At 43.6% G+C, this 60,948-nt stretch overlaps 1 protein-coding gene across 1 annotated transcript; it reads right to left on the bottom strand.

The window, feature by feature from the left end:
* Positions 1-11,362: 11,362 nt before the first annotated feature.
* On the bottom strand, positions 11,363-60,054 carry LOC129504510 (WD repeat-containing protein 49-like). Its single transcript, XM_055317231.1, is given in 21 exon segments — positions 11,363-11,408; positions 12,642-12,729; positions 13,341-13,379; positions 15,099-15,240; positions 15,897-15,955; positions 17,387-17,482; positions 25,812-25,977; positions 27,160-27,219; positions 28,701-28,746; positions 29,424-29,478; positions 30,341-30,420; positions 30,501-30,536; positions 30,538-30,605; positions 34,487-34,589; positions 37,603-37,754; positions 44,337-44,442; positions 45,774-45,839; positions 50,186-50,219; positions 53,757-53,826; positions 56,389-56,506; positions 60,020-60,054. Coding segments are annotated over 21 exon segments (1,665 nt in total).
* Positions 60,055-60,948: the final 894 nt, after the last annotated feature.

The raw sequence follows: 60,948 nt of genomic DNA, 5'->3' as shown, positions 1-60,948 counted from the left end.
GTAGCCAGCCTCCCTCAAGCACCTGGTGTGGAGAAAAGACTGCAGCTCCTCTTTGATGGGCCCCTACCTTCTACCACATCCTAGGAAGGCAAACAAATTGTACTCCAAGTGGTGCTATGCTGGGTTTTCCAAACAGAGGAGAGAGGACAGTACCATCACTCTAATACCACCAGTCAGAGACAGGGACCCTGATGGGGCTTTACCCCTCATGATGGGTCACTCACTTCGGACTTGTCAACTCACCAAAGTCCAGTTGTAAGATTTGGGTCAGAGAAGGAAGACCTGCTTAGGCTCTGAGCCTGTCATAACCCCAGCTCAGCTTCCTGGAGCGGCCCATCTGAGGGACTACCAGGCATCTCAGCTAGCAATAAAATGGCACTTGCTTCCATCTTACATCAGTCCTTGCTGTGTCTCCTGAGATCTCACTAGAAGAAGGGGTTATTGGCAGGGCAGATTCAGACTCCCTGGGGCCACTGCTCAGATGCCAGGCATCATCAGCTTCTCAAATCCTCTCTAGTCTTATCCTTCCTACCAGCTGCCGAGCACATTCTTTCTACTTGACTATCCATGATGCCTCACAGTGTCTTTTATGTACAAGGGAAAGAGGACAGGTCTGTAGGGCTTCAGAGACATCTGTCCTAGCCATGGCTCTTGCCACATTCTTGCTTATGATCCTGAACAAGTCACCTCTCTGTTATGGACTGAGTGTTGGTAGCACCCTCAAATCCAGGTGTTGAAGCTCTAACTGCCATGTGGTGGGCGTAGGAGGTGATGCCTTTGGGAGGTGATTGGCTTGAGATGGGATCAGAGGTAAACAAACCCGCTTAACTGTCTTTAATCCAGCATTTCCCAAACTTATTTCTGCAAGGACCTGTGGGTAATGGCTGGACTTGTTTGTGCACCTGCTGTGATGCAATAGTGGGCAGGTGAGAAAGCAGGACTCTGGATGCAGAGGTAGGAGTGGGGCCGAAGGAATACCTGGATCAGAAAAAGTTCTGGTGTTCTTTGCCCCGTTTTCTTCCAACAAGGCCAGACCAATTGGAAGTTGCCTCTGGAGGTATCTGGAACCCTGCTCGGCATGATTTATAAGATGGGCTTTGTTTTGAATGCTGCTGACTTTATATAATGGCATTATTTCCTCAAGGGATTAGTTAATGGAGGGAACACTGCCCTCAGCAAAACAGCACTAATGCAGAGCTCTCAATTTAAAATAGTACCAAGTAGGCAGGCTAGAACCCCGAGGATTAGACTCTAAATGTTACGGTCCAAAAATAAAGGATTAAAAATGAGTACTTCATTAAAATAGGGAGAAATCCAGTGTTTTAAAGGTTTACATAAAGCAGGGTGGGAAAGGGGTCTGGCCGAGGTAGGCTGGTTGCTTAGGAGGCTCCAAGACTCAGAAACAGAAGGACAAAACCTGTGTGGGAGCAAACTGCTCCCCCTTCCCTTTTCCAGGAGCTGAGGATATTAAGACTAAAGGGATAAAGGAATAATATGCTCCGGCCCATCAGCAGGCTGGTGACAGAGCTGAGGGCCTGTCCTCCCCATCCTTCTGGAGCTTGGATTCAGTAAGAAGGAAAAAACTCAGGATTTAAACTCATGTCAGGAAGAAAGGAAGGAAGTAGGGAGGGTGGGAAGGGGAAGGAGAAAGCAGGCAGAGAGGCATTGTTTGATAGTCTGGGGTGGTGGAAGGCAACGGTCTAGCTTTCAGGGATATGCAGAGGATTGGTTGTGTACCCAGCACCCTCCTCTTCTCCAGGGGACAGCAGGGCCTTTGCATCGCCGTGGCTCTAAGAGACCAGACATTTTTAAGGGAACCAGTCCCCAGCCTTTGCTTGGTTTGAGCCAAGGTAAGTGGCTGACCCAAGATACTGTCAGCATGTCCCTTTGCTAGGGATTTGAGACTTGGAGCTCAAGAGAACTTGATGTCAGTCTCCCTGTGGAATTAAAGCTACAAATTAAACCCAGGGATGGTTGTGGCCATGTTTCCTGCAAGTGGCAGAACCAGTCTGGAGAGAGAGAACAGATGGAACCACACGAACAAGGACAGAAGTCAGTACTGCTGGGATTGAGTTCTTGGACAGATTTTTCCCATGGTTCTAGGAATAGATTCGTTTCTTATTTTGCCTAAATTTGGATTGCCTAATGGATACCCAAGAGTCTTCGCTGATATGAGGGATCACCACCGGCACCAGCTGGAGGTACTGAGGTCTGGGTTCCTGCGTGGCTGGGTCAGAAAAATCACAGGGAGCAATCAGGCAACTGAGCCAGAAAGGAGAGCAGCATCTCTCCTGGAGCTGCTGAAAATACAAAAAACTGTGGAACGCCATTCGTGGTGGGGGGCAGGGAGGGGCCCCTAAAAAGCGCTCAGTGAGGATCCAACATTCTTGGCAAGGGCGGAAAAGGGATTGTGGCCACAGGTGCCTTGAGGTGTGGGACAGTGGAGTCTGAGAAGTGAAAGGGAAGTAGGGGCAAGCTCACCCCTGATATTTGGGGGGACCAGGGCAAGACTACAAATGGAGGCTCAGGCTTCAAAAGTTAAATATCAAGTTCACAAAGTGTTCAATAAAATATTAACAGATGATGAATGTTCTATCCTCCTACCTTGGCCACTCAGAAGACCCCAAAAGGCCAGGATGGATGTAGAACTTTTGGAGTCCTCATAATTCCATGGTGATGTGGCAATGCAGGGAGGACAGCCTGTGGCTCCCAGCCCCCAGCTCACCCTCTCTCCCCTTTGTCCTTAGCTTCTTCCTGCACCAGGAGGGGCATATATGGGCACCCCCAACCAGCATGCCCACTGCACATCTGCACCTGAGCAAACACCACCCCCTTTGCTGCCTTGCTGGGCTGGGACTATGTAGTCTTTCCAGATGGACACATCTCAGAGGACACTGCATGGCTCTGGACATGGATCCAGGGATATCTAGGCATGAGATTTCCAGTTCCCAGGACCTGCAGTATGGTCCAGAAGTGGGACATTTCTCCTTGGTCCTGCAGACTCTTTGCCCCATGGGGAAGGACATGGCCCAGACAGTACCCCTCTTGCCTCTCTGAGAAGGCTGCTGCTCATGTGTTGACCAAAGAGCAGGTGAGTGCGTACTGGAAAGTACAGGACTGGGGTGGATCAAGAGACTTCCTGTGTTTGTCATCACAGACTCTGTACCTTACAATTCTTATTCACAAAAGGATGGCTTTGAATTAGGGGTAGAGATTTATAGCCAGTTACAGGGGCCCAGCTAAGGTTTGAAGTTTGAATGTTTTGGCTTGTGTGACTTTGTGCAAAAAACCCCATAATCTCTCTGAGGACCAGTTTTCTCATCTATAAAGCTGGGATACACCTTCCCTAGGCTGCTTCAAGGTTAAACAATGCTCATGAAAAGACTGGCATAGCAAGTGCTCAGTAACTGGCAGCAGCTTTATTCTTTTTTTTTTTTTTTTTTACCACTGTCGGGTTCTCCGAGAGGGCTGATAGCTTTAAAATGGCTTCTGTAGGACCACACTTGAAAAGGAGAGGGCAATTGACCTTTGATTTTATTCCTGGAGCTTGCTTCTCTCTACTCTGACAGTCTGCATTGTTGGTAGTTAGAACGTGTGGGCTCTGGATTTTTCGTCTGCCATTTACTTAACTGATAGCCATCGGCCAGTCATTTAACCTCCCAGAGCCTCAGTTTCCTTGTTGGTGAAATGGGGGCAATACTAGCATCTACTCATTCCTAATAACTTAGGAATAAAGGAGATAATCATACATTCCAGCTCTTAATGGAGGCTCGCCTGGCACAGAGCAAACTTTCGGAGTTGTCCGCTTGTTACCAACAGCCTCCGATTCTGGCCTGCTCTCCCAGCCCACTGCAGGCAGAGGCTGTGGTGATATCTGGGTTGTGGTAGAGCTGCAGCCCGTCAGCTCTGTGCTGTCGTCACGCAGCAAATCATGGCTTCCAAGGAAGAAAAACCTCGAATCTGATTTGGCTGCTTCAATTCAAACTCTAATTGCTTTGGGAGGAAGCCCACACTGGCTGAAATCATTTCTTGCTCTGTTCCTCCTTGCCCCTGTCTCACTCAGACATCTGGGTTAACTGAGGAAGAAGAATTTGCCAAGAAAAGTGCATCCTGGTCTCAGACATGGAAACTGCTGTGTGATCAGTGCTCCTTCTGGGAAGCTTCACTTCTTTCCTTTCCCCGTGCAAGAAAATTTAAATTAAACAGATCTGAGCCAATAATAGACAAGTCTGGCTTCTCCCCGACAGCTGACACGCAGGCGACCTGGTGGCACCAGAGGGCCTGGTAGATGCTGGGCCACCCCGCTCACAGGTTCTCCCTGAAGGCCGGTTCTGGTCCCGTGGCAGCCTGGAAGAAAAGAACCAGGTGAGCGTGTGGATTGCTTGGGCACCTGCTGCCTCCTGCTTAAACGGAAGCCCCAGCTCAGCACGGTGGTCCCTCCCACCACAGGACGGCTTCCATTAGCAAAAACATGTGCAGGTTGCTCTCTTCACCTCTATCACCAGCTCTTCTCCCTCCTGTTTATTTCTCAACACCTTGGAAGCCATCTACCTTGAGCCCTTAGGAGCCTTCCTTTCATTGTCAAGTTCTTGCCACTGTCACCTCCGCACTCCACACTCTGTGCCAACACATGGAGCTGCTCATATTCCCCAGAACTCCTCCACTTTTGTCTCTTGCCTTGGGCCTAGCCTCATGCTCCTCTCCGCCCCGCCCCCCGCCCACACTGTCCCTCTCTCTACCCTTCCTTGGACTTTTAATTGTGGTAAGAGATGCATAACACACAATGGACCATGTGAACCACTGTTAGCCACAGTACAGTTCGGTGGCATTGAGCCCATTCCCATTGTTGAGCAACCATCACCATCATTCATATCTGGAACTCTTTGCATCTTGTAAAATGGAAACTCTATCCCCATTAAACAACAGCTCCCTATTCCCCTCTTCCCCCAGGCCCTGGCAACCACTGCTCTGTCTCTATAAATCTAAATACTCTCAGTTTCTCATTAAGTAGAGTCCTACAGTATTTGTCCTTTTGTGTCTGGCTTATTCACTTAGCTTATTTCACTTACCGTCCACAGGATAGCAGCTTTTCCTTCTCTAAAAGTTTCCTTCAAATTGCTAGATCCTATTCAACTTTCAGGTCTGGGTATGAAGTCCATTCTTCCAGGAAGCCTGACAGTAGCGCACCCCCCACCCCAACTGTTTCCAGGATGCTTTGCACCCCTGCTGTCAGGGGGCAGCCAAGCAGTGCAAGGGCAGAGCCTGGAGACCCCCCTCTGCTTCCCTGAGTGTGTGAACTCCTTCCGGTCACAGACTCCTTTCTGTTCCCACTGTGCCCAGCACAGAGTAGCACTCAACAAGTAGTGTAGCATGAATGCTGAGCAAACTCCCTGGAAGTATTCATGCACAATTTCCAGCAAAACTCTTGAGGCCAAGCCTGAATGTTCGTGATCTATCAGGGATGGGAGGTATACTTGCCTACCCTTCGCGAGAGCGTGGTTTGTCTCTGGGGTACTATTCTCTGTCTGTTTACTAGATTCCATGGCCACAGTCAGCACTCTTTCTGTGTCTCTGAGCGGCCCTCTGCTCCATGCACAGCCACTAGGTCATCTGCTTGCCTTCCTGGTGCCGAGTTTCTTCCCAGCCAGCCTCTCCCACCCTCACTTCACCCTGCCCAGCCTGGAAAGTACCTACTCCTGGCCACTATTCACCTCTTTCTGTATACGTGAACCTCAGCTAGTTAACACTAGCGCTGTCACCCAGGCCTGCATCTGGGGGAGGATGCTTGATTCCACAATAGTCTGCCCATTGCCAACAGCTTCTACTTAGTATCTGGAGCATTTGAAAGCTAGGGGTACTGGGGTGGCTCAGTTGGTTAAGGAACTGACTCGGTTTCAGCTCAGATCATGATCTCAGGGTCCTGAGATCAAGCCCCGCCTGGGGCTCTGTGCTCAGTGGGGAGTCTGCTTGAGGATACTCTCTCCTTCTCCCTCTGACCCTCCCCATCTCAAATAAGTAAACAAATCTTAAAAAAAAAAAAAAAACCTACACCTTCCTTTCTGCGATCCTATAAAAGCCCTTTTCTGAGGTATGCTCCTTTCCCAGAGCAGTGGTACCATGTGCCTGCCTTACCACTGATGACTGGTTTGACTTTGGACAAACTCCTAAGCCTCAGTTTCCTTATATGTAAGTATAGATAACATACAGTACATCTCCAGGATGTTGTGAGAATGCAACAAAATAAAGGAATAATTCCCACCTAAATAGTAGAGGTGACCTGGAAGATCCTCAACATTTTGTGGTGTTGGCTAAAGTGTGTGCTATTTGAGAAGGGTGGGTGCCACTGAGAGAATGTAGATGAGGTATCTGTAAAATCAGTATGGGTGGACCAATGACAGGACCTTCCCCCTCCTCCTTCCCACCTGAGTTCTCGTCTTCTCATCCACAGGGCTGCAGCTAGGCTGTCCAGGGAAAGCATCAGTTTGATTTGTTTTGATCTTTGCTACTCAAAAGGATCACATGAGGCAGACGTCCCTCCTGACTGAACTGGTGGATTGACTCTGTAAACATCACCAGATGCCCCCAGCTTCCCAACGGTCACATCTGCTACATGACATGTCTGCTCTCAATGGTTGAGGGTTGAGTTGAATGCTTAACAAGGACTCACTGCGTTTGTTCCCAATCTTATTTATGCCAGTGGTACATTTTATTGTGATTATTGATTAATTTGTTTTTATTATTTTTAAAATATTATTTATTTATTTGTCAAAGAGAAAGAGAGAGCACAAGCAGGGGGAGTGGCAGAGGGAGAAGGAAAAGCAGACTCTCCTCTAAGCAGGGAGCCAGATGCTGGGCTGGATCCCAGGACCCTGGGATCACGACCTGAGCTGAAGGCAGACACCCAACCAGCTGAGCCACTGAGGCACCCCGCGATTATCAATTAATTTAAATGATTTGAAAATTGATGAAATTAGTGTGAAGACAAACTTGTGGAAACTAACATGAATTCTTTGGAAAGACTACATGAAGGGTGATATTGAATTGAGGATAAATGGGACAACTTTCAAAGCTTAGAGAAAATTCTAAAAATCTAGGAGGCTACAGTGCTCATGTTGCCTTGCAAATATATTTAAGTTCTTGCTGTACTTAAAGCAGAAACTGAAAGTCGTATACAATGTATTTATGAAAGACTGTGCTGAACTCCTCTTAGTTGAAGAACAGGTCTTGGCCCGACATCCAAAGATTAGGAAATGAAGGTACATTTTACTGTTGCATGTTGAAATAAAACATTTACTATATGTACATTGGTTTCCTGCCTTAAAAAACATATTTTTAAATAGCACAACAACCACTGGCATCAATCCATTTGGATGAGAGTATTTTCCACTGGTTACCCTCCTGATTGGGACTCTCTAAGCAGCCCCACTCTGGCCTCTTCTCTTCACTGTTCATAGCTCCTCCTTTATGTTTCACTCTTGTGGCCATTCAGCAGGGAGCAGTAGAGAATTGGTGCTGGGTCCAGAGCAGACTTTCATGCTGCCCCACCTGGAGTGAACCTAGAGAGTGTGATGGCATCTTCCTGCAGCTGCCTCCCCTGTTGGTTTATGTTTTTTGGAAGCCTCTCCCCACCTCACACCCACAGCAATCTCTGGTGATTGACTCAATGGTGTCCCTCAAAACTCAGATGTTAGAGCTCTAACCCCCAGTGTGATGCTATTTGGAGATGGGTCTTTGGAAGATAATTAGGGTTGAGAAGTCATGATCCTTTAGGATAGGATTAGCATCTTTAGAAGAAGAGGAAGAGGGATCATTCTTGTTTCACCCCATAAGGACACAGTGAGAAGGGCCTCACCTGGAACTGAGTTCTCCAGAAACTTGATCTCAGACTTCCACCCGCCAGAACTATAAGAATTAATGTCTGTTGTGTAAGCCACCTGGTCTCATATTTTGTTACATTAGCCTGAGCAGATTAACACTCTGAGGAGAGGCAACTAAAACCCAAGCTGGTTCTGTGCGAAGATGTTTAAAGAATAATGTTGATTCTGCTGCTACCCATGATGACAATGGTGAAGACGCTGGTGATGTCAAACCCCAGTGTCTGTGGGTGGAGAAGCCCTATCCTCTTCCATCTCCAGAGCAATACACTGTTATGCTTACCATTTCCTTAGATTGCAAATCCACCTGGGAGAGCTCTAGGTGTATCAACAGGAAGTTTAAATGATTTGCCTGAGGTTACACTGTTTTCAGAGACAGACCTGTAACTATAATCTTAGCCCATGTCATTGTCTAACCAGCCAAATTTTCTCCCAAACCAAACTTTAGATTCATGGCCGTCAGCCATTTTCTGTCATGATATTCATGGTAGTGTTTCCATGTGTGACGCCCTCTGATTTTGATAGCATCTGAAACGTTTTTCTATTTGACTCACTGGAACAGAGATTGCTAGCCATCTACCAAAAATCCTCTGCTGCTTTCCTCCTTGGTTACAGAACTCTGAACTTCTCTTATAGCTAGGTGTGGCCCATGTGACTAAGTTCTGGCCAACAGGATATAAGCAGAAGTGTGTAGAACCTCCTGGAAAAGCCTATAAAAGAAGCCAATCTGGCTGGGATGGGCCTCCCTTTTGTCCTGGACCTCCATGGGCCTGTTTCTTCACACTGTCTGGAAGATGGGAGGCCCTACTAACTGTTTGTACCATAAGATGATAGTGAAGACAGAAACCAGAGCTAAGATAGTGGGCAGAAGTATGAAGAAAGGGCCTGGGCTCCTGATGACATGGAGCCACTCACCAAGGAACTGGGCAAGTCGGGATGGTGTCATCACCCATGTGGTCCCATGGCCTAGATATAAACCCCATGATGAAAGGAGCAGCAGGTGACACTGAAGGGGCTGTTTCCAGGCATCTTGGTGGCTGGGGCCCAAGAAGGCTGGTTTGGGGCCCACCTCACCGAACTGCCAAGAGAGGTTTTCATTCATCTTACTTCTCTGTAGAGCGCAGCCACATCCCAGTGCAGGAAGACTGGAGGGCACACAGGGCCTTTGTGGTGGTCCATGTTATCTGAGCTTTGGGACCCCCAGTACCTGCCCCCAACCCCACACCCTTAGGAGGTCAGAGTGGCTGCAGGAGGAATAATAATGGGGGCGCTGCCTCATGTGGCCTTGAGGGCAAGAACATCAGCCATGGAGCTCCAGGTAAAGCACCCAAAAAGATAGCCCTTGACCACCTGGGATGGCTAGACAGAACTGGGGCTCAGAGTGTCCAGTTAGGCAGGTAGGACATTAAACGGGTGAGATTTGAATGGTGACCTCATTATACTCACAGGCTGGGGGCTTAGGGACAAGTGACTCACACTGATGACAGAGTGTCCTAAGATTCCTCAGCCAGGAAAGGCTACCTTACTGTGGGGGGGTGGGGTTGCTTGCGTCAACCTGGCTCTTCCCATTAGGCTGACCTGCCATTGAGAAATGCATACCATCAATTTATGTCTTCTTTCATTTCAGCTTCAAGGATGGGTTCTTCTAGAGAGCAAGAGTTAGGAGTCTTTTCAGGTTGAAAGAAGAAGGAACAGTTATGGCCATGGTGACAGGGAACACGGATAACTTGTCAGTTACATGAATTTTCCATGTTGGAACAAGATCCCAGTTGGCTGAATTGGTTAGAAAACAAGAGCATCTCTCCCTGAGGTTTTACTCAATTTCCAAACCACTAACTCATATGTGATATTTTCCAGGCGAATGATTTTCTGCATCCCATCACCTTATTTTAGTTATGGTTATGTTTGATATGCTGGCATTCTGGAACAATCACTACTGACACCCAAAACCTAATCAACACATTCAGTTTTGCAAAACAGAAATTCTGAGAAATGTAACATTTTTAGGGCTAGAATAAAACTCACAGATCAGCTAACACCCCTTCTCATTTCATAGATTGTTGGGAGTGATTGCTGAAGGTCACACATCTAATGAAGGTGAACTGGAGAGCAGAACTCAGGTGGTCATATCTTGTAAACTATGCAGCAAACACTTTATTCTGCAATTTCACAGTTTGGATTCCCATTGACTGGCCCAAATACAGTATATAAGGGCTCAGATTATTTTCCTCTTTCCTGTGTATTTCTGTTGGAAAGAACTTTCAGTCCATTACCTGAGGTACCGTGGATGAAGATCTAGGTCAATCCTGGAGTCTACTGCAACCCCCTTTTCCCTCAGAGAACAAACACCATGTAAATTATCTATTTTGATTTGTTGAACTGAGTAGCCTTCCTCCCCTCCTGCCTCTGTTCTCCCCTCTTTTCCCTCTTCTTCCTGCTTTGCTCTCCCTCTGCTCCCTCCTTCCTGTTCCTACATTAGACTTGCTAGCAGATTTTTCTCTAGGACTGCCTCTCAGCCAAACATCCCCCTGGCTTCTGTGCACATCAGCACATTTCCCTCATTCTCGCCTTCCTTTCTTCTCTCCTCCCTGTGTGCTTTTGTTTCCAAATTGCAGGTCTATCAAAATTAATGAACTCATTTATTTTCTCTATATCAAATGCACACTGAAATTATTGTATTTCTAAATAGGCCGATAGTGCTGGGTAGACACATTCTGATATCCTGAGAGCCACCGTCGTACCTCTTTATAACCTTGGGAATGCTTATGAGAACACGATTGTGGAAATGTGAGAGGCCTCTGACAAGACAGAAGGTCTTCTTGATCTATGTTTGCCCAGTCCCTTTATTTCCTATTTTGAACATGTTTGGGGATCTACACAAAAGTCAGTGACGAGGTTACACTGTGTGATCAGTATTCTAGGAGGCTGCCAAGGAAAAACCCGAGACACATTATTTTGCTGGCAGAGCAGGTGTTCTGCTTTGAGTTGTAACATAACCAGTGAGCAATAGCTCATGAAATGACCTTCTTTTCAATTTATTAAAGGGCAAGCATTTCTCGGAACTCCATATATTTCACTAAGCTCTAAATCAAGACTGCATCTACCAGAGCCTTCTCAAAATCTCTTGCTCCAATTTTGACTTTCATAGACTGGGGTACTAACCTGATAATTTCTTCCTTTCACTTGTTAGGAAGCCAAGGTTTTGTGTGTATTTCTTAATGGGGAGTGTGTGCAGTGCGCTGAATTTTCAGTGTCTGTCCTTCTCAGATATGACTGCTGGGCTGAGCATGAGGCTGAGTTTCCTTACATTCTAAGGCCATGGGCAGTCACTGTTTTGTTGGTCAAAAGGAAGACAAAGTCAAGTGACACTGGGAGATGAGCTTTGACCATTTCCACAGATGGACCAACAAATCTCACCCCGACTCTGGTCAGTATCATGATCTAGGGACACACTTTTAATTCCCATATTTATTTGGTTCTCTGGGTCGTTACTTGACTCTTTCACGCTGCAGTTTGTACTCCATGCTGATCTGCCTGGAAACCACAAAATTCTAAAAATGCAAAAATGTGAATTGGATGTGCTAGAACCAACCTTAAACTCTTCCACCACCACGTTTTCTTGCCCTTCCTCTTCTGTGTGCATAGCAGCCACATCTTGTTCCAGCACTGGGAGAGCAGGCATACTCCGGGGATCTGTCAAAATTTCATAGGGCACTCTAGGGTGGCTCCAGGAGGCAGGAGTGAAAATATCCCTAGGGCTATGCTGCCCAAAGGTTCCTGGAAGAATAGAGAAAAATAAGCATAGTACGGAAACTGACCTGTCTTCTAATCAGAGCAAAGCTTACTGCTAAGATTGCTAGGTCAACCTAGCAACCAACCTAATCAAATTTAGTTCTGCTTCTGTAGTTCATAAGAAACAACTCCAGGGCAGTTGGCTCTGGAGACTTGAGCCTGGTGTGCCTCCTACAAAATGCATCACGTGGGTGCTTAATCTACTCAGTAATATACTAAGGACTTACAGGATAAATTCTAAACGGTTTTAGCATTTGCCTCCAGGAATATCAGTTAGGGAGAGCAGATGACCTACTGAAATAGGTACAGAGTCTCTCTACACAGTAATTCAAGTTAATCTTAGTACTTCAGCCCACTCTGGCTAGGCCTTTCCCCATGCACAGCTTCCCCAGTCCTGAATTGTTCCTACCAAGGCATGACCCTATGATAATGCGGTTCCTTACCAAGCTCACCGAGTTCAATCTAGCTGAGTTCTCTACATTTAAATGTCTTTGATTTTAATAATTATTGTGAAAATAAGTTGCCTTTAAGGTATAGACTTAATTCTGTTTCCCCCCAAAGCTCACATGTTAAAGCCCTAACCCCCAATATGACTATATTTAGAGATAAAGCATTCATGGAAGTAATTAAGACTAAAATGAGGTCATGAGGGTGGAATCCTGATCTGACAGGAATCTGAGATAACAGAGCAGTCTCTCTGCCATGTGAGGATACAAGAAGATGGCCCTCTGCAAGCCAGGAAGAGAGCTCTCTCTAGAACCAGACCATGCTAGCACCTGATCTCAGACTTCTAGTCTGTGAACTATTCTCATGTGAGAAATGAATGTCTATTGTTTTAGTCGCCCAGTCAATGGTATTTGTTAGGCAGCTTGAGCTGACTAGTACACGTGGCCTCAGAGAATTCATGACTTGACAGAGGCGACATCAGAAGCCCAGAAATGGGACTAAGGAGGTGGCCAGGTAGATGTTCCATACCTATGTACTCCCCCATTCCTGCTCCACAGGCACACAGTGCGGTCAAGGGAGGATGACAATAGAAACTTTTCTTCTACCAGCTCCAAAGTAATGAGATAAAAAGAGAGGATAGATGCTCCAAGCCTGCTCCAGCATAAAAGGGACATTGGATCAATGCTCCATTAATATAGAAGCCAGGCCAATCTTCTGAATTATTCTTGGTACCATTCTTTCCCTCTTACCACACCACACTCTCCAAATTCTCCAGCTCCAGCCCCAAGATATCAAACAAGATACAATGGAAACCATCTTATGGATGATGGGTCTGGGGGAAGATCAAGAGGTTGTAAATAGCCTGACGAAAGTTCAGGTTGTGCCGTGAGCACGGAGTCTTTTCAACTCAGTAGAAAAATAAAAGATAGATAGATAGATAGATAGATAGATAGATAAAATAAATTTACGAAGTTTCTAAACTTAAAGTAAAATACCAGATCAGATCAGTTCAAGGAAGATAATTAACCATTTACAAGAAAAACAAAGACTTCTAGTCAATGCTGTGCAAGTGATACATACATCTTGCTTCCCTAACAGCAGGATTGTAATACCATTTTCCTAGTTTTATTAATTCAGAGGCCTTCTTGAGATGGTTGATTTGATGAAAGTTATGAACATATTTTAACTCTTACAAATTCTTGAACTCTAAAATGGATGGTACGCACGATGTCACCACACTGACATGGGCCCGCCAGACCATCACATCTGAATCGAAAGGAAGAACACACCTGAGTACAGTGGGAGAGTTAACCACCATGATGCTAGATGCTGTACGACACTTGACAGGATGAGCACTGGGTTATACTATATGTTGTCAAACCGAACTCCAATAAAAAATATACATATAAAAAAAAAGAAAACAGTTCCTATAGGATGGGGTCAGATCTGGGTGAGTGTCCAGAAAAGAGAAAGGTACTGGTGTGGCACTTGTTGGTTTTGCTACATTAATTGATAAGTGTTTATCAAGCACCTACTATGCACAAGACCCCCTGTCAGGTCCAAAGACATAAAATGGCTCCCATGCTAGGTGCTTATGTTATTGTTTCCCTCAGTGTTTATGGTTTGGTAAGCATGCAGGAGTAGACAAGTAACCAAAAAAGCTTTGTAAAATAGCCTGGTAAGAGCTGTGCTCCCAGTACCTGGAGTAAAGAACTAAGGCTAGCAGGTGGCTCTTACTTCTAGATTCCAATCTCTTTTACAGTAGCATTTAAACTTTTGTGGTGAACAGGAAAAGGTGACTAAATGGAAGTATGTGAATATTTACCTCTATATTGGCTTTATAGAAATGTATTTAATGGGATTTCATATAGACATTTAGACATGTTAGATATTAAATATTCTAAACAGAGCTAAATATACTTATTTGGAAAGTTGTCTAAGGGATACAAAGAGAAAAACCAAACAAGTACTGAAAATTATGTATTGTGTATATATAGATGCCCGTGTGTGTGTGTGTGTGTGTGTGTGTGTATGTATCTTCTGGGAAAAAATTAAAATTCATTAACAGTGTTCCTGGGATGCAGAAATGGCAGGTTAGGTGGTAGAAGAGGTCAGAGTAACAACTACCACTTTTCATTTTCCATTCTTTTGTGTTGATTTTTTTCTAAACTTAAGCACTTTCACAATTGTATGAAAGAGCTCTAAAATTTTAAACATTTTTGTTACTGCTAAAGCAATATGTTCCCAGAAAATTTAGAAAATACAGATTTCCAAAAATAAAAAACAAAACACATCCATAACCTCAGTGTTATCTCAAAGAGATAACATTTGTTAAAACTTCAGTGTATGTCTTTCCAGATTTTCAATCTTCCATATACTTCTTAATTTTAACAAAGACTCATACTTTAATGTTGCTTTGCAATCTGAATTTTTTCATTTACTAATTTACCAGGAGTATTTTTCTGTGAATACATTTTCATATACAGCATTGTTATCTAATGACTAGGTAATATTCCAGTGTATTTGTCACACCATCATGTACTGAATCAATTTTCCTTATGTTGGATATCCAGGCTGTCTCTAATTATCATCCTTCTCTCTTACAAACAATGTATTGATTCACAACCTGATATCTGAATCTTTGTGCACATGTCCTATTACTTCTTTCAGCCAAATGCCTAGGAGTAGGGCTGCTGGTTTGAAGCTTTAGATATGTATTATCAACTTGCCTAGAGTATATACCAGTTGACCCCCTACTAAGAGTATATGACTGCCCATTTCCCAGTAACCTCACCAACCATGAATATTTTCCTGAAAATATTTATTTCTAAATCCATTCTTTTTTTTTCTAAATCCATTCTTAAAAGGCTTAAGAGACCCCGCCCCCATCCTCACTGGTACAATTTAATTTTGCCAACGAGAATATCAAATTAAAACTGAAGCTTTGCTTATCATAGTATTTAACATGAAGAGTTCATTGCCTACTCTTGGGGAATTGCAGCTCGGGTCCCTGCAGGCCATACTCTTTGATGTCGTAGACGTGCACAAAGCCTTTCTGGTTAGCCACATAGACAAGGACATCTCCTGCTGTCACTGCAATGCTGCTGACCTGCGCTTTGTCCTTGGACTGGAAAGCACATGCATAGGGCCCATTACAGAGACATCCACAAGGTCCATCACAGATACACACAGACATGGCCCATCACAGACACATACGCACAAACATAGCCCATCACAGTCATACACACAGGACCACTCATAAACAGACACACAGACATAGGGCCTTCAGACATATACACACAGACACACACACAGCCCATCACAGATGCACATGGGGCTCATTGCAGATAAAGCTTACCTGTCAGACAATGGCAAGTGGAATGTTGTATCTCATTTATAGTTAGAAGTAATCACTGTGCTGGTGTTAATCTTTCAGCAAGATAGGAAGACTATATAGAAAAATAAAGCTAAAAACATAGAGCTCAGAAGAGTTGCTGTGTTACATAGGCTAGTGTCAAAAAAGAAAAAAAAATACATAGGGGCACCTGGGTGGCTCAGTCGGTTACGCATCTGCCCTCAGCTCAAGTCATGATCTCAGGTCCTGGGATCGAGCCCCACATCAGGTTCTCTGTTCAGCAGGAGTCTGCTTCTCCCTCCCCCCTGCCCCCCCCCCGCTCATGCTTTCTCTCTTTCAACTAAATAAATAAAATCTTAAAAGAAAGAAAAAGAGAAAACAACAAACCTAAAGCATGGAAGTTATTTCCAATCAATTGCCCAACTTACAGGAATGAAGTTTGCAATGGGACAGGCTCCACTGAACAGCTTCCAGAAAGTGACAGAACCTGTGAGGAGGGAACAGCAGGAAGGGTACACTTTGCCCTGAAGTGCTGAGTCTCTGAGCCTTTGCTGACAGGCACTGCAGCCTCGTGACACCAGGGTTTTTCCTTTTTCCCTTGGCTAACCAATCAGTTAGAATTATCAGCGAGTATTGGGGCAGGGGGTCCTCTTTATGGGTTTTGGATTAAATGGCTCAGTAGCCTTTTCCTTCTCCACTAATCTAGGCAGCTTTCCTGATGAGAAAGTCTCCAGCTTTGCCTATGGAGGAAAGGTCCAGAAGTTTGGGCTATGGCAATAATTAACGTGTGTGTGTGCACATGTGCATGTATGTGTAAGCACTTATTTTAAATACAGTGTGGTACTTGCCTAGTCAAAGGGATCCTTGGCAGGGGCCGGTTCTTTTTGCCTACTAGTCACGCACCATTCTTGACTGTGCTTTATACATGGGTGCTCATGTAGCAAGTGGGGACCCCATGCATATTACTTCCTCTTGGGAGCTCCCTAATGAATGCAGTTTCCTCCTCTTCTCTCAGGGACAAGGGATGCTCTGTGCTTCCACTGGGTAAAGCAGAAGCCATAGATGCCTCAGAGTAGAGGGTGAAAGGAAGCACTCAAGAGCATTTCCAGCTTTGGGGCTGGAGCTGTGAGTCTGCAGCTCGGAGGAGGCAGCCTCTGTTACCACTTGATGAGAGGAACACAAACATTCAAGTACCCTGGGATCAATACACACAACTTGAGCCTCCCCTTGCAACCAGACACAGGTGGCTGGCTGCTTTCAACTGGAAATTTTAATTAAAATCCTAGAGCTTTGGAGCAGGACTGTGGCTCACTTGTTACATTTTACTAAAGCCTTGGGGGGTGGAGGGGTGGTCATGTCATTTGTGTAGTGTCACCTAGCTAGTTAGTGGCAGACCTGGACTCAGAAGCTCATTCTTAAGCTCTCAGGGGAGACTTGGCTTCTTTGTCCTAAAACGAGCAGGTTACATAGCTAATTTCCATGTAGGATTCTGTGTTTTTCTTCTTCAGGCTCTTCCATCAGGCTGCCTGTGATCGCTTGTGGCCCTACCCTTACAGGCTGGGTTTGGTGTTTACTGAGCCTGACTAAATGATGTCCTCCATGGCCCACTTCACTTGCAGAGGGCCCTGAGTAGGCAGCTGGGCAAGGAAACTTGATTTGGAGGGAGTGGGAGTCAGGCCTCACTTCTTGTGTGACCACCGCCCTGGCTGGCAGGACTGGGCCAGAGCAGGCCGGGGTGGGAGGCTAGCCAGCCTGGGCTCTAGGGAGAGGGAGCAGCAGGAGGGAGGAATTGCAGAGGGTGCAGAGGACAGCAGTGAGTGCCTGGGGACCCTCCCTCTCCAAGCCTGGGCCTGCAGTAACCAAGTCTTAGAGCAGCACAGCCTCTGGGGGAGTGGGGGTAATGACATGCTATTCTCACCTTCGGGCCCATTGGTGATTAGGGAAGCGGCAGCTGATTCAAACTTGGCAGCCCGTGTCTTCAGGAAGGCGAGGCAGGAAACACTCCGGTCTGGGCCTGGTGACCAGGGAGAGTTTGGTTGTGCTCTCCACTATGCTCACAGCCCTTTCTTTCCCCCTCCCCCTTCTGCAGCTCTGCCCTCCCCCCCCCCCCCAAACACACAGCGGGCCTGAAGCAGGAGCTGTGCACACAGGTGTGCGGGCAAGCGGGCAGGCACCTTCGCTGCTTAAGAACCAACCCAGATAAAGTCAAGTGTGAAGGTTAACAGCCCCAGCAGCCCAGGAACCCTGGCATTTCCCAGAGCCCTTGGACTTTTGGAGAGAGACAAGGATTTGAGAGACTTTGGGAATTTACAGGTGCTTCTCAAGAAGTCCCCGATCTCCAGAAATTCCTGGATTGGAGGAATACAAATTAACCTTTATGTCACTTTTTATATTTACCAAGAGGTAAACCACATGATATCCCATGATACTGGAGCATTAGTTCCATAGCCAGATGAAGTGGAGATTTGTGTTTTTCTAATGGTTCATGACTTGGAGGAGACAGGTGTGGTTATATTTAAAAGATTAAATATACTATTTTATAATATTTATATATTGTTATGTTAATTATAATTAAATATTATTTAAATTATTATATCTATTAAATATTATATTGTTATAATAGACAATATCATTATTTATAAATAAATAATATTATATTGTTTTCCTAGTTAAAAAGCCTTAGTATCTAAGAACTAATCAATGAATTCAGCAAAGTAGCAGGATACAAAACCAACACAAAACAATCAGTTGCATATCTATAGACAAACAAGGAGAAATCTGAAGAGGAAATTACAAAAACATTTTCAGTGGCATCAAAAAGAACAATACTGAGGAATTAAGGAAGTGAAAGACTTGTATAATGAAAACTACTACAAAACATTGCTGAAAAAAACTTAGAACATAAATGGAAACACATCCATGTTCATGGATTTGCAGACTTAATATTGTGAAAATGTCAATACTACACAAAGCAATCTACAGACTCAATGCAATCTCAGTGATCTTTTTTGCAGAAATAGAAAACTCATCCTAAAGTTTGTATGGAATTTCAAGGGACCCTAGATAACCAAAACAATCTTGAAAAGAAGATTAAAACTCATATGTCTCAATTTTAATACTTACTATAAAACTACAGTAATCAGGGGCGCCTGCATGGCTTAGTGGTTTAGCACCTGCCTTCAGCCCAGGGCATGATCCTGGGGTCCCAGGATCGAGTCCCACATCGGGCTCCCTGCATGGAGCCTGCTTCTCCCTCTGCTTGCATCTCTGCCTCTCTCTCTCTCTCTCTCTCTCTCTCTGTGTGTGTGTGTGTGTGTGTGTGTCTCATGAATAAATAAGTAAAATCTTTTTTTAAAAAACCTACAGTAATCAAAACAGTGTGGTACTGGCATAAAGACAGACACATAGACAAATGGAATAGAATAGAGAGTCCAAAAATGAACCCTCACAATTATGGTCAAATAATATTTGACAAGGGTGCCAAGGCTGTTCTATTGGGAAAGAACAGTCTTTTCAACAAATTGTGTAGGAAAACTGGATATCCACCTGCAAAAGAATGAAGTTGGACCCTTACCTAATACTACATACAAAAATTAACTCAAAAATGGATCAAAGACCTGAATATAAGACCTAAAACACTAAAACTCTTAGGAGAAAACACAGGACAAAAACATCATGACATTGAATTTGGCAGTGATTTCTGGGATGTGACACCAAAGGCACAGGTAACAAAATTTAAAATAGACAAATTGGACTTCATGAAAATTTCTTAAAATGTGCACAAAAGACACTACCCAAATTAAAAAGGCAACCTACAGATTAAGAGAAGATATTTGTAAGTCATATATCTAATAAGGAATTAATATCCAGAATGTAGAGAGAATTTCTAAGACTCAACAGAAAAACCAAACGACCTGATTCAAAAGTGGGCAAAGGACTTGAACAGATGGTTTACCCAAAAAATATTTACAAATGGCTAATATGTACATGAAGAGATGTTTAGCATCACTCATCATTTGGGAACGGCAAATCAAAACCACAATGAGATACCGCCTCACACTCATTACGATGATTATAAAAGGAAGGGAGAGAGAAGGAAAAGAAAGAAAGAAAGAAAGAAAGAAAGAAAGAAAGAAAGAAAGAAAGAAAGAAAGAAAGAAGAAAAGAACAAGTGTTGGTGATGATGTGGAGAAATTCGGACCTTGTGCATTATTGATGGGAAAGTAAATTGGTGCAGCCACTGTGGAGAACAGTACTGAGGTTCCTCAAAAAATTGAAAATAAAATTATCACATGATCAAGCAATTCCACTTCTGAATATACACCCCAAATCTTTGAAAAGCAGGGTCTTGAAGAGATATTTGTACACCAATGTTTATAGCAACATTATTCACAATAGCTAAAATGTGGAAGCAACCCAGTGGCTACTGATGGGAAAACAGATTAGCAAACTGTGGCATATCCACACACAATGGAATATTATTCAGCCTTAAAAAGGAAGTATATTCTTTAATATGCTACAACATGAGTAAAACTTGAGGACATTATGCTAAGTGAAATAAGCCAGCCACAAAAAGACAAATATTATATGATTCCATACACATGAAGAACTCGGTCAAAATCATAAAGGCAGTGGGTATAATGGTGGTTGCAGGGGCAGTAGGGAGGTAAGAATGGGGAGTTAGTGTTTAGTGGGGACAGAGTTTCAGGTGAGGATGATGAAAGTTTCTGTGGACTGGCAGTGATGATGTTGCATAGCCATGCGAATATATTTAATACCATTGCACTGTACATTTTGCTGTGTGTATTTTACTACAATTAACAAAGAAAGATGAAGATGAGAGAGAGAAGGAGGGGAAAGAGGAGGGGTGGAGGATGGAGGGAGGGCAGGAGGAGAAAGAAAAAGCCTTAGTCTTTCAGTGAGCTCGCTGCTTTCCTGGATTTTAGGCTGGTTGAAGTCTCTCTCTCTCTCTTTCACTGTCAATCTTTTTCTCTTTGATGTCAAGGAAGATGTAGCAATCCCCAATATAAGGAAGAATGAGGCTAAAATGTTGAAAAGTCAGCAGAAGGAATTTGTTTTTAGCTCATTTGGCTTTGCTTGCACAATTGTCTTCACTCTTAGCTCCCTTCTCTACTAAGAATGACTTCAGAAGAACTGTCTGGACAGTTTTCCAAATAAGATGATGACCTCTTAACCAGTCCCAGTGGTGAAAAAGACCACTAGGTTCTGGTTTGACCTTCAAGAACAGCCAATACTGCTCTTTCCTGGACAGGTAGGGAACTTTCACATATTTTCATCTCATTTGTGCAATGTAGAAATGTGAATTATGGTAGTTATGGCTGGCTTTACATTTTGGGAGCAGAAAAGGAGTTTCTCAAAGCCAGCAGTCACATAACTTTTAATCAATAAATGCCGCTGCAAACAGGATTTTAAATTAGAGCTGCTGGCTGAAAGGTCAACAGTGCATTCTTGGCCAGTGACTTTATTTTCATTTTAATGGCAATGAAAATAATCACTTAGAAGAAAATGCCACCACTTTTTCCCCAAAGATTTTTTTAAGGTTTTAAGCATTCTTGGAAAGAGCCTCATAGAAGGATCTTTTTTACATTATAGCAAAGTGGATAGGAATAGACTGGATAATAAGTCTATAGGTAAGAGTTTCTTTTTAATCTCATGGTGTTCAGTTTCTAACCACTGCCTGCCAGAGTGTGTCTCAACCACAGCAGTCCAGAAGATGATGGCATTGCTTTACCATTATTTTACCTGCTTGGGCATGCACATCTCGTCTTTGAATTTAGACTGTGAGCCCCTTGAAGGCAGCATCAAGCCTCACATCTCTCTCTAGTCTTTTCTATGCATCTCCCTTAGGGTATGCCCAATGGGAACGGCTCAAAGATATTTTCTGATCAAATGAGTCATTAGAGCTGTTCCTTGACTAGTAAGTTATCAAATGCCTGAAGTAGGGGATTGCAGTATGGGGTTCTCTGAGGGTTTGCTGGTTGGGTTTCAGGAAATGCAAGAATTCCCCAGTTCTTTTTTTTTTATAAATTAATTTTTATTGGTGTTCAATTTACCAACATACAGAATAACACCCAGTGCTCATCCCGTCAAGTGTCCCCCTCAGTGCCCGTCACCCATTCACCCCCACCCCCCGCCCTCCTCCCCCTCCACCACCCCTAGTTCATTTCCCAGAGTTAGAAGTCTTTATGTTTTGTCTCCCTTTCTGATATTTCTCACACATTTCTTCTCCCTTCCCTTATATTCCCTTTCACTATTATTCATATTCCCCAAATGAATGAGAACATACACTGTTTGTCCTTCTCCGGTTACTGTGGCCAAGTTCAAAAAGGGTGTTGCCTGAGTTCTCCTCTGGGATTTTGATGGAATCTTGTCTCACATTTAGATCTTTCATCTATTTTGAGTTTATCTTTGTGTATGGTGCAAGAGAGTGGTCCAGTTTCATTCTTCTGCATGTGGATGTCCAATTTTCCCAGCACCATTTATTGAAGAGACTGTCTTTCTTCCAGTGGATCGTCTTTCCTCCTTTATCGTATATTAGTTGACCATAAAGTTCAGGGTCCACTTCTGGGTTCTCTATTCTGTTCCATTGATCTATGTGTCTGTTTTTGTGCCAGTACCACACTGTCTTGATGACCACAGCTTTGTAGTACAACCTGAAATCTGGCATTGTGACGCCCCCAGATATGGTTTTCTTTTTTAAAATTCCCCTGGCTGTTTGGGGTCTTTTCTGATTCCACACAAATCTTAAAATAATTTGTTCTAAGTCTCTGAAGAAAGTCCATGGTATTTTGATAGGGATTGCATTATACATGTAAATTGCCCTGGGTAACATTGACATTTTCACAATATTAATTCTGCCAATCCATGAGCATGGAATATTTTTCCATCTCTTTGTGTCTTCCTCAATTTCTTTCAGAAGTGTTCTATAGTTTTTAGGGTATATTTTGAGAACCATTTGAATGGTAAATGGTTCTCCAACCTTTTATTTTCAGGTTGTAGGTGTCCTTCTGTCTAAAATGAGTCTCTTGTAGACAGCAAATAGATGGGTCCTGCTTTCTTATCCAGTCTGAAACCCTGCGCCTTTTGATGGGGTCATTAAGCCCATTCACGTTCAGAGTTACTATTGAAAGGTATGAGTTTAGTGTCATCATGATATCTATTTAGTCCTTGTTTTTGTGGATGGTTCCACTGAACTTCTTCTTAAAGGGGAATTTTAAGAGTCTCCCTTAAAATTTCTTGCAGAGCTGGTTTGGAGGTCACATATTCTTTCAGTTCCTGCCTGTCTTGGAAGCTCTTTATCTCTCCTTCCATTTTGAATGAGAGCCTTGCTGGATAAAGTATTCTTGGTTGCATGTTCTTCTCATCTAGGACCCTGAATATATCCTGCCAGCCCTTTCTGGCCTGCCAGGTCTCTGTGGAGAGGTCTGCTGTTACCCTAATATTCCTCCCCATGAAAGTCAGGGACTTCTTGTCTCTTGCTGCTTTAAGGATCTTCTCTTTATCTTTGGAATTTGCAAGCTTCACTATTAGATGTCGAGGTATTGAACGGTTTTTATTGATTTTAGGGGGGGATCTCTCTATTTCCTGGATCTGAATGCCTGTTTCCCTTCCCAGATTGGGAAAGTTTTCAGCTAGGATTTGTTCAAATACATATTCTGGCCCTCTGGCCCTTTCGGTGCCCTCGGGAACCCCAATTAAACGTAGGTTTTTCTTCCTTAGACTGTCATTTATTTGCCTTAATTTGTCTTCATGGTCCCTTAATTGATTGTCTCTTTTTTCCTCAGTTTCCCTCTTTGCCATTAACTTGTCTTCTATGTCACTCACTCGTTCTTCCACCTCGTTAACCCTCGTCGTTAGGACTTCTAGTTTGGATTGCATCTCATTCCATTGATTTTTAATTTCTGCCTGATTGGATCTAAATTCTGCAGTCATGAAGTCTCGTGAGTCCTTAATGCTTTTTTCTAGAGCCACCAGTAGCTGTAGAATAGTGCTTCTGAATTGGCTTTCTGACATTGAAGTGTAATCCAGATTTTGTAACTCTGTGGGAGAGAGGGCTGTTTCTGATTCTTTCTTTTGAGGTGAGGTTTTCCTTCTAGTCATTTTGCTCAGTGCAGAGTGGCCAAAAACAAGTTGTATTGGAACACGGGGGAGTATCACTGGTCCGTCTAGCTGGTCTTCTGGGGGAGGGGCCTGCTGTGCTGATTTTCAGGTGTTAGCACTTGGGGGAGCTGCTCTGCCCCTGCCTGCTGCAGGGCTCAGCGGGGGTTGTTTACCCCGTGAGGCCCCAGGAGGAACAGCCGCAGTTGCTATGGCAACTCTGGAAGCCTGGATTTAGCCTCCGCAGGAACTACGGGGCTCGGGGCTCTCGGTTCTCCGTCTGCAGGGCCTGGAGGCTCCGGGGCGGGGCCGCTGATCTGCTCAGCTCGGGGCAGGAGCGTCCTTGCTGTCCTGGGCCCTCCCGGCCTCTGCCTGTCCCGGGGGAGGCCGGATCCTGGGCTGTGTCCCGGCGCCCTGTGCTCCGGGGCCTGCGCTGTGGGATTCGCGCTCCCGCCCCGCAGCCCCCTCCGCGGAGCCGCCGCCCGAGCCCCTCCGAGCTGCTCCGGTCGGTCCCGCCGTGCGCGCTGCAGCCCTTAGGGAGCTCGGCGCACTCTCCCGGGCGCAGGTGTCTGTTAGTGTCCCCGGGAGCCCGAGGGCATCCCCGCCCTCCTGGGTCCTGCTCCAACTCCCTGCGAGCCCCTTTCCGCCCGCCCGGGAAGGTTGGTGCAGCTCCTGCTCCTCCGGGACGGGGCTCTCCTGTCCTGGGGACACTCGCCCCGGCCTCAGCCCGGCTCCTCGCGGGGCCCCTCCCCCTCGGAGGCCTTTTGTTCCTTTATTTCTTTTTCCCCGTCTTCCTACCTGGATAGAAGCGCGGACTCTTCTCACTGTAGCATTCCAGCTGGTCTCTCTTTACATCTCAGGCCGAATTCGTAGATTTTCAGGATGGTTTGAAGGTTATCTAGGTAATTTGGTGGGGACAGGTGATTTGGGGACCCTGCTCTTCCGCCATCTTGCCCCTCCTCCGAATTCCCCAGTTCTATGTAAAATCACCAGTGCCCTGTGTCTCCCCTGGGTTCCATGGGTGTGAGATAGTGGATCCCCTGACTGTTGGCAGGTGTCTTTAGACTGCCACTGGGAAGGATGATCCTGGACACTAGAGGTTAGGCAAGGAGTGGTAGGAAGCCTTTGGCTGTGGGTTCCCATGGTTTTCCATCCAGTACAACCTGCCATGAAACTGATAGATAAGTGCGTTTTTCAAATGGTTCATGACTTGGAGGGAGATGGGTGTGGTTACCATCCCCAGTACCTAGCACTGGGCATGGCACATGGCAGGAACTCATCGTTAAAACACACCAATATGTTTTAAATGAAGATGTGAAAGAATGGGCCCACAATCACATTAGCAGAGAGAGAGGGTCTTGAAGTAATGGAATCAAGGCAGAAAAACTAGGGAGAATGGGGTGGGAGTGTGGGGAAAAGTTTTGCAATAAAATATACAAGTAATAAGGGGTGCATGGGTGGCTTAGTCAGTTTAGCATCTGACTCTTGGTTTCAGCTCAGATCTGATCTCAGGATCCTGGGATTAAGCCCTGCATCAGACTCCATGCTCAGTGGGGGTCTGCTCAAGGATTCTCTCTCCCCCTCTGCTCCTCCCCACCATCCTTGCATGCAATAAACAAACAAACAAACTGTAAAAAAGCAAAACTATACACCACCACCACCCACACACACACACACACACACACACACAAGTAATAAAGCCTGACTCATGTGGAGGAGTACAGGGGGTCATGGGCAATGTGAAGACTCTGGGACCCTGGGGGCCACCTGAAGGGGCTGATGGAGAGGGTGGCATAAATTCTGAGGGCAGATAGCTGAGTGACACATCAGAAGATGGTATCTGAGGTGAGTTGGGAGAGCAGGCCTGCTAGTAGGGCAAAAGGAGCTTGTAAAGACAGAGGGGTAAAATTGGCACTGTAACAAAGCCTAACAGGCTCAACAGGGGAGAGAATCCTTTGGGGGACAGTGGATGAGGAAAGGCTCCCAGAGGTGGTGGGTGAGTCTAAGACAGGCTCTGATGGACTAGTGCCTGGGGGTGTGGACTGAGCTAGCCGAACTCTTAAACCCTCTTCCAGCTTTGGCAGACCTGACAAATTAAACCTGAAACCTGGCTCATCCCTTCTAACTGGGACTCTGTCCAGAATTGAGATCTCTTTAGGATATGCCAGAAATCCAAGCCTGATGGGGCCTGTGCAGACCAGCCATGGAGCCTACCCCTCACCTACATTTTCTGTCTTCTGCACCATCGGAGGGGCTGGGAGTATTCAGCTTACAGTACATGTGGCCTGGGATGACATTCCAAATGATGATCTCCCCATCATAACGGGAGGTAGCAAGAAGAAAAGGTGGGTATTGAGCCACACAGAGGATGTCTTCCCTGTGCCCATGTTTCTAAAGAAAGAGATGGAGAGGGAGAAGGTCAGACTTCAAATCCTCAGTCACCCCTGGCTAGCTCCCCTTCATCTGATGCCTAAGATAGAGGATGCAGACGTGTTCCTCCTTTTGTGCTGGCCCACAGAAAACTCTTCTGGAACCTTGAAGACTCACCTGGAACCTTGAGGCCCAGACCCAAAGATCAGGGCATCACTCCATGCAGGAGTCTGTGTGTAGGTCAGCCAGAGAGATGCTGCCTCTCCTTGAGTCAGTTTATTACCTTCCCTAGGGAAGTGATACTTTTAGAAGTTTCCTGACCTCTGCGTTGTGCTGGCAAGCATAGTATTTGCAAGGATGCCTGTTTGAGGCTGAAATGTTGATGGCAATGGGATAAAGGAAACCAACTCTGATCAAGGGCTTGGCTTCCCAATAGCTCAAGTGTAAATCCCAGAGTGTGTTATCCCTTGACTTGATTCCTACAGGGCTCCCACCTGTGGCTTACACAGGCAGTTAGGAATTGAGATCACCTACTCTCCTCGAAAGGAGGATTTGGATATGGATCCTTAAGAAAATGAGAAACCAAAATGGAGTTTTTTGAGACCAGTGCTTCAGAGATTAAAGAGTCCCTGGCCACTATCCTCTCAACTTTCTCACTGGGGTACAGTTTCCACATGAAGAGAATTCACTTCTCTTGGCACTGTAAAGACATTTTTTTTCTCCCTTGCCTTCACATACTTCCCACTGAGTGTCCTTTGTCATCTAAGATGTCCCTTCTGCCTTCAAGTAGCTGGCAGGGTGGTGGTATAAGATAGTTGAAAAAGAGAAGACAGAAAAGAGAAGGTCAATGGTTCTCTCTTTTCCACAATCTTCTGACAAATCCTGCCTCCTTCTGTGATTTGTGACCACATATACCTGGGATCCTCCTCCTGTGGTTCCCCCCCACACTGCCTGTCAATGAGGTCCCATACCCCAATCTGAACACAAGGCCATCACTCTTCCTGGAAGGGAAGCAGCTGCTTGGACATCAGTGCTCCTGGCTCTACCTGAACCCGTCATGAATCCTGCCACTGCAGAGGCTTTTGAGGTGTTTGTGATAACCTTAAGCAGGCCCAGGAGAGTCAGGGTGAGGCTGTGAGTGAAGTATATCCTCATCATGTGCCACTGTTTGGGTTGAGAGCAAGACAGCAGACCAGGGCTCACCAGGTCATCCTGCCAGTGTGGCTGAGGCTTCCAGAAGTGATGAAAGTCACATGGTGCATCCTGTATGCAAAGTCAAAGAGGAGACGTTGTATAAGCAGTGAAATGAGCTGCCAACACACTCACAACTTCAGAGAGAAGGCGTTGGCACATTTTATAACCCTACCCCTCACCCCACCAATGATGTAGATTTTCAAAATGTCAAAGCAAATTCCCCTAGTGCTAGTGGGAATAAAAAGCAATCCACTTCTGACGTTTGGGTGATTGCATTTCAACGAATCATATGTCAACTGACAAACTCTCCTTGGATGGTCTGCATAGCTTTGCCTTCATAATAAGACCCATAGTGGTTGCATTCGTTAAAACAAAAGCCTTTAGCTCAGGAACCTATAATACCATAGGATGAATTCAATGCCAGGGCTTCTCAGGTAGTCATCTCTCAAATCATCTGGGGATGCAAGGCTTAGGCTGTGAAATACAGTACACCTTCAAATGAATAAAGAACTTACAATGTTTAAAAACTGTTGGAAATCCATGACCATCCGGCATAGCAAGCAGGGGAAATAAAATGTCACAGGTAGATTTAAAACTTAGTTTCAGTCAGCATTTTCAACTTCCCCTTTCTCTGAATCCCTTCTCCATCTCTAAGCCATAAAAACAAGATTTTTTTTCCCATAGAGATGCTTATGGATGGCATTTCATCTCCCCTTTCCACTTAGAGAGGTTCAGGGGCAAAAGGACAAGGTGGAAGGAAGAAAGTAAAAGGCTGGACAACTGACAGAGAGGCTAACCCTCATTTAGGGATGAGGGCATAGGAGTTAGAGCTGAAGCTCCTGCATTCTAGGGAGTAGGGAGCATGCCAGCCTGTACAAGGGGTAAGAACACAAAGTAAGGTGTGGAGAGCTATGCTTTCCAAGTACCATCTGCTTTGGATTCCCAGGAATGCCCTCAGTACCTCTGACAGCTCTTCTAGCTAATATTTTGTGATATTGCAATTTGTGATAAGAATAAGTACTTAATATTGGTCTCCATTTCTGGCAGACAACTCCTAAAACTCTTGGAACTTCTTAAGTGATGAGAGCATGGGAGGTGTCTAAAGTCAGGGGCAGGGGCTGGTGGTAAGAAGGGCAGGCTCGTGGGAGTGAGCCTGTAACTTGGGATCAGATGCCATCCCCGGGGAGAGGGTGTCAGGATTGAGCTGAATTGCAGGACATTGTAGGTATTAGAGAGTTACTTGTTTGTGTGGGAACCACCCCCCTCCCAGAATTAGGTGCAGTGTCATTATACTTCTTCCTATAAAAGAGAACTAGAGGGAAGAGACAAACAACAAAGTAAAAAAGGTTTTTTAAAGGGAGGGAGAGGGAGGGAGGAAGGGAGGAAATTCTTCTGTCTCTATCATGATTTGAATTGTACTAGAGAGCAGGAACATAAAGAATTACTACGAACTTTGTTTTTAGTGGGAAAAGAACAAACGGGTGTGGGTGTGGGGAGGATAGCAATTTTAAGCAGAATTTTGAAGACCTGATTTTGTACATTTCACTTACAAAGTACACATTTATTCTTTTGTCCCATCCAACAGCTATGATACACCTAGAACAGTAACAAAATAGTACATTTCATTACTTAAGCTTATCATTTCTTTAATTTTTGCATGCAATCAACACTGTGGTTTAATTTTGCCATGTCAATATGATAAATAGAGCAGGAACATTTCTTTTGTGAAGAATAAGATAAAATGTGATTTGATAAATTAGGGCCAGTATTTTCACTGGTGCTTAAGGGATCTATAATTCCAAGGTCTACAGATGCTACTCCACGAGCAGCTACCCTCCTGAGGGTTTCTCGATCCTAAAAGCATGGTTGAACCATGGAGGCAAGACACAAACAGAAACTGATCAGGAATTGTTTTTACTCTTTTAGTGTTCAGGAGAGAATTTATGGGATTTTTATTCTTTAACCTGTGGGTACTGAATTTAACTACTCTAGTAATCTAGTCTGTGATTTATTCCTTGAGAAAGCATTTGGTGGAGAGATACAGTACTCCCTATCCCTACCTCTAAACAGTAATCAAAACATGCAGAGAATTGCTTGCAATATTCTAGAAGAGGCTAGTTGCCTAAATTACCATCAGGGAGCAACTGGGGTCCTTGGGAATTCTTTGACATGTTTCCTCCTGGAAAATTCCCTTCACTGTCTTGGTGTCCTCCTCCAGGATAGATTTTGTATCAAAAAGATGCCTTTCTATATCCAAACTGAATATAACTCACTTATTTTGGTTCACCTCCAAGTAGGTACAATCACAAACTTCACTTTGCTTTTCATCTAGAAAGATAACATTATCAAAGTATATTAGACAATTTTCTTACTGGTTCTTGAATCAGCTTGAACAGATTGACTCATCTAAACTGATGATTGAAGAAAACTTCAGTACTTACTTTCTACTTTTCAGACCACATCTAGGGGTTATTCAAGGTATCAAAGTACTGCTGGCTTCCTGTCACATTCATTGCCCTAAAAAGCTGGACTTGCCCTTGCTCAGCTCTGGAAAGAGGCTCGCCTTCTGCTGACAGGACCCTACACGGTGCCTGGCACTTGTTGAGTGAGTGAGTGAACAAGTGAATGTATATAGGTCGAAAGCAGAACTAGGAATCACAAACTCATTACCCTGAGTAATTTATGTCTTTTTTACTTTGACTTCATTTATGTTCTCTGATAGTTAAAAAATGTCTTTCTCTTATCTTCCTTATAGAAGGATGACAGGTCAGACTTGTGGAAATTCTACGAGGATCAGGCACAGCACATGAACAAGTGGAATAAAAGGCCTTGGAAAAAAATCACAGTAGTGCACAAAACAGACTGGCTTTTAGTTTGTTCATCTAGATTTTGACTTATGTGATGTTTAAAATGTTTAGAAAAGTTAAGCTCATTTAAGAACTTACATAAATATACCAGGTAATAAAAGACCAAGTGCAGGAGGCTTAGCTCAGAGCACACACATTTATGTAAAATATGTCTCTCTTCAGTAGAAATTTAGAGTCATTGGTAAAATAAAGTGCCAAAGAAACAGGGTGTAGGATTGTTACATGCATTCTAGATTCCATCTCATTTGTTTCTTCTGTATTGACAACAAATTTCCACCCTCGCAACATTATGTTATGGAGATCTTTGGTAGGAAGCTACTTGCCATGTTTCAGTGTGTGCAGACAACGTCCATTGTTGTAGCTCCATATCTTCAGACAGCCGTCTCTGGCCCCAGTGATTAGCCTAGGAAACAGTCTCTCGTCAGGAAATCATGTCAGGGATCTCATTACCTAATGGTTGAAGATACTGGAGAAGACACATACCTTCTTCCACTGGAGTCAAAGGTCAGACATGGGATCAGCATTGCCATGAGCCCCAGTAAATCAGGACAACAGCTTTCCTGTTTCAAAGTCCCACACTTTTACCACCTGTATCCAGAAGTTGAAAAAACGTGACCTAGAGATATTGACTATCAAATTAAAGAGAATTTGCATTTAGAAGTCTAGATAAAAAAGTATAGATACGAAAGATGAAAATTTACCCTGAAAGTATCTATCTGTACTTCCAATACAAGTTGGCTTACCTCAGCATATTCATTTGCTGGGGCTGCATAACAAAATACCACAGAATGGGGGACTCAAACAATGAACATTTAGTTTCTCAGAGTTCTGGAGGCTAGAAGCCCAAGATCAAGTCGTTGGTAGGTCTGTTTTCTTTTGAGATACCTTTTCTTGGCTCACAAATGGACACCTTCTTGTTGTGTCCTCACATGGTCTTTCCCCTGTGTTTGCACACCCAGGGTCTCTATGTGTCCAAATCTCCTCTTGTTATAGAGACACCAGTTAGATTGGATCAGGGCCCATTCTAACATCCTCATGTTAATTTAATCCCCTCTTTGAGGCTCTATCTTCAAATACAGTCACATTCTTAGCTGCTGAGGTTAGGACTTCAACATATGAATTTTGGGAGAACACAATTTAGCCCATAACACTCAGTGAGAAGAGTAGAAATTTAGAAATCTTTGGATAAAAATCTCCTGACTACCTAGGCTGAGAGGAATAGGTGCTGATTGAATTTTGAGCAGCAAAATGTATTCAGGACCAAGGCACAGCTGAGTGAGAAAGACCGCCTATTTGGAGGGACAGACATATCTTCTCAACCCTCCAGCTTTAAGATTTTGCTCAGTCCACCTAGTTCCAGTCTTGAAATTACTTTCTTTCAGCTCCATCCCTTGAGCAACTTTTGAATTAGAATCATCTATAGAGGGAGTTGAGTGGTATCTTTCATGACTTAGGATAGGTAAGTGCCCACCATAAGGAGAGCTTTCCTCCAGAAAGCCTGCACTCAAAGGCAGTGACAGTGTGGGAGCAGAAATGCTTGAGGATACCACCCTTTCTCAGAACTACTGAATGTTCCTTTTAGTCTTCCACTTTGTAAAAGAGGCTGTTCCATTGACATAGAGAAACTTCCAGGCCTCCAATCCAGAAACCAGAAGGCATCCTCTCACTGTTGTTGATTTCATATACCTGAGACAAGATTTTAGTAGTGCACACTTTGCTTCCTTCCCCTCTGTCCTGTTATGATGTCAGGATTTCTGGGGATGTCTACAGCTCAGGTGCATCCAATTTGTTCTCCTTAGTATTGTGATAGACCCTCAGCATTACTCAGTTTTACTTTAGTTATTCTGACATTTGCAAACATCCCACAGTTTCACAACATGCAGTGATGTGTAATGTGGTTGAGATCCAGAACTGAATGAAGTGTCTGTTGACATTGAATGAACAGAGGGGCCCTGAGTGAGGAAAATAGCTCTGGATTGACACCCAAAAGAGACATCTTCCTTATGGACCTGTCTTCCCTTTAAGTAATTAAACAGTCACCCGTTTGTTTCCTTAAAAAGAAAACCCCCCAAGAATATCACCTGCTACTGCAGGTAATGAGAGTGAAAAGATTGAAGTGAGCAATTACAATATCTTTAAAAATGACTTCAGGGTTCTATTTATAGAATCAAGAAAAGTCTAGAGGTGCTATTTATACTTTTTAGGTGCATTTTGTAGAGGGGATTTCATGTCCTAGCAGGGCTCCTCTAAGAACTTCCTTGCCCCAAGCACTTCTTCCTTCTGAAGTTCCCATTCAATTAAACATATTAAAATGCAACCACATCCCAAATTAAATATAATTTTGCTCTTAATTTTAAAATATTTACAAAATATTTATAGTTGTAAGCTCTGTTGATGAAAAATTATTCATTATTCTTAAAAAGTAAAGTTCCATATTAAATAAAACTGTATATGTGGATGTGTGTAAGTTGCAGTTCCTATGTAACACATTGTAAACATTTAATTGAATATTTATTAGTTTAAATCATTTCATTTTCAAGCATTTTCAGAGGCATTGTAAGTTGGTGGTCCCTAGCACTGTGCTTTGCAACTCAATGAATAAAATGTGGTGTAGTGGTATTCATAACTTCAGACATCATGAAGATCTTGGGTTATATTCTCTCCTCCACAAATATAGACTGCAATGTGGCTTAGATGCTGTGGATCGTGACAGTGGACATATGTTATAAAGATTACACATAGATCTGCAAGATGAGCAAATACTTAAATCAATAACTCAATTCAGTAAGTATCTGAGAGTTTATTACCAGTGTAAGTATCTGAGAGTTTATTACAGGGATACAGTAAGAGCTAAGAGAGTATTTATATCTCAATTCAACATCTCCTTGCCACCCACAGGCAGGGAAGATAATGCATATCAAAAGTAAGCTATTGAAGGAGACTGCTAGCATAGAATTAGGAGCCCAGATGCTAATGGAGCCCTTCATTCTGCCTGGATGTGGGAGGGATCTAGAAATTTTTCTCAGAGAAGCCCATATCCAGAGTTGTGCATTGAAGAATAAGAAGGGTTTTGACAGATTAAGAAGGAAGAAGAGGGAAAAAAAAGAGAAGGAACAAGAGGGAAACACAAATGAGTTGCTTGTTGCCCTAAGTGCCTGCTGAATAATTAGAGGCACAAGGCTCATGAGTGTGAAACAGAGCAGGCAAGTGAGAACTGAATCCAGCACTATATAGAAGGCATCAGCTTGGGTGGTCACAAAGAGGAAGGTGCCTGTATGAGTCGAGAGCACTGAAGACAATTTTTGTGGAGGAGATAGGACTTGAGTTGGACCTTGAAAGATTGATGAGATGTGTGTAAGAGAAGAGGAGGAAGCAGGAAATTCCAGAGTGGAGACAGGAAAATATTGGACAGCACCAGGGACAGACAAGTGCACGATACTGAGACTAGAATGTTGGAGCCCTTGGAGTAACAGGTGATTCTGATAAATCTGGAGGATAAATGATTCTTTATAAGTATGAGCCCAAACTATGCAGGAATCCACCTTCTTTGAAATGAATTGAGACTGAGTCATCATAAAAATTTCTGATCAACAGACCAAATAATCTATTTCTTTCAATAGTTAACCATGGTGATGACTAATCTCTGGAGCAGGGACTGGCAAGAACATGAGCAAAGAAAATTGAGTCTCTGTGGGAATGAAGCCAAAGTGGGTGTGAACATGAAGAGGACATGTCCAGACTGTGGTGCCCCCGGGGCTATAAATCCTAAAGACAGGGTGTGCCAGGCAATTGCAGAAAGAAGGAAAGAGGACGTGGCCAGATGGCCTGGGACACTGGCTTGTAATGTCAGAGCTTAGACCAGTGATTCAGAAAGTGACTGAACTGATATTTAGGAGTCTTCAGAACACTTAAATATCTTGAATGTACTTTGGATGTGGCCCCCGATTAGCTCAAGGACAGGAGTACATGAGTTATGGGATGTGTGTGCTTCCCTGCTCTCACTCCTTATTCAAGAAGCACTAGTTCTGTACCCTCCTGTGGACCAGGATTTGCCATTCATCTAGGAGAGGATGAGTGTGATCCTCGTGAAGTCCAGTGAAAGGGGAAATGGATGTGGAATACTCCATAGCCTCAGCTCTGGATTAGTGTTATAAAGTAGGTAATACGGTTGTATTAATCATCCTACACCACCATGAAATAATACCATTTCTTAGTACCAGATGGCCCTTACAAATAGCTCACACGACAAACCACTAGAGAAACTGTGAGGTCTTCCCCCCAGCTAACAAAGAAGAATGTCCAAACAGTACTTAATAGTTAGTAGAGTTGAAGAACTCTAGTAGAACTCCTAACTTCCAGGGACAGCATGTCCCCAGAACATTCTACTCTGCTCCAAGGTGAGGACGATGGGGCTGGGCCCACACTCACAAATACATCATTGCTAAAGAAAGCAGGAGTTGATACTTAACAGATGCTTCAGAACAGCTGACCACCTGCCTGAAGGCTGGATTGTAGCGGCAGCACAGCATGGGTTCTTGGTGGCAGACCGCTAGGTAAGGCTCCGGGGGAGATCTTCCTCATGAAAAACAGGAAGAATGAAAACCTGAACCCAATGTATGACATGGATACCATTGATGAGGCATCTATTGCTTTATAAAGAAAAGTTAAGAGGATAGGGACACCTGGGTGGCTCAGTTGTTAAGCTTATCACTCTTGGTTTTGGCTCGGGTCATGATTTCAGGGTTGTGATCTCAGGGTCATAAGATTGAGGCTCCCCACCTCACACCCTGTTGGGCTTTGCACTTAGTGTGGAGTCTGCTCAAGATTCTCTTTCTCAAAAAAAAAAAAAAAAAAAAGATTCTCTTTCTCCCTCTCCCTCCCCCTCTGCCCTCCTCCTGTTCTCTCTCTCTCTCCTTCTCTCTCTTAAATAAATAAATAAATAAATACATAAATACATAAATAAACAAATAAAAATCTTTTAAGAAAGAAAGATTAAGAGGATAGAAATGGGTTTGTGACCTTGGACAAGTTGTTTAACTGCTGAAAATTCTTATTGCTTAAGTGGGGGTGATGACCATGAAAACTGATAGCACATGTCTCTTGTTTAGGGCAAGAGGAGTGTGATTTCATATGACTGCACAGTGGATTTTCTTCCCTATGAATTTACATCTTCCCTCAAATAAACACAAATTGTATCATCCCATCCTGATGGGCAGCACCTCTCACTCACAGCAGGGACGAGGCACCACAGTGCACCTCCCATGGGCACCCAGGGACCAAGGACCTTTCCCAGTGTGCCACCTCTGGGAGAGAGCACACAGAACGGATAGCTCTAGGAGTTAAGCAATTGAATGCTTTGCGCTGATTTCCTCATCTGGAACATGGAATCCTTTACAGAAATTTTGTGAGGAATAAGCGAGGAAAAGGATGTCAAATGTCTGGAGAAGCCTGGCATGCGGGGCATACTTCGTAAGTGAATGTTGGTTCCCAGTACTACTACTTTGCCTTCTCTCTCTTTCTTGTCCCTCCCAGTACTCAGCCCTAAGGCTGGGCTTCTCAAAAAATTTCAGTGGACCTAAAACCTCCGACTTAGTGCCAGACTATTCCCAGTGGGTGAAATCCCTTTCAAGGAAGAATAGCACTTGGCAGAAGGACGACTAGCACTTTCCCAAGAATGGTCTCTGGACTGCTGTAAGTGAAGTCTGGCCTGTGGGGAAGGATGAAGGAAGGGCTTGGGGGGCACAATCGCAGAGAGAAAGTGCTGGGCCTCAAGCCAGAGCCTCCTGGCATTACCTATATACCCCTACCCCAATATGAAGAGAAAGCGCTGAGTCTGAGTCTCCCCACTTCACAGATGAGGAAGCTACCAGAAAGTTAAGAAGGACCAGGTAACTTGATCAAGATCACAAAGTTCCCTGCGACAGAGCAGGGACTTGCAGACATTATCTGACACTTAAGTGTTGGCACTAGAGATCCCGGCTGTTCTTGCTAGGAGGTAGAATTTCAGTCACTTTGCTTAAAGGAAAAAAAAACTCAGTCCAACAGGCTGTTTTTCTACACATTGATACCATGTAGAACAAACAGCGATTCAACGGACTGTAGTCCCATTTTTCAGCAGGTTGCTTTGGCATCTTGTGCAGAGATGCCAAAATCATATCATATACGTTGCCATTATCATAAACAGGGGATGTGAACCCTGCAAACCACACTATTCAGCCTGAACCTTCCCTGCTTCCTTTCCTTAGTCCTCAAAGACTATGGATTTGGGAGTCATCCTCCTGCTGAAGAGTGAAGGGAAAAGCTGCAGGCAGGCGGGGAATGAGGAATGTGTTTATCTCAGGGCAGCAAGTGGGGAAAGTAATCATGGACCATGTTTGAACCAAGAGAAGGCTATAATGATGTTTCTAGTTTTAGTATGTATGCAGAGGGCCTGAAAGTTCTCGAGGCGCAGGCAGTGTGCCCTGCGAGCTCTGCCAAGGCCAAGGGCAGGAGTTGCAACTTACCCCAAGGCCTCTAGACCCAGGGAGGCAGAGCCCATTTTCTCCACCACTCACAGGTGTCTTTTAGGAGCTCTGCAGGCTCTGCAGAAGGAAGACTAGACAATGTGCTTCCCATTGTCTAATTTAAAAACAAAACAAAACAAATTAAGCTCTCCTTCCCCTCTGAAGTCTCAGTCAGACTTTTGCCCATCTGGTGGGAGGAGCACGACACAGGAAGAAGGCAGCGGGAACTCCTGAGAGAGGAGTTCTAGTCGCAGCTCTGCTCCTGACACCCTGCCTGACCTTGGGCGACTCATTCCTTCTCCAGGCCTCTGTGCACTCATTGGTAAAACTGCAGCATCACACTAGGTGACTTGTGGGTATCTGGGAGGCAGGATTTAAACTCTTCTGTAAGATTGGGCAGTCTCGGCAGAACAGGGGCAGGCACTGAAATGGACATTCATGCAAAGGGGACAAATGTCTCAATGACCTCCCTGAGTGTGGAAAAGACAACCAGGCACCACTTTCCTTGCCAAGGAGGAAATGAAATGTGGCCTGGCAAAGGTGTGCCAAGGAAACTAAGGTGGACTCATTTGCAGAGGAATCCGAGATGTCTTCAAGACATTCAAGCTCCCTGACCCTGAGGCCCTGGGCAGGAAAAGCCCACAAGGGACCCTCCTTAAGGGCCTGTTCCATCACCTGGGCTTGTACTGTCCCTGAATGGCTACCCTGCTGTAGAGACAAGGTCTCAGATGTGGGCCACTGCTGCAGCAAGTAGGGCTGATGCTTTTGGACTGAATTAAAAGCCCCCAGATCTTCTTGGACAACTCACTATAGGCATAGGGCGAGTGGGGCAATAAGGACTCAAGAGGTAGATTCCATGTTTCGGATAACAGGGAGGTGGTGTTGGAGTAATTAATGGGAAATGTTAAAGGGAGCTCACCAAATACAACATGTAAGATTAAAGACTTGGGGGCATATAGCTCAGGAGCTTACCCAGAGATCTTAACTGTGGATCATTATGTAGAAGGTTGCAAGCAGCTACCCTGAGCCCTTCAGTACACTCCAGAGAGCTACAGCTTGAGGCCAAGAGTATAACCTCATACCTCAGTCTCAGGTGTAGGAGTACAACTGTGTCTGTGGCCACACACAGGGCCCTGGAGAGGGGGAGATAGAGGCAGGCTGCGAAATCCCCCTTAATACTGCTGGCTTTGGAGGAGGTGGTCAACAAGCAGCTATCAGTCTCTAGGTCCCAGATCTGAGGAAGAAATGAAGACAAAGTAGCTGGAGGTCTGGGACAGGTTACTCTGCCGTGTTTGCAAAGGCATTACCTGTTGCGGGGGTCTGGTTGGGACTGACCAATGTTTAAAAACTGCCCAACCTCCCACCTGGCCAAAAGTGGGGCCCTTGTTCCTGAGCCCCTCTGCTGTGCTAAAACCACGCAAGGAGCAGAGATGCCTGTGCCTCACTCCCCACCACAAGGAGTGGCCAGTGGCTTCTCTTCTCATGGACCATCTTTCACAGTGTAGGTCTGATACCATGGGTCCGATGTGTGCACAGAGCTACCTATATCCCCCAGCTGTGTTCCCATTTTTCAATCAGTTCCTCAAAATCAGACACTGGGGGAACAAACCTCAGCATGGCTTTTGGTCAAGGACATGGAGGTTCAGAACCCCCATGGCTGGTTTGAAATCCCAGCTCTACTGACTAATGGGTATGTGGCCTCGGCCAAATTACCACATTCCCTTTCCCTCTGTTTCTTCATCTGTAAAATAGGGAGACTGATAATGATGCCTAACTTATAGGGATTAAAATCTTAGAGATTTTTAAATATTAGTGAAAAATAGTGTTTTAGCTGCTAGGCCATGGTAAGATGTCACATGATTAGAATGATATTATTGTTAATCATTTACTATGATTATTATGTAAGTCATGCCATGGCTCTTGTAGTATTTTAAGGTACTGTAATCTGATGAAAGCTGCAGGGGATGATGGCCACATCCCTGGGGAAGAGCAGATGGGCCCAAGTGTAAAACTGGGAAGACAGAATCATCACGAGGGCAACTGTTGCGTAGTGAGCTGACGTGCGCCAGCATTGTGCTAAATGCTTTCCGTGCATTGTTTTATTCATTCTGTTATGGGTTGGATTATGTAACCCCCCCCCAAATCTGTATGTCAAATAACCCCCCTGTATCTCAGAATGTGCCCTTATTTGGAAATAGGGCTGTCACTAGTAAAATTAGTTAAGAAGAGATCGTGATGGAGTAGGGTAAGCGCCTCAGACAATATGACTGACATCTTTGTAGGAAGGGAAATTTGGAGACAGACACAGAAAGAGGGAGGAGACTTTGTGAAGATGATGGCAGGTATTAGGGTGATGTTTCTATAAGCCAAAAGTGCCAAAGGCTGCCAGCAAACCTTCGGAAGCTAGAAGTGAGGCCTAGAAGAGAGTATTCCTCAGGTTGGAAGAACCAAACCCTGCTGACACCTTGACTTTAGCCTTCCAGCCTCTAACACTGTGAGACACAAATTTGGGTTCTTAAAGTCACTCAGTTTGGGGTATTTTTTTTTTTACAAATGAATATGATCTTAAACTGAGTTTGGGAGGTAGGTATAATCCACTGAGTTCCAGGGAGGTTCAATGACTCTCCTGTTGGGACAGAGCCAGTGAGCAGCTAGAGTAGGAGTCCTTCTCAGCCTTATCACCCTCCAAGACTGCACTGGAAAATCCGAGGACTAAACTGGGTAAGATGTCCTTGGATGGCATTTCTTTCCCCTCCTTTGCGACTCCAGGAAGCAAATCAGCTAACAGGAAATTTGAAGCATTCCGCCCCCTAAGCAAGACTCTTATTTGTTCTATTTATACTGTTTATTTTCCTTAGTTCTCCCCAGCAGGTAGCAAAGTTCTTTTGAAAGTTCTAGCCTGCTTTTTTATCTGTTATTTTAGGTCATGGCATAAAAGGCAGGAAGCAATAAACTCTGGGAGGTCAGCACGCGGGTGATAGTAGTGATCAAACTAAAATAGTCCTATGGAGAGGTGACCCCAACAACTACTTGTTCAAGAGGCATCTCTCACTCCTTTCTGGAGTATTGATTGCTTGAAAAATGCTAATTTTCCTGGATAGAAAGGTAACACACCCAGTTTTTGTCAGCAGTTATCCATTCGTCTGGTAATTTCTTCTTATTTCATGAGATAATGTTACTGAAAGAGAGGAAGTTTTAATGAGGGGCAGGATGAGGTAATTCTGAAGCCTGGGAGAGTGATTTTAGACGGGATGCTATAGAGGGACCCCTACGAGGTCTGTGAAGAGGAAAGGTGGGAATATACTCTCCTTACTGTTGTTGAGGTTGACTCGGCAAGTTGGCATTAAATCCCCAAAGTAAAAGAAGCTACAACGAATTAGCATCACTGACTTATCTATGGCCTATCCAGCATCCTCTTGTCTTCTGTGAGAATTGTCTCTCTGATTGCAAGCAGTAGGCAGGAGACCCAAACCTGGTCCATCTGTGTCTTCCTTCAAATTTTTTTGGCTGAAGCTGACAGTGAATCTGAAGTTGAGTTGTGAGTTCAGACTGGGCATCAATGGACCCGGCCATTTGGAAAGAGATAGCCTTTCTGCACTAGGAGTGGATAACAGTGTGCCAGGGAAGTGCAGGCAGAAAGCATGGGAATAACAGTGCCATCTTTGAACCCAGCTGTCCATGAGGCCATCTATCTGATGATCCAGTTTCAATAATCAATAAATTATCCCTTTTTAGCTTAAACTACTTGCGTTAGATTTTTGTCTCTTTGGCCCAAGAGTCTTACCTGGTAAAACTACTTCATGATGAGCACAATTCATACATTATCGTTTATGAGCACAACTAACCTACAAGGTGGGTCTTTCTTCCATTTTACAGAAAAGCGACCAGTGTCCAAGAGATTTAAGTCACTGAGTTCAGAGGGATTGAATACTTCACCCAAGATCACCTAATTTCTGATAGTTTCAGAGTTCAAATTCAAGTCTGTAATTCTCCAATATCTCTCCATGCTGTGCCCCAGCCCCTCAATGCACACTCTCTGTCTACAGTGGAAAGGTGTTGCTGGGGAGTGGCCACCAAACGAAGGCACTTCCTGGTTTCCCTTTCACCCAGAGTTATGAACTCATTGGTGAAATGTGAGAGAAAGTGATGGGTCATTTATGGTTGGAATTTTTAAGAGGCAGATATGCCTTATCTTCTCTCACTCCCACTGTCCTGGGATGAAGAAGACTCTGAGAACCTTGGGACCCTGCATGAAGACAGCCTGGTTGAATGGAAGAAAAAATGCCCCTCACCAGGAGCACTGGCCTTGGGTGTGACAGCAAACAGAAATAAATTTCTATTATCTCAACCTATGGAAAATATGGGGTTTATTTGTTACAGTGGCAAGCCTTATCTTAACTAATACACCATGCTATCTTCCTTCAAGAAATAACTTTTTTTCCATGCTAATTCCTGTTGACACAAAACAGCCCTCTTTGTGGTATGTAATATTAAATTCACAGAAAATAACAAGTGAAAACAAAAAACTGAACCTGTCATTTTACTTTCCTTTAGGGTAATGCCAGAAACCAGCAGACTCCCAAAACGTTTCATATGTCCCCATGATTTAGAGAAGTGAAATATTTGGGCTGAAAAATCAATTTGAAGAACGAAGACTATCTGATCAGGCATGCTAGAAATTTAGCTGTTTGGTTCCTGGTTGATTACTTTTTATTTGATAGGAATAATGTATTCTGAAATAAATTACACACCATATTTCCAAGATAGGATTTCAATATATTTTAAACACATTTTGGGAAGTGATTCAATATGCCTGAATCATCACAGGCAAGATGCTAATCTTGTAATCATGATTTTAGATTGGAAGAAAATGGAGAAGCACTAGGAAAAGAAAATAGGATAGGAGACGTGTCCTCACATACAGAATTATGATTATCTGATGGTGCCAAGTTTTGAGAAAAAAAAAGCTCATTAAAAATATGAAGTCTCCAACTTTGTGGCTTTGGAGGATACCTTAGGATGGATTTGATTTTCAAAATAAATCAAATACTGAGGTCCATGAATCTTCCCATTTTAATCAAATTTGCTTGAAGGACTGAACTGAGTTTGGGTCCTGGTTGCATCACCAACTGTGATCTCAACACCTAATTTTGTGTAAAATGCCCTCATCATTGCCATGAGATGGACTATGAGCTCACAATATAGGAGCCATGTCCATGTACCCTGAGAGCAAAGCCCATCACAGCGCCCCTGTGCTCAGTCTTTGAGGCTTTTCTCCCCATTGCTCATTCTTGCTCTCTTTTCCATCTCATCCCCTCCATGGCTTAAAATTCCATCTAAATGCTAATAACTTCCAAATTTATATCTCTAGCTTTGACATCTCCCCTCAACTCAGGATGAGTCTATCCAACACATGTACGACAGAGTTCCTGATCTTATGCTCCTTTACTCCGCCATCTGCCCTGTCTCAGTGGGCTCCAGCCCAAAGCCTTGGCATTCCCCTTGACTCCTCCCTCTCTCCCCTCCCTCTCCTTTACAAAATAACAGTTTTATTGAGATATAATTCACATCCCACAAAATTCACATTTTTCAAGTGTACAAACTCAGTGGGTTTTAGCATATTCACAGAGCTGTGCAACCATCACTACTGTCTAATTTTAAAACATCTTCATTATTTCAGGAAGAACCCCCCATGGCCATTAGTGGCCAATCCCTATCCCACCTCACTGCACCCCCTCAGTAACTACTAAACTACTTTCTGTCTCTGAGGATTTGCCTATTCTGGACATTACATATAAATAGCATCATCCAAAACGTGGCCTTTTGTGACTGGCTTTCATGTAACATAAGCTTTTCAAGGGTCATGCATGTGGTGACATGCATTAGCACTTCATTTCTTTTTATTACTATATGATATTTCATTGTATGGATATACCACATTTTGTTTACTCATTCATTTGTTCACGGACATTTGGCTTATTTCTACTTTTAGTCTATAAGGAATAATACTGCTATGAATATTCATATGTGTTTATGTGAACATAAGTTTCCAGTTCTTTTAAGTTTAAATCTAGGAGTAGAATTGGTGGGTCATGTGGTAACTCCATGATTAACATTTGAAGAACCACCACAATGTTTTCCAAAGTGGCTGCACCATTTTAAATTCCCACTAGCAATGCATGGAGGGCTTCAATTTCCCTACATCTTAGCCAATGCTTGTTATTTTCTATCTTCTGATTTTAGCCATCCTAATGGGTATAAAGTGGTAACTCATAGTGGTTTTGTTTTGCATTTCCAAAATGACTAATGATGTGGAGCATCTTGTCCGGGATTTACTGGCCATTTGAATATTTTCTTTGAGGAAATTTCTATTTAAGTCCTTTGCCCAGGCTATTTGTGGTTTTATTGTTGAGCGTACAGATTTTTTTTTTGTATTCTAGATTCAAGTCCCTTATCAGATGTGTGATTGACAACATTTTCTCCCATTCTGTAGGTGGTCTAACCACCTTCTTATTGGTGTCTTCTGAGGCACAAGGTTTTAATTTTGATGACATGAAACTCACTCATTTTCTCCTTTTTTCTCTTTTGTTTTTGATGTCATATCTAAGAAATAATTCCCTAGTCTGAGGTCATGAAGATTTACTCCTGTGTTTTCCCCTAAGAGTTTTGAAATAGTAGCTCTTTTTATATTTAGGTCTATGGCTTGTTTTGAGTATGGTGTCAAGTAAGGGATTGAAGTCCTAGATTGAGGTATAGGCAGGTTTGCTTTCCTCTGAGCCCTTTCTCCTTGGCTTGCAAATGACCACCTTCCTGACATGCCTTCACACAGTTGTCCCTCCATCTAATTGTACTGATTTCTTCTTATAAAGATACCAATCATATTGGATTAGGACCCACCAATACAACCTCGTTTAACCTTAATTACTTCTTTACAGGCAGTGTCTCCAGATACAATCACATTCTGAGGTACCGGTGGTTAAGACTTCAACATATAGATTTTAAAGGGACGTGATTCAGCCCATAGCATCTATAAATCATTTATTATGTGTGTGGTCAGTGAGCTGATTTATGTACCTATGGAAAGCTGTGATACCGACCTGCCTCATGCTCCAATTCCTTTGATTCAGACTGATCTAAAATCCCACCCTCTGACCCCATGACAGTCGAAAAAGAAATATTGATGAAGTCATGAAAACTTTTTCATATTCATATGAAATGCATATGAAATGATGGCTAAAGCATATCGATGAAATTTTTGGAGGGTATAAAAATAGTGCAATACAAAGGTCACAGGGCAGCTGAGTTTTAGAGGTGGATAGAACTGTACATATAAAGAGAAGTGTGAAGGCAAACAAAATGAAGGTGATGATACCGCTACTCCTACCAGGGCCAAAAGGATTTAAATTCTAAGAAGTACAGACAACATTTCAGAAAGGGCCCACTTGCCCTATGTGTATTGCAAAATAAGATAACCACTAATAATGAGGGACTGCTGCCTCCACAATGTCCCCATTCTCCATCCTCCAACACACATTCTCCCAGAGGAATGAGGACAGCATGCAAACAGAGACTGAGATGCTTTAAGGTTTACTCATACCAACAATACCAGGTATAGAAAATTCTCTAAGAGACTACCCCTCAATTGCCCACATATCTACTCTTTCCAAAGCAAACCCACAACTGTAACTGCCATTTGACTATCTGCTGATGCAGAGGCTTCCAGAGCTTCACAGAGGGGAAAGAAAACTTGAAACATACACATTCTCTATCTGTAACTCTGTTGGACAATGCATCAGAAAGGTAAAGGGGCAAAAACCTTAATAGTGTTGTCGGTAGACATGGAAAATATTTTGCTATCCTCAGCGGATACATGGATGTAGACCACTGGAGCCATGTGGCTTTTCAGCATACCTGTTGGTTTTCTAGAATGGAAAAAAGAACAGATGAACACCAAGCAGTTCCTATGTGCTATTTCTAAATAAAAATGCAAGACTAAACTTGGCCCGGATCTGGCAGTTCTATTCAGCCTGGAGGAGGGTATGTCTCCTTCTGAAATCACACAAGTATATATCTTGTGTGATAAAAGGACTGAAGCAAATAATACCCAGTTATAGCAACATAACTCAGTGTGAGATGAAGCTCTGGGCTTTGTTTCTCCAACTGCTGACAATATCACTATAAAAGGAATAAATGAGGAAGAGTACAGGATGGTGCTGGACTAGATTCTATGTCAGGTTGTTGCTTTATGCAGGCCACAGTTAACAGTATTCAGATCTAGGGGGAAGGTATTTTTAATATGAGTTTATTTTAAGGAGCTCTGAGGGATCACAATGCCCTCAGGGTCACAGGGCTGGGTGTGTAGTGAGAGGGTGGGGAGGCAGGGCCCGGAGAAGGGAGGCAGGGCTGAGGTTGAAGGGGAGAACACAATGTCATTTTATAACCAAGTCACTGGAAGGTAAATCAATTCTTCTCCGTCACCAGAAAAATGGGAGTCTAAGGTAATAGAAGTGGTTAGAAAATAATTTTTTCTTTCTTTCTCTTTAGGCATCTGACATTGTGCTAAACACTATACATGGGTGACCCCATTTATGATCTTTATTACTACAGGAAGGGTAGGTACTCCTGTGATCACCATTATCGAGGGGGACACTGACTGCAGCCCTCCTGCAGGATCACTGGGCTAGAAAATGACAGGGGTAGGATCAGGTCCCATGTGCCCCCCTGCTCATGGCACTGTCTCTGCAGCTGCCTGCCCTGCTGAGGGACATGGGTCACCTTGACATTCCTCCACTGATGCCTGGTATACAGGTTCAATGAGGAAGCTTGGCACCCCCTAGATGACTTGTTCTTGTCTACAAATCCTCACTTACCAGTGCACAAGAAGACTACTCCCCATGTTCCACTCTTCTTCTGTCTTCAACACTTACCAACGAAAATGACATAGTCTTTTAGAATCAGCCAAAATGCATTTGAACCTCAATTCTGGCATTATTTCCAAAAAGTTATTTAAGTTTTTAAGCTCTAAGCTTCAGTTTCTTCATTGGTAAATGGGGCCAATGAGTTGCTTAGTAACCCCAAAGAAGGAGTCTTTAGTGGCCACCAACAGAAGTTTCCCGGGCTTTGCGTATGGGAGATCAATTTTGGACAGGGGTTCTTAAATTATCCTCAAAGGGAATTAGCCATCCCCTGTCTTGCGCTCATGTACTTTACTAGGTCAGTGGCACTTTGGGTTGGAGAGAAAAAGAAAACTTACCCTGGCAGATAAGGATTCCAGACTCGAATGATTCGGTCCATTCCACCTGTCAGCAGCAGGTTCCTTCTCTTACAGAATGAAAATGCCTTGACTCCTTTGTAGATGTGAAAAACAGTTTGATCACATCCTGCCCGCCTTTGGGCAAACCAAGGAATGCTTGTTTTCTTCTTGCCTCGACATCTTTTCTAACACCCCTTATCTCTTTCATCTTTTGCTTGACATTTGTTGTTCCCATAGTGCACCCTAAAAATATTTACAGAAAAACAAAACATGACTTATTAATACGATCAGTAAATTTTCTGACAAGTTGCTGATTTTTAAAGGTCTTGGTCTTGTTTTCAGCAAGGTCTACTTTTTTCTTCCTCTTTCTGGTCCCTGGTGTTACACCATGGAGTGCGAAGGATTAAAACTGTGTCTGTAAGAACAGCAAGATTGATTTCCCCTCCTTTTTTAGAAGAAGGCAAGAAGGGTCACCCAGGGAAGGAGGAAATGGAAGAAGGCCAAATCATTCTGAAGAACCTAGCAAATTTCTACTGAGCACCAGCACTGTGCCAGGGTCTCCGTATACATAATTTTGTTTGAACCACCGAGAAACTCAGTGAGAGAAGCAACTTTATCTCCATGGGACGGATAGGAAAATTTACACTATAGGGGTTAGGAACTTGTCATTAAGAAGACAATGAAACCATATCTCAAACTGTGAATCAGAGCTCATGGAACTGACCTATCAGTTTCATCCACCAACCAGCCAACTTTCTCCTATAATTATTTTGACATATATATTTAGTCAAATGACTATTTTGCTTATGAATCTACTGAACAGTAAAATGAAAATAGGAGCAACATACTGAAACAATCAAAGGCCTTCCTGTAGGTGTCAGACATGAGTCTCACCAGAAGATCATGAAGGAAATCCCCATCTAGCTTACTCTGACCTCCGATCTCAGCTGTGTCCACGGTGGCTGAAGGGCCCTGTATGAAGCAGGTGGAAGCCTCCCCCTGCACCTACGCCCAAATAAGAATTCTCTTTGGTGATTTGTGACATCAGCAATTACTTGAGGGATGATTGGTTTTGTCTGGATGTCCTGTGTGTTACATATCTACCGGTAAGAAGTTACCAGTTCAACTGTTTCCCAGGAACAAAGAGAAGAATTTATTCTTTGGGGAAGCTGGACCAAAGCCAGTGCATGCTTCATCTCAGAGGGGGGTGCTTCTTCAATCCAGTAGACTCTCCTCAAGTGGGACTCTGATGCAGATCTGCTAAGTTTCAGGAGAAGTGGGAAATATCTATTTTCATTGGAAACCTCCAGAATTTTAAAAGTTAGTGCACAGCTTCAAAACATATTTTATATCTGTCTGTGGCCGCTTGTCCCACTGCTGCCTCTGGAGACCTCTGGTTTGGGAGCATGTTGCTGTAGGGGAGGACAGGAAGATGTCTGGGAAGGGAAACGGGGCTGTCATCTTTCCACTTCTTCTGAGCCTTTTTTCCTCAGAGTCATCTGGCTATTCTTCAGTCCATGAATTCCATTTCTGAATGACTGGGGTATGTGATTTCCACCTTATCTGGGGCTGCAGCCCAAGTGCTGGGACAGTTTATTGATGGTATGTTGAGGTAACAACCCTGCTGTCCACAGTTTCTCTGAGCAGTGGTGAAGGGCTGGCTTGGGTAGGGTAGCTGGCTAGTCCCCCTGGCCCTGTCCTTCCCTTCCTCCTTTGGTATGCAGCAGGAAGGTAAACAGCCTTGAACCCAGGGCTCTTTCATCTGCTAGACAGAGGGGAAGGGAGGATAAGCGCTGAGTGCAGATAATTACTTCAGACGGCAGAGTGAACCTGTGTATCTGTGTGAGCACTTGAAGTATCAAAGCAATGCAGCAAACCCTCCTCAAACACCAGTTTGACACTTTCACCCTTCTTGTTATGAGCAAAGATCTGAAACTTCTAAGCAGGTGTGTCACTTTATTTTTATTTTTTTAAGTAGAGGGAGAGCAGCCAGTTCATTTGCATGATCTCTTGCAGTTCTCTTCCAACAGAGCCAGACAGAGATACATGTTTAAATGGTTGTCATGGAAACCAGAGAGCCTAGCTCTCCCCCAAGGTCTGAAGGGAGGATGATGAAAAGTTTAAAGCAATCACCATGGAAACCTAGAGCAGATTCAAGGCAGGTTCAGATCCCCAGCACTCTAACTAACAAGCAGACAAGTCTTCAGGTGCTGGAGTCATACAGGATGGTAGATTATGTAGCTGCTAGCACCAGAGCTGACCCAAGAGCCACATCCACAGTTATGGGCTCCCAGCATCCCCTTGGATTGGCAGTGAGGTGGATGTGTTTCCCCAAAGCTCAGACTTTCACTCTTCCTCTTTTGAGGTGGAGCTTGGAGCCTCTCCTGCCCATCCTTCCTTTTATCTTATTCCCCCCTCCCATCAGTTTCCTCAGTGTGGCAGGAGCCCACAGATCTGTAGTAATAAATGGAGCCCTGCCCACGTCTGCAGACGAAAGACTTTCAAGACCCAGCCTTGGTTTCTCCATGGTCTCTACCAAGATGTATCTCCCTTTCATGTTCACTAATAACCAAAATGAAGTCAAAGATTCCTGTCTTCTATGACCTTGAGTAAACGAATACACTTGAAAGCACTTCCTATACTTCAGAGCCCTTTCTGTAACTCCCATTTAGGGGTGGGGAACTGGTGCTATAGCACCCTGTGGAGGAGTGTGTGTGTGTGTGTGTGTGAATACATGGAGACCTGACTGAAGCAGTGATATATGTGTAGGACACTGTGAGAACATGCTTCCGGGGCAGTAGATGGGGAGATGGAAAGAGGATATAGCATAGGAGGAAAATACTTGACACCACAGAATTCTACTTTTCCTGGAAGGCAATGCTTCAGGAGACCACTTGGAAAGAGAGAGGTATGTAGTTTGAATTCTGACCACAAATAAGTTCATTCAATAAATGTTTGTTGAGCACCTATTTTGTACCAGGCACTAGTCCCAGTACTTGGGACACAACACTGAACAAAACAGAAACCTCTACTTTTGTGGGGTTCACCTTCTGATGGGGGGGCAGACCATAAACAAAAAGCAAGAGATAAATAATATAGTCTATTAGAAGGTGATTGGATTTATGGATGTAGAGAAGGGTAGAATAAGGTAAGGAAGATTAGGGGCTGGGTTGTTACAGGATATGTATGAAAAAACTGGGCAAGGAGGACCTCACCAAGAAGCGAAAGCTGAGCAAAGACTTCAAGGAAATGAGGGAGTGAACGATGCAGACAGACATTTGCAGGGAGAACCTCCCAAGCAGAGAGAGGATCCAGTGAAAAGATCATATATTCCAGAAGATTGGTGTGAGTGGGATGGAGCAGGTGAGGGAGAGAAGTAGAAAACCGGGCCAGAGATATAAGGGTTGGGTTGACACACAGGGCCCTGGAGGACTTTGGTTTTTACTGTGAAGGAGATGGGAGTCCAATGGATGTGGATGGGTCTGACTTCTAGTTTTCCAGGCTCTTTCTAGCTGCTGTGTGGAAAAGAGACCATAGGGATGGGATGGAAACATGGAGAATTGCAAGGCTCCTGTAATCCAGGAGAGAAAAGCGAGTGATTCCAACTAGATGGTAGTAGGGGTGGAGCTGGGGCAAAATGGCCAGATCCTGGGTGCAGTATGAAGACAAAGCCCACGGGCTTGGTGTGGGCTATGGAAAAGATGGCCAAGGGTGGCTAGTAGGTTTTGGCTGGAGCAACTGGAAGGATAGACTTAGAACCAACCTAGCTGGGGAGGATGGTGTGAGGGAGAAGACATGGGTCCAGGTTTGGATTTAATTTTGATGTCTATGGTGATGTTCTATGTTAGTTGGAAATGCCAGACTTGAAGTTTGGGGGCAGAGCTGGCCCCAGAATTTGGGAACAGACAGTAATGGTGCTGGAGGGGGTCAGCGAGGGGCTGATGGAGATGGAAGCGAAGAAGAGCAAGGATAGAAGTCTGGAGCTCCAGCAGCAAGTCATGGAGTCATGTAGGAATATGGGAGGAAGGCAGAGAAGGAGCAATGCGATGAGCAGGGTGGAGAGAACCAAGAGAGGCTGGAGGCTAGAGCCCAGTGAGAGAAGTGCAGGAAGGGAGCGGAAGTTACCTGTTGCTTCAGGTGCAGAGAGGCCAGTGGGATGAGCATCCACCCTGCATTTAGCAGCACACAGGGCCCCGGTGGCCCTGAGAGCCCCTGACAAGAGTGAGTTGGGAGGTGTGACAGGGACAAAGTGGGTCATAGACTGGGAAGTGAGGCACTGGAAGGACCAACTGCAGGTAGCTCTTTCCAGGAGTCTGGCTGCAAAGTCTGAGTCCCAGTTTCAGCACCACACCAGAGAAACTTCAGAGCTGGTAACTGGGGTGGGGACAGTGCTGACTTTTCTTATCACAGACTTGTCTAGACCTCTAGAGACACTTAATAGTGGTTCTGAGTATGAGCAACTTTAGTGGTTCTTGCTTTCTGGAACGTGAGACAGAAGAAGGGGTGGTCAGGAGACTCATGGCAAAATTAGGGATCAGGGCATGTGAGCTGGATGGATCCTTACAGCTCATATCCAGCATTTTATTGAACTAGAAATGGAGGCCTAAGGTCACAGCTCTGTTAGTTGCAGATATTTCATTTGTTGGAATTATCATCACCTTCTTCTTTCAGCCTTCCTAACAGGCTCTCACCTTCTTTTTTTCTTCCTACAGCTCCACCCCTAGATTTTAAGGGCCTGTTTGGAACTCACCAAGCAGTACATATATAATGAATAAAATATTTAACACTTTTTAAAACCTCTCAGAAGTCAACCACCCACATAGTGACAACAGCCATTTCTTTCATGATGCCTTTCAGCCTAATTGTGCCTGATCATTTCTGAGATTTGGAAAGGCTGAAATGCTAGGGTTTTTTTGTTTCCTCCTTCCCTTTAGAATTTTGTTCCAGTTGCCATCGAACATCATGGAAAATCAGTAATGAGTCATGCCTGAGATCTCAGCCTCCTATGAAATACCACCTTGCTTCCCCGAGGCCCTTTCCACCTCTGATTCACAGCCTTCGAGCTCACGTTGTCTTTCAAGGAAATCTTCCTTTATACATTTCTGATTCACTGACATTTAAATCACCAAAGCATTAGGAAAAGATGTGCAGTGGTTATGAAGTTTCTTGGGAATTTTCATTAGACATTCTTGGAACTGGGAAATTGTGGTTTTCTGGAATGATAATGGATATGAATCCTAAGAAACTAAAATTCAGCCTTGAGAAACTGAAGCAGCTCAAAATTCAGTGTTTATGCAGAACAGAAGCAATGAATCCAGAACGAAGTTCTCTGAGTTCTAGCCCTGGCTCTGCAAGTAACAGAGCTGTGACCTCAGGAAACAAAACAAAACAAAAAACTCTAGGATTTCAGCCTTTCCAAATCTCAGAAATGCCCAGGTGCAGCTAGCCAGGTGCACCTGGCTGGGCAGTAGACATGAGTGTCTATGTCTGGGCTCTTCACTGATAACGTTTCTCAGGCTGCTGCTGTCAGGTACACAAAAGCGGTCAAAGATGGCTTTTATTGGCTACAACTTTCTTACTATGTTTTGAAACCAGGCTGTCCTAAAACAAGTCCCAGGACCCGAGGGGCAAACTTTTCCAGCCCAACTCTACAGGATGACAGGTGGATTCCTGGCCTTGGGGTAAGAAAAACCAGATTTGCATCCCAATTCCCTCTTCCAGCTAAGTGACCCAATGGGCAAATTTTAGCTTAGGTGTCCTCACTGGTAAAATGGGATATGTGCACAATTCATACCTCACCTGGCTATCATGAATATCAAACAAGAAGTGTAATGAATGTGAGTGGTTCTTGCCCTTGGCAGCAAGTTAAAGCCACTGTAAAGAGTCCAAATAATGCAGAAGTCTGGGCCATACCTCCTTGAACAGTAGTTTTAAATCTTTAGAATCACTGGGGGAGCTTTTAAAGGTGTCGATGCCCAGGCTTTATCCCAGACCAGTCAGGTCAGAATATCTGAGGATAAGACCCAGGCATCTAGCTTTTATTAAGTCCCCAGATGATTCCAATAGGCAGTGAAGGCTGAGAACCACCAATGAATGTGAAAGTTCTTACAAATTAGTAAACGCTAAACACATGGAAGGAATCACTGTTAGAATAAACTTGAAAATTAAATATGGTGATAGTGATGCTGAATAATTGGATGGGGCTTTCCAACATACTCTCAAGGGCTGCACAAAATAAATATAAAGTTTAATGAAGTAAATATGAGGAATTGAGAAGATCTTCAAAGGGTAAATTATTAGAAAAAATTATAAAAATATTAGTATAACACAAAAAAGAGAAAATATTGTTATTGTGACTAAAAGATGCTTCTTGGACTTGACATGTACATAAGTCACCCTCAGTTCTTTTTCAAGTGTAGACTGATTCCATTGTTCCAAGGGGAGCCTGGGACCCTGGAATTCTAGTGCACACACAGGGGATGCCATTGCTGTGCATTCAAGGATTACAAGCACCAGCCTGGACAACCTGGATTCCAGTCCTTGGTCTTCCATTTCTGAGTTGTGTGACTCAGTGCAGTCCTCACTCTTCACTTTTTTTTTTTTTTTTTTTTTTTTTTTTAGCAAACCTCCTCTTTCCACTCTTACTTCTGAAAGCACACCTCTTCATACATCATGTGGTTGGAGAGACACTGCCAGGTTCTTACCGCCCCTGCCTTTCCTGGGTCATTTGACTTCCAATTGTCCCAAAGATGGGCCAACATGCTCCATTGGGAACCTTCTCAGGAGCAGCTGGACTGGGGACCCAGAGTGGCAGCCAGTCTGTTGGTGGCAAAGTGGCATGACAGATGGGCTCTTCACCCTCTGAGGGATCCACTGTGAAGAGAGAAAGAGAGAGAGAGTTGGAGCAGCATCTGAGCCTCTGCTACCAGGATTTCCCAACACTGGGTTGCACTTCTGCCCTTCTCATGTCATCCAAGAAATTCTCCTTTTGCTTTCCCATTTGAATTACATTTCTTTTAATATTGAAAAAAAAAAAGTCTTGAATGATACCTCAGGACAAGTTCTATGCTTCGCTTTACTCATCTGTAAGATGACACTAACGGTGGGACCTAAACCATAAGGTTGTTTTGGAGATTAAAATAATACAATGAAGGGGCTTAGTACAGTGTCTGATACTAGTGTTTAGGGCCAGAGATTGCATTTACTTCTGACCATGAGCTGGTATCCAGGGAGTGATCCTTTATAAAGGATCTTGGTTCAAATCTAGACCAGTCCTTCACCCAGTACCAGGATGTCTGCCCTCCATCTGGTCCAGACAAAGTGATTCCCACGTGAGCGGCACTGACTTGTTCTGCCACATTCCCTACTTCATGGACCCAGGGTCAGCCTGGCCAAGCCCATACCCAGACTAGCTGTGCATTGGGGGATGTAAGAGTGAGGGATGGATTAAGATCTGGGTTCTCCCTCGGCCTTTCTCTGAATGCATTTGGTCAAAGTCCAGCTTCCAAAAAACGCAAAGGTCTTCAGGTTCTGGGTCTTTCTGTTGCCATCACAGAAAGTGTTATTTCCAGTGTGCCTTTTGAATTGTAGATATTCCTCATTCTCACTTCACGCAAATGCCCCAAGATTGCTGTCCTATGTTGACATTACTGTATATTTAATATCTTGTAACACATTAGAGGTGCTCAAATGGTGTAGCCTGAGGTTGCCTGAAGTGGATTTTGCTCTTATTTCAAATCAACAAATATTGATTAAGCTCTCAGTATTTGTGAAGCCCTGATAGGAGTGCCCTCCCTCACTCTGCCTCTCTAACAGCATAGTGTGAGTCTTATAAAGCTAAAGGCAAACCGAACAGTGGAGGTTGTCACATTTTGAGCTGCAGAGTGTGGGATGCCTGTTGCAATGCAGAAATTATAAAGGTGGGAGATCCAAGGATCTGGCACACAGAGAACATTACGAACGTAAGGGAAGTGAAAGCAGTACCTATTACTAGAGCAGTAGGCTCATGGTTGGAGCTTGAAATGACGGCTTTGATGGAATCATAGTAGTTCAGCTAGAAATGACAAAAAAAGACAAAATGCTAATTAATATGAAGATCACACACCAGGTCAAGAAAGAATTTGTAACAATACCTAAAGCATTCTCTTGACACCCATTTTTAGAAAGAGAAAGGAACAACTTCCTCAGAGGATAGGCATATTTTTAAAAACCCACTTTTGCAAGTGGGCAGACGTGTAGGTGGCCTGGCGGAGTGAGTGTGTGGGGGTTCTCTCTCCTTGACGCTCGCTCAAGGCTAACACCAGAACAACAATTCCTGGGTATCCTGTCTGGCAGACTGTGCTGAAGTTTATACTATGTATTTTAGATATTTCTGAGAAAATCGGAATGCTGCCTACATAGCTGCAGGGGTTTCACAGAGAAAACAGCGTATCCTTCACTATAAATCATATTTAAATTGGACGCTATGCTGAGTATCATACTGGGAAGGGTAAAAGACTCTCTTCCCCTGTCTTTAAAAATCAAGAACCAGGCTCTGAAGCAGCAGATGTGCCAGGATTAGGGAACCAGGACCTTCGGGCTGGTGCCAGGGCTGGTCTCAGGTTCAAGGGACAGGGGTTGGTGGGATTTGAGGAGTTTTTCTGATCTTAGAACACTTCCTCCCTGGAGGAAGTCCTTATTAAGGATATAAAACATGTAAAATGGATAAAGCCATAGTAGTGTTGAAAGAGCAACATATTAGCTACAAGAAATGATTGGTTTCTCTCTTAGACCTTCCGGGCACTATGCTAGGTTCAGAGGGGCATGCCCAGATGATAACCCTTAGTTCTAACCCTCAAGGAGGGCAGAAACCAGAGAACCAAAGACACAGGAAGACAAAGAGTAAGCTTGTGGGGCGGGGGTGGGGTGGGGTGGGTGGGGTGGGGAGAGGAGACAGGGTTTCTGGAGCTTGAGGCCTCATCCAGCAGAGCAGGATCCAGTGCCCTGAGCAACCTACAGAGCTCAGAACTGTCTCTGTCTTTTCTCTGTTGCAATGGGCTCCCTCAAGATGGCTCATGTGGCAGACTTCCAAATGGGGACTCCAGGAACACACCCCTGGGGTGATGGAGAATTCTCTGGTATAGCCTCTCTCTGTTAGCCCCCTTTTTACATGGCCAATGCCAATGCCCGGCTTTGTTTACCCCCCTCACCCCACCTCTCCTTGTGTGGCCATCCCTTGGATGGCACTGACTCTAGATTTTGGTATTGTTCTTTTCACCTTCCAAGGCAATGAGGGCTGGCAATTCAGTGGGGCAAAATGTCCAAGTAGAAGAAGCCAGGCACAAAAGGCCACATAATATATGATTTTATTTACATGACATGGCAAGAAAAGGCAAATCAATAGATAGAGAAAGTAGATTAGTGGTTGCCTGGCACTGGGGGTGGGAATGAAGATTAACTCTACATGGTTAACAGAGGTCTTATTGGGGTAATGGAAATGTTCTTAAACTGCATTACAGTGATAACTGAATAACCCAGTAAACTTATCAACAATCATTAATTGTACACTCAAGATGCATAAATTTATGATATGCAGCTACCTCAGAAAAGTTTAAGGAAGTAAAGGTCTTGTACCAATCACCTTTGAAAAATAATAGGTATTACATACGGCAATTTTACATGTGGCTGTTTAGTTGGATTGTTTTCTTTTTATATTTTTACTTGATTCTCATTTCCTTTCTACTCCAGAATTGGTATTTTATTTTCTTCTTCTTGTGTTTGAAACTTGGTCAGTGTTCATCTTTTAGACAAATGCTATGTTCTTGGTCCAATTTTTCTTCCCCTTGAATTTTCCTTTTCACTTAGCAAATAAATTTGGTTGTTTTCCTATTTTTCCTTTCACCCACTAATATTCTCTTTTCTTGCCTTAAGCCCGATGTGTTTAGGAATAGACAAAAGATGTTGGCAGGAGTCTCTCCTCCCCTACCTGGTGTTCAATCAACCCTGAAAACCCTTCTCTCTCTAATCCTCAGGAAGTGTCCACTCTATATTGGGTTTCTGTGCTGCCTTAACATAAAGAACACTATCTTGCTTGCTTTTGTGTTTAAGAAACACTAATTTAGCTTCTCAGAGCCAGTAAAATTTCAGGGAAAGGACTCTCATGTCTAAAGTCATATTACTGGCCCTAAACAAAAAGAGAAAGGAAATCACACTTACTGTCTTCAGATCCAAATGATGATGAATGGGAACCCCCAAAACAAGCATGCCAGGAGTTCAAACTGATCAATCTCACTAGCTTCTAGAAACTAGATGTTTATCATTCTTTGTACTATTCTGGGTATTTCATACAACATTTATTTTTATTTGTTTTCAGCTTAATTAATAAAGTTATCTTGGGAATAGTGGTCACTCATTAAACAATACATATATATATGCTGTCTGGCTGATATACCTGGAGAGATACATCAGTCTGGCAAATCCCAATTTACTTTTATTTAAACTTTTCTTTCTTTTCTTTTCCCCTCCCTCCCTCCCTCTCTTCTTTTCTTTTCTCTTTTTCTCTTTCTTTCTTTCTTTCTTTCTTTCTTTCTTTCTTTTTCTTTTCTATTTCCTTCCTTTATTTTTTCCTTTGTTTCACCTGAGTAATCCAGTCTCCATGCACTTTCCTGCGAATATAGTTTACATTTGGAGAGGTCACAGCGTTATTAATGTTAATGTTTGGCATGTTCTCAATTTTGGGCAGCTTCTTCCACGTTCTAAGGGAAAAGATAAAAATCTCAATTGGATATGAACGAATTCCCTCCCACATCCTGTTTATGCCAACCAGGAGTCTTTTCTCAGATTATCCTTCTGGTCAGGAATTCCCTCCCAACCTCTGAGGCCTCACTAATTCCTTGATGGGCTCCTCTCTGATTGTGCTAGACCTTTTGATCCCTTCCTTTTCTGGACTCCAGGATATGCTTGATGTGTACTGCTTTTGTTTTCTCACTCAGACATGTACAACCGGAAGGCTTTCAGGGCCCCCACAAGGCCCAGTAGAGAATAAGGATTCAACTAATATTGACTAGCTAAGGACTCTGAGTATCCTGAAGTCAAATGGGAAGAACTTGGAAATGGCATCAGTGACCACACAGAGTTATAAAAGCTCTTTAATTATTGAGCAATTCACATGAATGTTCTGGGAGACAGACTGTCCTTCCACAGCTGAAGCAGGAGCAAAACATTTGAAAAAAAAAAAAAAAACCAGGAATGCTTCACTGTGGGGGACCCATGTCTGCCCAACAGGTATTCTCATACCTCTTGTTTGCTAACAAAACCAAGGCACAGATCCCTTGATATCAGAGATGTCCTATGACTCAGTTCTGGCCAATTTGGATAAGGTAAAATCAGCAAGGGACCCTGGGAAAATATTTTGCTTCTTCAGAAAATGTGAAAATAGTGTGGGAGCAGTCTCTCTCTCTGTCTCTCTCTTCCTCTCTCTCTGTCTCTGTCTCTCTGTATCTCTCCCTCTCTCTCTCTCTCTCTCCCCTTCTCTCTCATTTTTCCTCTTCCCTGGCTGGCATTCTTTCTGTTTTTAAACACAGTTAATATGTGACATGATGTCTAGAGCTATGACAGCCATTGTGAGACTATGAGGCACAGGTTGAAGGACAAAAAGCCAACATACTAAAGATGGTGAAGGGACATAATAGAGACTGAAGGCTCTTCATGACACCGCTGATAAGCTAAAGCAATGCAGCAACCACCTATATCCTGACATTTTTGTTAATGAAAGAAAGATAAATTCCTTTATCTTTTGCCATTTTATCCTGCTATTTAAAAATAGCAAACACTTAACTTTTTACTACGTGTCAACTACTCTTCCAAGCACATTATACATATTAACCTATTTACTCCTCAGCATAAACCTATGAGATAGGCACTATTAGTGTTCCTTTTTTTTTTTTTAAAGATTTTATTTATTTATTCATGAGAGACAGAGAGAGAGAGAGAGAGAGAGAGAGAGAGAGAGAGAGAGAAAGGCAGAGACACAGGCAGAGGGAGAAGCAGGATCCATGCAGGGAGCCCGATGTGGGTGGGACTCAATCCCAGGACTCCAGGATCAGGCTCTGGGCCAAAGGCAGGCGCTAAACCGCTGAGCCACCCAGCGGTGGCCTATTGTTCTTTTTTTTAAAAGATAAGGAATGTGAGGCCCAGAAAGGTTAGATAACTTGCCAGAATTCACAAGTAGAAGAGTCAGGATTCAGACCCAAGCAGCCTGGATTACAGCTTAAAGCATTCTTAGTAGCTAGACTAACTGTACACAAGAGTCTATAATTGATGCTTGGGTAGTTCAGCAAGTCACAGAATTATGGACTGTTTTAGAGCTGCAAGGGATCCTTTGAGATGACCTTGAAAATATTTGAGTTAGATCTAACCTGGAACGGTGATCTCTGACTCACTGAAACCTGTAAGTAAGCCATTTTTATATATACCATCAGCAACCATAGAAGTGCGCTGGCTTCCCCAAAAGCAGTCCCAATATTGGATTTTTTTCCCATAGTAATTAGGTTTTTTCCCCACTGTATTAGTTATATCATAATAAAGTTCTCTTACTCTGCACTTTCTATTTTTTATTTTTTAATTGATCTTACTCTGTATTTTTTCATTGCTATCATGGCAGTTTATTTTTTCATTTAAATTGTTCATTACTTTTGAGCACTTGTAAGTATTAAATTTGTATGTTTCAAGCCACTCAAAAATTATTCCTTGAGACTCTTCTGTGAGTAATGATTCTATCAGACTGATGAGACCGTCTAAATTGGTGATCACTCCTCACTTCCTCTCAGTTTGGTTATAACTTTTGCTGTGCTATCTCACATCATAAGGGGTGAGGGAGAGTCTATGCAAAGACTCATGTCTCCAAATTCCTTTTCAGGTTTCCTCACCTCTTACACATGCCTCTCCAACCATCTTTGCCTGATGAAGCCCTTTATTGCTGAGTTTTCTCAAATGTTCCACCCAAGGCCCTTCATCCCCAACCAACCTAAGCCAAAGAGTACAGAAAGTTATTAATTGAGTAGAGCTCAATTCCCAAACTTCAGAACTCAGGACCCATTATTTGTCTTGTTTCTACTTTCAGATTATGGCACCTCAAAAACCAATGCTGGCTACCTGACAACCTCCATTGTTACCTGTGGAGCTGTTCTTTTAAGATTTATTTTATGGTCTAAATTGATTTGGCTTCCATAACAATACCCACAATGAATCTGATTTCACTGGTAAAATGGAACTTTTTCCTTTAAAAGCAGTTTTCAAGAAGCGGTTTAAAATGTCTGGTATTGTTACTTTATGAAGTGCCTATTCTTCAACAATAGAGCAAATAACAAGTACATCTCCTCAGGCTGCACTCTCCTTTGTGGTACTTTGAGAATCCCTCAACTCACTTTTTCTGTCAATTAACCTCTCATTTAAATTTCTCTCTCGAATAAAAACTTTTCTGACCTCCTTCCATTAACCTCTTCTTCATAATACCATTCATCATCTGTTACTTTTCTCTAGATACATTTAATTTCTTGGAAGAAATTTTCATGACAGTAATGGGGCAGAAGAGAAAAACTGGCCAAGTTTACAGACTTAGTGAGATTAAGGAAATGGTGATGGTGCTCAGGACTCAAAGGTGACTGATTTTAAACATGCATTCATATTTCAAGAGATAAAAATCTAGAAAACACCCTTAAATTCTGCTGGGAAACATGCATTCAGTCTCTCGTGCTGAATTACCTGATGGGGACAAAGTCTCTAAAACAAGGAATAAGTACTTGACTGTAATTTATATTCCATTCTCATAATAGTTTCTGTTTGATCCATCAATATTTTTTTAATTCAGACAAGATTCATAATCTGTTTTTTTTTTTTAATCTCCACCAGGCATAAAGCAGATAGATTTCCTGGGTTACCTATGACAAAAGCTGTTCTTGTCTGAAGATATCTACAGGAGAAAATTAAATCATCTTTCTTGTATCAGTTTTTCATCCATTCTGAAGAACCTTCTCCACATTTCTGGCTTGATGAGTTTGAGTATGTTTGTATCGGGAGCCAATTGTTCACGTTGAACTTTATCTTTCAGTTTGTCCAAAAAAAAAAAAAATCTAGCACTATCCAAGCACCAGGATGAATATCCAAGGACACAGAGATTGGAGGGAGGCTGTCAAGGCATCTGGAACCTCAAGTTCCCAGCCCCCCACCCAGGACCCCTTAAGAAGCAGTGTAGGGCTCTCTATGCTTACCCATGAGAACCCTTCCCACACTTCAGAAGCTCCATGGCTATGGAAGACCAGTGTCACTTAGGACTCTGGTTCTCTGGTTCCCAGCAGGTATACTGAGAAATTTTTTCACTGTGCGTGTGTGTGTATGTGTGTGCATGCCTGTGTGTTAATGGATGAGATGGCTCATCCATTACAGGGCAAAGCTCCAACAGATTCATTCCTTTTCACCTAGATGCAAGTGAAGAATACAATCAATTGTCCTACTGTGACTTGAGAGAACCAAAACTTCTGCAATTATTATTACCAGTACTGTTTCTTTTTCATTCTTCTCCCAAAGGTGTCCTTGTATTATATCTTTTGAGCAAATGAGCGAACACCTCTAGTCAAAGGGAAATGAATAGTACCAGGTGAATCCCACCCTGTGGGGAGGTTTTATTGACGTGCCACTGGACTCTGTTCTCCCTGTGCCCTGTTCAACAGTCTCCTCTGTACTGCTAAATTTATTGACTGCACAAAGCTAAGAAAAAGAATATACTGGATGTCAATGTCAGCATTTAATATTATTTTAACCAAATAGATTTATCTATTGTAAAAAAATCAATAAAATGAAATTTAGCAAGAATGAAGGCTCTGCATTTAGGTTCAAAACATCAATTTATAAGAAAGGATGAGGAATACATGGCTTGAATGTGGGAAGTAATGTGCCAGTAAGTAAAGGTTTGGTGGGCCATATGGTGCCTTATGGTGTCCAGTCCTGACTATTCCAGACAGTGTCTGGAAGAGAGGCTTCATGACAAGATATCTTGAAATGAGGTCATATGAAAGACAGCTGAGAAAACTAGAAACGTTTGTCTGGAAGAAGGGAAAACAATAGCCATCTTCAAAAACTTGAAAAAGTGCATTTGGGGGAATTTTTTTTCTTTTCCTTTAAAAATTATTTTTATTTCTAT

This window comes from Nyctereutes procyonoides, unplaced genomic scaffold (genome assembly GCF_905146905.1).
Source record: "Nyctereutes procyonoides isolate TBG_1078 unplaced genomic scaffold, NYPRO_anot_genome, whole genome shotgun sequence".
In the NCBI taxonomy this organism is placed as follows: domain Eukaryota; kingdom Metazoa; phylum Chordata; class Mammalia; order Carnivora; family Canidae; genus Nyctereutes; species Nyctereutes procyonoides.
Note: the sequence above shows the minus strand (reverse complement) of the source record. Positions and strands in the feature narration are given on the sequence as shown.